The 72089-nt window shown below is 31.3% G+C and overlaps 6 protein-coding genes across 7 annotated transcripts; 5 read left to right on the top strand and 1 right to left on the bottom strand.

Moving 5' to 3' along the window:
- Window positions 1-16695: 16695 nt before the first annotated feature.
- LOC125871481 (E3 ubiquitin-protein ligase RZFP34-like) lies at window positions 16696-22867 on the top strand. Of its 2 annotated transcripts, none has more exons than XM_049552073.1 (13): window positions 16696-16820; window positions 18100-18244; window positions 18342-18429; window positions 18524-18583; window positions 19475-19507; window positions 19598-19675; window positions 19759-19802; window positions 20772-20812; window positions 21054-21136; window positions 21388-21479; window positions 21694-21763; window positions 22094-22135; window positions 22224-22867. In XM_049552073.1, the coding sequence occupies exons 1-13, from the start codon at window positions 16760-16762 to the stop codon at window positions 22371-22373; spliced, it is 987 nt and encodes a 328-aa protein (XP_049408030.1). In that variant the 5' UTR covers window positions 16696-16759; the 3' UTR covers window positions 22374-22867. The 2 variants fall into 2 exon arrangements, with proteins under 2 accessions (XP_049408030.1, XP_049408031.1); XM_049552074.1 differs by having other exon boundaries at window positions 16748-16820; window positions 18089-18244; window positions 22224-22865.
- Window positions 22868-23349: 482 nt separating this feature from the next.
- Window positions 23350-27876, bottom strand: LOC125871482 (alpha carbonic anhydrase 7-like). Its single transcript, XM_049552075.1, has 7 exons — window positions 27755-27876; window positions 26998-27218; window positions 26116-26222; window positions 24723-24828; window positions 24012-24185; window positions 23858-23911; window positions 23350-23467 (listed from the first exon to the last, which is right to left on the bottom strand). The coding sequence occupies exons 1-7, from the start codon at window positions 27861-27863 to the stop codon at window positions 23393-23395; spliced, it is 846 nt and encodes a 281-aa protein (XP_049408032.1). The 5' UTR covers window positions 27864-27876; the 3' UTR covers window positions 23350-23392.
- Window positions 27877-30537: 2661 nt separating this feature from the next.
- Window positions 30538-34700, top strand: LOC125870027 (uncharacterized). The gene is made up of 5 exons (XM_049550396.1): window positions 30538-30552; window positions 32813-33320; window positions 33423-33659; window positions 33848-33997; window positions 34189-34700. The coding sequence occupies exons 1-5, from the start codon at window positions 30538-30540 to the stop codon at window positions 34698-34700; spliced, it is 1422 nt and encodes a 473-aa protein (XP_049406353.1).
- Window positions 34701-37788: 3088 nt separating this feature from the next.
- On the top strand, window positions 37789-46695 carry LOC125871677 (peptidyl-prolyl cis-trans isomerase CYP21-4-like). Its single transcript, XM_049552319.1, has 8 exons — window positions 37789-37932; window positions 38908-39087; window positions 42234-42273; window positions 43032-43088; window positions 43520-43605; window positions 44808-44945; window positions 45042-45192; window positions 46256-46695. Exons 2-8 carry the CDS (start codon window positions 38936-38938, stop codon window positions 46340-46342), a joined length of 711 nt encoding a protein of 236 aa, XP_049408276.1. The 5' UTR covers window positions 37789-37932; window positions 38908-38935; the 3' UTR covers window positions 46343-46695.
- Window positions 46696-48829: 2134 nt separating this feature from the next.
- On the top strand, window positions 48830-61824 carry LOC125871143 (serine/threonine protein phosphatase 2A 57 kDa regulatory subunit B' beta isoform-like). Its single transcript, XM_049551733.1, has 2 exons — window positions 48830-50421; window positions 61060-61824. Exons 1-2 carry the CDS (start codon window positions 49237-49239, stop codon window positions 61360-61362), a joined length of 1488 nt encoding a protein of 495 aa, XP_049407690.1. The 5' UTR covers window positions 48830-49236; the 3' UTR covers window positions 61363-61824.
- An 8161-nt stretch (window positions 61825-69985) lies between these two features.
- Window positions 69986-70772, top strand: LOC125870026 (transcription factor MYB27-like). Its single transcript, XM_049550395.1, has 3 exons — window positions 69986-70100; window positions 70410-70539; window positions 70649-70772. Exons 1-3 carry the CDS (start codon window positions 69986-69988, stop codon window positions 70770-70772), a joined length of 369 nt encoding a protein of 122 aa, XP_049406352.1.
- The last annotated feature ends 1317 nt before the right edge of the window (window positions 70773-72089 follow it).

Raw genomic sequence — 72089 nt, 5'->3', positions numbered from 1 at the left:
TAAAAAGTAAGAAGGTGATAACAACAAATATAATTCTTAAAAAGAAATAAAAATGGTTGTTTTGTAATATATTTACTCAATTATCAGTCAGGATAGATTTCACAGAGAATGTAGAAAAATATTGTCAATAGCAAAAATTTAACTCGGAAGCCGTTAATTAAAAAAGAGGATTTCAACATCTATCTAGTGTGATTCGCATGTGTTTGGGATACATATGAATATCGCTCACCTTTCTCCCAAATCTCGCTTTTCTCTCTCCCTTTTTTTGTGTATCTGGTAGTAAAAATAGATGTATCTAAGTATAAGATACGTAGTCAATTCTTAATTACTAGTAAAATACGTAATATTTTGAAAGTATAGATAATAATAACGTATATAGCAGTGAAGTATTTTGAGAGTAGATTTTAAAAATTCACCTTTGGCTATTTATTTGACCATGAAATTTGACAAGTTTTTCTAATTTTGGTCTTCAAATATTTTAAAGCTCCCTGACACTCACTAAGATTTATTTTTGGATTTGATAACTTCCACTCATGAAATTTCAAGAAATTTTAGGCAAGAAATTTCTTTTCTTCTAATTATCTTAACTTTTGTCGTCTACAATTATAGTAGCTTATTAAAACATTTTCCAATTATATAGAATTTTTTAAGATTTTGATATGTAGATTATTTCATTTCAAATCTAGTTCTCACCTACTTTCCTCAATTAATTGATAAAGTCATTGACCATATTAGAGTATTAATTTCTTTAATTTGAAAATTTTGATTTATTTTTTATTATTATGGTAAGAGCAAAACTACTTTTTCTAAGTATCTACATAAATTTATTTTGTTACTATAATTTAACATAATGAGGAGATTTGTTTTCATTTATAGTATGGCAAGATATAAATTACAATACAGAAAAAAATTTATATAAATAAGCAACACATTTTTTGGAGAGCCTCGTCAATTAACATTTCATTTTCACTTGAGTAACGACAGAAAAAGAGACTCTAGGACATCAAAAGATTTTGATGGCCAAAACAGATGACGAAGATGATATAAACTCAACATTTTCAAAGCGTTGTGCAAGTTTCAACAAGAAAGCAAGCGATATGATTGGGAAATACGACATTGATGTGGGAATGATAATATTTCCCCCCATTAATAATCCTTTCTCCTTTTTCCACCCTTCAATTGATGTTGTCGTTGATCTTTTTTTAGTCCATATGCGCAGGGAAATGAAAGAGAAACTATGGAATAAAAAAACGATCAACAGCAGCATCAATTGTAGGGTGAAAAAAAGAGAAAGGATTATCAATGGGGGAAAAAATTATTATTCCCACATCAATGTCATATTTCCCAATCATATCGCTTGCCTAGCTTTCTTGTATGAACTTGCACAACGCTTTGAAACTGTTGAGTGTAGATCAACGTTGTCTTCTATTTTGGCCATCAGAATTTTTTGACGTTCTAGAGTCCTTTTTTCTGCCATGACTCAAGTGAAAATGAGATGTTAATTGATGAGACTTTCCAAAAAATGTGTTGTTTATTTATTCAAAAAATTCTACTATATTGTAATTAATTTCTTGCTATACTATAAATGAAAAAAAATCTCTTCATTATAAGTTAATTTTCTTTTGGCATGATCGATTTAGAAATATAATTAAAATTTAAATTTTATAAGTATTATTGTTAGTAAGATTGATCAAATACTAACCATATTACCAGTCTTTAATTATCAATAAATAAATAATTAGTAATACTTTTGAATAAGCATATCAAATAGTGGTTCCAATTAAATATTAAAAAATTTAAAAAGTGAAAAGGTGATAACAGCAAATATAATTCTTAAAAAGAACTATAAACGATTGTTTGTAATATATTTACTCAATTATCAGTCAGGATAGATTTCACATAGAATGTGAAAAAATATTGTCAATAGCAAAAATTTAACTCGGTAGCCGTTATTTAAAAAGGATGATTTAAACATCTATCTAGTGTAATTCACATGTGTTTGTGATACATATGAACCTCGATCGCTCGCCTCCTTCCCCAATCTTGCTTGTCTCTCTCCCTTTTTTTTTGTGTATTTGGTAGTAAAAATAGATATATCTAAGTGTAAGATACGTAGTCAATTCTTAATTAGTGGTAAGATACATAATATTATATTATATATATATTATATTACTACTTATTAGAAGTGAGAGTTGAGGCGTACCAACACTGCACTATTAAATTGTACAAAAGGGATTGTGAATTGTACTATATATGTTTGGCCTACTTTATTGTTGAATCAACATGTGGATTATATGTGTTTCAATATTTTAGATACAAATAATTCCCTACAATTTTCAATGTCTTCACTATTCCAATTCTCTCTTTTTTTAATTTTACTCCTATTTAGAAATGGGAGTTTGGGAGGACCAACATTGCACTAAAGAGTTGGACTAAAAGCTATAGAAATTGTACATTGAGGCCCACCAAAAAGATGAACTATTCTTTTTTTCTACTTTTCATTCTCCCCTTTTACTCTCTTTAGTTTATCTTTCATCTTAAATTTTTCATACATCTTTAAAATATTTTGAATTATTAATTATTATGAATTATAATGTTTTGATTTTTGCGTAGTTTACAAATATATAAATTTCATTTTAAAAAAATTGAAGATATCATACGCAAATTTATGGTCAAACTTAAACTATTTGATTCTTGAGAAATAAAAAGTGTCACATAAAATGGGACAGACGAAGGATAACTCTCAATTAAATTTATTTCACTTTTTAGTTTCCATTTTTAACATAATTTTTGAAGTTGGATTTGTAGGAATTCTATAGTAGACCCATTTAAATTTGACTTTTTTGTTTTAAATTAGAGAACTTGGCCGCACTTCGCACGATCATTAAAATTAAATATTTTTGATTAATTTTATATTTACTCTGTTGTTTAATCGTAATATTATTATTTGTTTTAATAATATGAAGATTGTGAAAAAAATAAAGCTTCACAAATTTTACATCTATTAAATGAGGAAGAATATATTTTTTATCAAATAAGTTAAAATATATTTGCTAATAACAAATTCTTCCATTGCATGAAGTTGATCCTTTAATATATAATATATATTCCGGTGTACCATTCTCCTTAAATGTCTAAGAAATATCTCATAATGTCAAATAACACTGTAATACTCCCTCTGTCCCTAATTACTTGTCCACTTTTAAATTGACACATTTATTAAGAAATCAATTAATGACATAGTGAGTTTATCATTTTACCCCTATTAATTATGAAGTAGATGAAAAGTTCTGCAATTTTCAAAGTAATTAGTCATTTAATTGAGGGTATAATAGGTAAAAAAAAATTTTTTCTTGATTTGTCAAAATGGACAAGTAATTAGAGACAACTATAAAAGGAAAAGTGAACAAGTAATTAGGGACAGAGGGAGTACTAAACAAATGCATCAACAAATGAAATTTATATTAAAAATATATTGAATAATGACGTAATGATACCTTAATAGAATTTCCTATCCATTTAAAAAAAAAAAACCTTCACCCTTTCAATTTCGTTATATCTTCTTATTTAGTAGAAGAATCATCATTTATTATATTCTACTCCACCTTAATTTGTACCATCAGAGTTTTAAGAATAAACATTAAATTTTAAATCGAAATAAAAATTCATTGAAAAATGACAGAAAAAATAATAATAGTATATGAAAATTAAAATAAGGTGCAAGAAAAGCCTTTTCACGATAATTTTTTGAAATATATTGACAACAATTAAAATGAAGCTGTTATTTTATCTTTAAAATTAAGTTTGATTGAATTGAATTAGTACAATGAGAAAAAATATTAAACTAATAACTTTTTCATGTTATTAAATGCATTTTATTTTTAATTGAGTAGTAGATTAAAAGTTCCGAATTAGGATATTAAAATAATATCTTACTCTCTCCTTAATTATTATGGTATTGCAAACATTTATTTTCCTTAAATCGTGATTCATTTTCCATTTACAGTTATATCCAATTAATTTCTAATGTATTGAATGTGGTTATGGGATATTGAAATAATATCTTTATTTTTCCTTAATCATAATAAAATTATAATTTAACATTTATTTTTCTGAAATGATAATTTTGTTTTAATTCCTAGAACATGTTGTTTACTATATTGAATGTAATTATAATAAAACATATTGTATTTAGTATGACAAAAGAACTCAAAAATTGGAGAAATTAGATAAATAGTAATCTTAACTTCTAAGAAATGTCACATCATCATTTACATATCCAACTTTATATATATAAAAAGAGTTAAAAAAGAAAAAAAAGTGATTTAAGAAAATTATATAAATAACATTAGTGATCAGATGAAGATTAAGGAAAAATGTCAAATAAATTAGTAGTATTGATGATGATAAAAGTTAAATAAATCATTTTTTCTATTATTTAAATTTTTAACATAAAATTTCCAATCTTTTAAAATTAAAAATTAAAAAAAATCGAGGCAATAATTATTTTAAAGAAAAATATAACCAAAATTGTCAGAAAAAATTGATAAAAATAAATAAGTATCTATTACTAAGAATGGTGTGACTACATTTTCTATTTTAACTTTATTGTTACATATGGATAGAAACTTTTAGAAGAAGAAATGATTCAAAAATTTAAAAATAATGATTCCTTAAATGGTGATTCCTTTTCCATTTACAGCTTTTCAATTAATTTTTAATGTATTATATATGGTTATGGATATTGGAATAATAATTTTATCTTTCCTTAATCATAATAAATTATATTTTAACCTTTGTTTTTGTGAAATGATAATTTTCTTTTCATTCGTACAACATATTCATTAATATATTAAATGTAATTATAATAAAACATGTTGTATTTAGTATGACAAAAGAATTCAGAATTTTAAAAAATTAAATAAATAATAATCCTAACTTCTAAGAAATGTCACAAATATATATATATATATATATATATATATATATAAGAAAATGATATAAATTACATTAATGATGAAATGAAGATTAAGAAAAGAAGTAAAACAAATTCATAATAATATTGATGATGATAGGAGTTAAATAATTCATTTTTTATTTTTTGTAAATTGTCCATATAAATTTTTCAGTCTTTTAAAATTAGAAAATGCTAAAAAAAAAAACTAAAACTAAAAATCGAGGCAACAATTATTTTAAGGAAAAAATAACAAAAAATGTAAGAAATATTGATAAGAATAAATAAGTATCTATTGCTAAGAAGGTGTCATCCCACATTTTCTATTTTAGCTTTATTATTACATATAGATAGAAACCTTAAGATGAAAAATGATCCAAAAAATTTTAAAATAACAAATCAATTATGTAAAAATACATGTGTAATTCTTATAAAGTTATAATAACTAATTTCTTCAAATGAATAATTAAATGAAAGAAAAAAAAGTAATTCAAAAAATAATATAAATAACACTAATTATGAGATTAATAGCATTGATGAGGAAAGGAACTAAATATGATCATCTTTTTAAATTCTTTTTTAAGAAAATATATATAAACTTTAATTAAAGATAAATAAAAAAAAAACTTTAAAGATACAAAAAATCAACACAAAATAAAAGATGAAAGAAATTAGAAGAATAATGAGGTTGAAAGAAATAATATCTAATTTTTCTCTCTTTTCAAATCACAAAATATATTTTTGCTTGTTCTCCTCCTAATTTGATACGAATTCCATAAATAGAATGATTTTTTCTCCAAATAATTTTTCTTACCCTTTGAAACACTAATCCGCCTTCTTATAAATTTGTCAACCACAATGAATTTTCTCTCCTTGTAGGAGGAATAAACATTTTTTCAAAAAGTCTTTTATTTTGAAAAGAACTTTTTGTTACATAATCTCTTTCTTTACATCAATGTCTTCACAAGAATCATGAGATATTCTCTCTTTCTCTTTTGTTAAAAAAGTCACATGACCTAGAAATTTGATGGACATCTTAACGACAAAAGTTGATACCATATATTGATCGTCATCATCGTCAGAAGAAGAAGAGCCAAAGTGAAGAAATTTGTTCTTATTTGTTACAAATGGTCAACTATTTTTTTTATTTTATAGGCTAAATAATTATAAACAGTTATGAAAAAATGAATAGTTTTTATCTTTTCATCTTCCATTTTTATTTACTTAAATCTATATTAGTGTATTGGATGTTATAAAGGGCATAATTAATTGGGTATGATATAAATACTTTTTTTTAAATACAAATAAGAAATACAAAACAAAGATAAAATGTCAAAAAAAGGAGAAAAAAGATGAATAGAAATACTGGTCATAGAGAGATGCCACATCATATTGTCTATATTCAGCTTTATGTATACATATATAGGTTCATGCCCTTAGATGTTATTTTATTACTTTAGCTGACATCGACATTTTTGTAAATCTGATATCTACTTTGGAACATTGTATAATGTAGCATAGGCTGACAATTGAGATCATAAATTTAAAAATAATAAAATTTAATTTAATATAACACTAATATCAATATCATAAATATATATATATATATATATATATATATATCATTTAAAAAATATATAAAAAGTATTATAAATTGTAATAATTAACCGCTTTATTTTTTTAAAATCATATAACTAATTTGATTTACACTCCAAAATTCAAAGGTGTCACATAATTTAGACATTAATTGTTCATTACTCAATATATGTAATTATATCAATGACATATAAATTGAAATAAAAAAAACTACATATTTTATTTGAAAATCACGTAATAGTACTATAAGGTATAATAATTAACAACTTAACATATTTTAAAATTTTAGTTGACTCTCCAAATTCCATATGTCTCATGTAATTGAGACAGAGAATTTACATATATTGGTTTAAAATTAATAAAAATATTATAAATTATAATAATTAACAACTTAAAATTTATAAAAAAAATCCATTAAAAAAATTTAGTTGGCTCTCCAAATTCAATCGGTATTACAATAATTAAAACATAGAAATTAACATAGATTGGACTCCTGCTAACATTTATGTTTCCTTTTTAAAAAATTTTCTTTTATACTTTATATAAATAAATTTTTTATGTAAAAAGTATTATAAATTATAATAATTAATAGCTTAAAATATTTGAAAACATATAAAAAGTTTTTGTTAACTTTCAAAATTTCATCTATACCACATAAATTGGGAGAAATATAGATATATAGATATTTTAAGTTGCTAATGATTGTGAGTTATAGTACGTTTTATGTCATTTTCATATATATTACTCGTTTTGTCCTGATTTATGTGATACAAATGAAATTTCAAAAGTCAATGAATTTTTTTTAAGTTTTTTTTTTAAAATTAACTTGTTATTTATTGTGATTTATAATATATTTACGTAAAACATACTCTAAATAAAAATAATTAGCAACTTAAAATATATAAAAACATACTAAAAAATTGATTCACTTCAAAGTTCATATGTACCACATAAATTAAAACAGAAACAGTAACATATATTGGGCCCCGTGCTGACACGGGGTCCCATATCTAGTAAATTAGAAGAGAGAGTTTCAAAGACTACTTATTGGTCATTCAATTGGCAAGTGGGGATATTTTTGTCATTCCAACTTCTCAAAGTGATAAGTATTGCATAGAAAAAATTGTACTATTAGCCTTATTATTTTGACATTCTTAACATCTTAAGAAAAAACCCTACACTTTTCTACTAAATTACATTTTATGCCTTCTATCATTGAGTATAGTGGGATCCATTTAATTTTACAATTGACACCTATACAATGATAACTTTATTGAGTTTTTATATATTTCCATTTTTATTCTCTACATATTAAATTGTTTAAATTTAAAATAGTTAAATAATTTAATAAAATTTTATTATTTAGCTTTTATATTCAAAACAAATTATTTTTTAATATTATATATATCATTAAATAACTATATAAGATTATTAATAGTCATATTTATATTTTTAAAGTATAATTAATAAAATTATTTTCTTAAATAAACTCTAAATAATTAATTTATTAAGAAAAACGTCAAATTAATTTAAATTATTTCTTTTTATTATACTTTACTTTACTTTACTTTTACTTACTTATATAGAAGAGACAGCAAGATGACTGATTTTTGCCATCTTTATAAAAGAATAAGGGTCTTTTGGTCATTTACACTACCAAACTCATCAATAAAGGTTGCATACATGTCTTTGGAAGAGACACGTAGCAATGCTGCCAAACTTATGTGTATTTAGGACATTCTATGAGAGTTGATGCTCTGTCTCTCTTCTTCTTTATTTTGAAAAGCAAAAAAAATCAAGTTTTTCTGTTTGGTTTTCCTGCATGTGTTGTTGTTGTATAGGTAAATGATTATATTGTGTTATTAAGAAATGTGCAGCTTTTTGTTATCTTTTTCTGCTTTTCGGTTATATTTTTGGGTTGTGGTTTTGAAATTTCTCTCCATTTTTCATAAATTTTAATGAAAATCAAGACCCAATTTGATTCTTCTGTTTTAGATCTGTACGGTTGGACTATAAGAATTGCGTCTTTGTTGAATTCAGAAATTTGAGATGCTTTTTGCTTCTCTGTTTCACCTCAAATTTGTCTTCGATGTTGCCGTTGATTTTTAATAAAAACAAGTCAGCACCGTAAGCGATTGCATATACACTATTAGTTAGTCTAATCAATACAATAAGCCTATCATTGGTGTACTTGCGTATAAGTAGCAATATCATTCCTTTAAACTTATTGATTCTAAGCTGTTGGGATGTCCCACACAATTTTTTTCCGTTGTTCGAGTTAGATTTAAGAAGAGGTAAAACGGGCTAAAGTGTTTGACACTTTCAAGACATAGTTCAACAGCGGTTCAATGTAAGTTTTTTTTTGAACTCTTGAATGTATCATTTGAAGTGATTCTCGATATGTGCAGGGTGTCTTTACTTTGGGCATTATAATCTATTCCTCAAAAGGTCTTCGGTTAAAAGAGCACAAAACTATGATAAAAGACTATAAATCTTAAGCCACAATTGAAGTCATAAAATTAGACTATTCCATTATAGTACAAAAAATCTTCCATTTTATAGATTTTGCTGGGACCATATTTATATATATATATATATATATATATATATCTTGGCCTTTGTGTAGTTGTGGTTGATAGTTTGTTGCATTTACTTATATTACTAGCAGTGAAAGTAGTTTGATTATTGTGATCAATATACTGCCTTAGAGCTCATATAATTTTTCAGAGTATTATGATATATGAGCTACTTGAATTGTGTAAAACAACTACGTTTGTCCTTTTCATTTATTAATCGATGCATTGGAGGTAGTTTGGAGATAGTTCTCTGTACATTCAATCACTTCTTAGTTTACCAATAAAGAGCTGAATGATGAAGGAACTTCAAGTCAAAGTAGTGCCAGTCTGTGGTCATTTTCCTAGATGAACCACAAGAAGATTTGTGCATGTGTTTTCTTTGTGAACTTAAAGAATAAACTCGATCGACAACTTTACTTGTATTTCTGTTTATGAATTTGTCTCTGCTTTGGCCGACCTCGGAAACAATAGCTATCTACCTTGCCTTATCAGCCTTGCACTTGGTTCTTAAGTCATTATATTGAAGTAACTGTACACTTGCTTTCATGTATGTACATACCTCCTATTTCAAGCAACTGTGATTTGATTCTTTTTCCAATGTTGTAATTTATGAATAATATTTTTTCTTTTTCTCTCATATGTATCAGGTCTTAATCTTTTGATCAAAGATCAAAACAACTCAATCTGCATCTCAACTAACTTTCTATACAATGTATCACATTTTGTTATTATGTAAAATAAGTGTACATAACTATCTTGTAAAACTTAGTTCCTTAAAATATCAACAAACGATTAATCTGCAAGGTTATCTTTTGCTACATACTTGTAATCCAACTTTTAATTGATATCAAGTTATGATATTTATTATAGAAATCATTTCCTCATTTCAAAAGAAAAGAAAAACCTATTTTCTAGAAGAAATATGTTGCAAAAATTTTAGCTCATCAAATATACAAAATTAACATTTTACAGAACACACCGATAGATTCATCAATTTTTTCTCCAATTTCATGTAAAAACAAATTTAACAAAACAAAAAGGAATATTACATAATAATGTCGGGCCCGTGCTGGCACATGCCATTACTTTCTAGTATTTTAAAAGTATAGATAATAATAATGCATATAACAGTGATGTATTTGAGAGTAGATTTTAAAAAATTAACCTTTAGCTATTTATTTGACCATGAAATTTGACTAATTTTTTAAATTTTGGTCTTCAACTATTTTAAAGTTCCCTGACACTAACTAAAATTTATTTTTGGGTTTGGTAACTTCCACTCATGAAATTTCAAGAAATTTTAGGCAAGAAATATTTTTTCTTCTAATTATTTAACTTTTGTCGTCTACAATTATAGTAGCTTATTAAAACATTTTCCTATTATATTGAATTTTTTTAAATTTTGATTTGTAGATTATTCAAATCTAGTTCTCACCTACTTTCCTCAATTAATTGATAAATTCATTGACCATATTAGAGTATTAATTTCTTTAATTTGAAATTTTTGATTTATTTTTTATTATTATGGTAAGAGAAAGACTACTTTTTCTAAGTATCTACATAAATTTATTTTATTACTATAGTTTTAACATAATGAGGATATTTGTTTTCATTTATAGTATGAAAAGATATTAATTACAATATTGAAGATTTTTTTATATAAATAAGCAACACATTTTTTGGAGAGCTTCATCAATTAAAATGTCATTTTCACTTGAGCAATGACAGAAAAAGAGACTCTAGGACATCAAAAGATTTTGATGCCCAAATCAGATGACGAAGATGATATATACACAACATTTACAAAGCGTTATGCTAGTTTAAACAAGAAAGCAAACGATTTGATTGGGAAATATGACATTGATGTGGGAATGATAATATTTCCCCCCATTGATAATCCTTTCTCCTTTTTCTACCCTTCAATTGATGATCTCGTTGATCGTTTTTTTAGTCCATATGTGCAGGGAAGTGAAAGAGAAACTATGGAATAAAAAAACTATCAACAACATCATCAATTGTAGGGTGAAAAAAAGAGAAATGATTATCAATGGGGGGAAATATTATTATTAATTCCCACATCAATGTCATATTTCCCAATCATATCGCTTGCCTAGCTTTCTTGTATAAACTTGCACAACGCTTTGAAACTGTTGAGTGTAGATCAACTTTATCTTCTATTTTGGCCATCAGAATCTTTTGACGTCCTAGAGTCCTTTTTTCTGCCATGACTCAAGTGAAAATGAGATATTAATTGATGAGACTTCTCAAAAAATAAGTTGTTTATTTATACAAAAAATTCTACTATATTGTGATTAGTTTCTTGCTATACTATAAATGAAAAAAAATCTCTTCAAGTTAAATTTTTTTTTGCAGGATCGATTTAGAAATATAATTAAAATTTAAATTTTATAAGTATTATTGTTAGAATATTCGTAAACTATTTAAGATTGATCAAATACTAACCATTTTACCAGAGTCTTTAATTATCAATAAATAAATAATTAGTAATACTTTTGAATAACTGAGAAGGTGAAAACAACAAATATAATTCTTAAAAAGAACTATAAACGATTGTTTGTAATATATTTACTCAATTATCAGTCAGGATAGATTTCACAGAGAATGTGGAAAACTATTGTTAATAACAAAAATTTAACTCGGTAGCCGTTATTTAAAAAAGATGATTTAAACATCTATCTAGTGTGATTCACATGTGTTTGGGATACATATGAATCTCGATCGCTCGCCTCCTTCCCCAATCTCGCTTGTCTCTCTCCCTTTTTTTGTGTATCTGGTAGTAAAAATAGATGTATCTAAGTGTAAGATAAGTAGTAAATTGTTAATTAGTGGTAAGATACATAATATTTTAAAACTATAGATAATAATAATGCATATAACAGTGAAGTAATTTGAGAGTAGATTTTAAAAAATTCACCTTTAGCTATTTATTTGATCATGAAATTTGACCAATTTTTTATAGTTTGGTCTTCAAATATTTTAAAGTTCCCTGACACTAACTAAGATTTATTTTTGGGTTTGGTAACTTTCACTCATGAAATTTCAAGAAATTTTAGGCTAGAAAATTTATTTTTTTCTTCTAATTGTATTAGATTTTGTTGTGTACAATTATAGTAGCTTATTAAAACATTTTCCTATTATATTGAATTTTTTAAGATTTTGATATGTAGATTATTTCATTTCAAATTTTGTTCTCACCTACTTTCCTCAATTAATTGATAAAGTCATTGACCATATTAGAGTACTAATTTCTTTAATTTGAAAATTTTGATTTAATTTTTATTATTATGGTAAGAGCAAGACTACTTTTTCTAACTATCTACATAAATTTATTTTGTTACTATAATTTAACATAATGAGGAGATTTGTTTTCATTTATAGTATGGCAAGAAATTAATTACATTATAGTGGAATTTGTGTATAAATAAGCAACACATTTTTTGGAGAGTCTCATCAATTAACATCTTATTTTCACTTGAGTTATGCATGACAGAAAAAGAGACTCTAGGACATCAAAAGATTTTGATGGCCAAAACAGATGACGAAGATGATCTATACTCAACATTTCCAAAGTGTTGTGCAAGTTTAAACAAGAAAGCAACCGATATGATTGAAAAATATGACATTGATGTGGGAATAATAATGTTTCCCCCCATTGATAATCCTTTCTCTTTTTTCCACTCTACAATTGATGTTGTTGTTGATCATTTTTTTAGTCCGTATGCAGAGCTTAGTGGATCCACTTAGTTGAGGTGTTCTATACCCGGCAATGTATAAGACAAATCTGACAGCGTGGGCGAGACACTGTATCATCACATAGTTCATAGTAATGATTGTCGGTTAGAGAATCTCTCAAATAGAGTTAAAAGCGTAGTTTTATTATATCACTAAATATGTTGAGTTCAAAGATGAGCAAGTATTTTTGTAAATTTTTAATAATTTCACTTCTTTATTTTTTTACATTCAATTGAGTATATATTTATATCGTTGCAGTCATTTCATTCAGTTATTTATTCAACTATATTATATATTTGTAATTCAATGTACTGATGTCATTCGACCTGCATCTTTTAATGATGCAGATACAAGTTCTTAGGATCCTCAACAAGTGTCTGTTGAGATCACTTCATCCCCTCGTCATCTTTTGAGTGAGGTCTCCTTGCTTCCGGAGGACTCAAGTTTTATGAGTTGTTAGTATTCTTATCATTTTGAGTAGTTGTGGGTCTTGTGCCGACACTAATCTATATATAGTAGAGGTTTCATAGATAGACAGTTTTGGAAAGTCTTATAATTTTCAGATGTTTTATTTAAACTTATGATTCATACTTAGTGTATTCAACAAAGTTTTGAGATTTAGTAAGTTGTTTTTAAACGTTTCTTTCAATTTGATGCTTATGTATGCTTGAGTTAGTCTTCCGCTTGTAGTCAGCCAGGATGAGAGTTCGCTTGGGGACGATCAATGATTCTCGAGTGTCGGCCACGTCGAAGGTGTAGTCTTGGATCGTGACACCATGCAAGAATCACTTTTACATTAGCTTACTTTGATACTTCATCATGGTTCTCACAACCCTAATTATAAAATTTAGTTACACATTATCTCGAAAACACAATCAAAATGCATAAAAATAAATTTAGTTGTGTCAATCATGAAAATTTAAAACCAATAGCTAAAATATCTTCCAAAAATCACGAATACAAATAAACAATAAAAGAGAAGAATGAATAAATTAAAGTTCTACGTTCTCTACGGCAGCTCTTACATTTTTTTTTTAATAATAATTCTATTATTACTAAAAAAAATAGGACACTCAAATTTCGGGCCTAAAACAGATACCTCATTTTTTAAAGCATTGAGTCATTCCTACGTCATCAGATATTCACTGGCTAAATTTTGATGCACAACTGCAGGTGAAGAGAAACTAAAAGCAACCCACACCGAACAGATGCCCAAAACGAATACTTAATATTTTGATTATAAATGATCTTTTCATTCCCTTTTCATTATTTAGTATACTACACGCACATTTGCGTATGATTGATTTTATTTATTTGAAATATATTAAATTAATATTTTATATTAATAAAATATTTAACTATTATCTTTTATCCTTGTAATTTTTATTTCTAGATTTATTGATTTATACATGTTTATTTGTCGAGATAATTGTTTGCATCTCATATATGAAGCTTCACTTGTGATAATAAATATATGGTATTTGTAGACTTTTAAACATTTTCTTTTCTCATGTTTTATACCTCTATATTCAAACTTATATTATCAAGTATAAACATTGTTTAATTTATCAAAAAAAAAAAAAAACTACTGTTTAATTTCTCTTCTCATGCTGATGTCATTCATGCTATAAATGATAAATTTGCTATTGGAGTATTCCCATTTATTAATACTAATAAAATAACTAAAAAACAAGTACTTTCATTTGATTATGATTTGTTTGTTTTTATATTTTTTTGTTTTAAGGTTTTAGTGGTATGGTTTAGTACTAATTCTTATTTTTTTCTATGTATGAACTATTCATCTTGAGTCCAACCGGGACTCCCTCTTTGTCCCCTTAACACCCCTTTCGGGTCAGCCCTATCGATGTCAAAATTTGAAAAGGGAAGCTGATATAGGTCTCGGAAGCTGAAATGTAGGGCTATATGCAGCAGAGTTGCGATTAATATATTTCATATACATTGATATACAACAGGTATATACAAAGGGAGAAATTGGGTCAAAAAGCAACAGTAAGGCCCAAGTTGCTGGTCCATGTGAAAAGGAAACCGGACTTGGGCACACAAATGTTATTTAAACTCTAGTTTTTTAAATATTTTAATTAGTATAAATTATAGGAACCACATATTATAAGTACTAAATAACATCCCATCCCTTCTAGTTTTCTATTTACCAAAAATCCCTTAAAAATGATGTTTGCGGGATACATAGCGTTGTGCACGGGATACATTAGGTTTGATACATTCCACATAGCGAGATACATAGCGTTGTGCATGGGATACATTAGGTTTGAAACATTCCACATAGCGGGGTACATAGCGTTGTGCACGGGATACATGCGGGATACATAGCGTTGTGCACGGGATACATAACGTTTGATACATTTCACATAGCGGGATACATAGCGTTGTGCATAGGATACATGCGGGATACGTAGTTAAATAAGGGATTTTTGAAATTTTTGAAATAAGTAGGGATAAATGGATATTAAGGTAAGCAAATGAGTGTAGTTAAGTAATTTGTCCTTTTAATTAACTTAGTTAAAATCTCCAAATGATGGACCATCAATTCTCAAATATTCCTAATCAAGTTTTCAGTTATCTTTAATTGATTAAATTGTTTCGAGTTATTATTTTATTCAAATAAATTCTTACTTAATTTATTTTGTTAAAGCCTTAATTACTTTCAATTTATTTCAAATGGTTAGTTAAGTTTCCTTTCCTTTTATCTTTTTCTTTAAAAAAAAAAAAGGATTTTACACAAATCTCATAGTATTAAAAGCTAACTACATCATATCTTTATTCTTTTTTAAATTACAGAAATTCCTTATATTTGGCGGAATCTGAATACATTCCAAAACGTCTTGATATTTCGCATTCCAATTTCGGATACAACGCTCAACGTCACAATACTTAGCGTCTCGATTACAAATACATCACTCAAATGTCCCGGTATATCACGTATGCCCCGATACATAACGTAAAGTGATGTATTCGAGAACAAGAGAGTATGGATTTTTGTAGTTCTTTCAAATGGTAGGTAATTCTAGAAAATATGATAAAATAAGCTATGTATTTAGGTAATTTTTCCAAAAAAAAAAAATAATGATTTCTATACTTAGTCATTTTCTCAAAAAAGTTTTGTCGGATAATCACAGGTTCGGAGCTACTTTAAGTTCTAATACCTTCTTAAAGTAAAACTAAAAATCTCTAACCTATTTTCTCTAAATTTTTAAAGGTTTATTTGTTAAGACCTTTAAGATTAAGTTATCTTCATTTCTTTTTTTAAAAAAATTAAGTAAGGACTCTATCTAAATATTTTTCTTAAATTATTTTATACTTAGAGCATTTCAAAAAGTGTTTTTTCTAAAAATAGTAAAATTACAACATAAGAACAGTTCATTTGTTACGATTCAAGTCTATAATCTGGACGCTACCAACACTCAGAATAAGTATTAGTTTCAATGGATCCTTGACTTGACTTACTTCTATATACTTTAAGGGATCGTTTGGTGTGGGTAATAAAAATAAATAGTGATGCGATAGGAAAATAGCGATGAGATAAAAATTTTGTATCTTGTTTGGTTGTCATGTTTGGAATAACTTATCCCACTATTTATATCATAGTGATGAAATAGTTATTCCATATATATGATGGCATAACTTATTCCAGCATAATTAACTTCGATAACTAATTATGAGATAACTTATTTCCAATCAAACGACCGGGCAAAAGCTTCTTAAAAAATGAGCCGGCATTTTGTAATCAATATACAGCAAACGCTGGCGTGTCGCCTCGTCATCAATCAAATCAAAACGCAAAGAAAAAGCTAAAAGTAAAGAACTATGGCTTCAATAACTTGTAATAAAATAAAAAGTTGTTATGCATTATTGTTTGAACCCTTTTTGTTTCTTGTTCTTATCTACAAAAAAAATCCCAAAAGGTCAGTTTTTTTTTTTTTAATTTTTATGTTTTTTTTCTTAGTTAAAGGTTTGATTTTTAGTTCAGTTTCAATCTTTTCTTGGAATCATAGTGAAATGTCTGGTTTCTGATTCAGTTTCAATCTTTTCTTGTTGTCTGAACTTGTATGTCTTTTTTGTGATTATTAAAGATATGATTTTTAGTTCAGTATCAATCTTTTGATGTCTGAATTTGTAGTTATTTTGCCATAATTGGGTTGAAAATCAGGGAGGGGGGTGGGGGGGTTCAGTATCCATTGGAAGGAATTTGTTGATTTAGTAGAATTGGGTGAAGAGATTGAAGTTCAGTTTATTTTTTCATAGTTAAAGGTCTTATTTTTAGCTCAGTTTCAGTGTTTTTGTGAGGTGTGAATTTGTGTATTTTTTTTTTTTCAGAATTAAAGATTTGATTTTTAGATTAGTTTTGATGTATGGACTTGTAAACTGTCATAATTAGTTGAAATACAAGGATTTTGAGTACCCATTGGGAGAAATTTCTTGATCTAGTAGAATTGATAGTGAGATAAAGATTGAATGAAGATATTCGGGACAAGGTGGGAGTGACTTTCACGGTCGACAGACGACAAGATGAAGTAACGAGATTGAGATTGAGATGATTCGAGCATGTAAGGAGGAGAAAGCGTATTGGAGAGAGGTGGTTAGACATGATATGATGCATCTTTAGTTTATCGAGGACATGTCCTTAGATAGCAGTATATGTGAGGTCGCGTATTAAGATAGAAGGTTAGTAGTTAGTAGATAGGCTTGGTGTTAGTTTTGTGCGCATTATATGTTTCTCCGCTCATACCAGTAGTAGTAGCATTATTCTCGTTGTTCTTGTCCTGCGATTGCTGTGATTATCTGTTGTCTCATGTGCTTCGAGTTATCACATTTTTTGGCTGTTGTTATTGTTCCTTGTCTTATGAATGCTATGTAATGCTTTCCCTATTATTTGCTATGCCCTCTTTACTTCTTTATTTTTCTTTTTTCGAAATGCTTACTTGAGTTGAGGGTCTTTCGGAAACAACCTCTCTACCTCGTGGAGGTAGAGGTAAGGTCCGTGTACGCACACTAGGTATGTCTGAATTTGTATATCGTTTGCCATAGTTAAAGGTCTGATTTTTAGCTCAGAGTCAAATCTTTTCTTGATGTCGGGATTTTTATATGTATTTTGTTATAGTTAAAGGTATGATTTTTAGTGCAGTTTCAAACTTTTTGATGTTTGAATTTGTGTATATTTTGCCATGATTAGTTGAATTTCAGGGATTTTTGAGTATCCATTGGAAAAAAATAATCTTGATTCAGTAGAACTGGTGAAGAAAATGGAATGTAGTTTGAAGGAACATATAACCACTCTTTCTTTTGCTGCTTATGAATCTGTGACAGAAATGGGTTCCGGAAATTATGGGTATTTTCTCATATTTTATTCTTTGTTTTCGTTCTTTGTATAATTCTAGTTAATGTTCATGATTTTTGTTAATCTTTCTTTCCTTTTTCTTCTTTAGGTGCTCGCATTATAGAAGAAGATGCAAAATTAGAGCACCTTGTTGTGATGAGATATTTGATTGCAGACATTGCCATAATGACTCAAAGGTAGAAACTTTTTTCATATTCAATTGATTTTTTTTTGGTTTTTTTTCTTCTTTTTATGTGAGAATTAATCTTAGTTTTTTCATTTCTTGATCAGAATTCTTTAGATGTTGATCCACTCAAACGACACGATATTCCTCGCCATGATATTAAAAGGGTTAGTTTTCAAATTTTTTCCCTCCTTTTGTATAAAGATTCTATAGTTATGCTTGAGGTCTAAAAATTTATGATGTTCGGATTCTTCAAAAGTATCACACCCGGGTGTGTGTCGGATCCTCCAAAAGCTATCCCAACCACCACATCTTAAAATAGGTAATCCTCTTTATTTAGGTAAGGAAAGAAGAACACAAAGGGCAGGTGATTTAGGCTTTATGTTATGTGTAATTCTCAATGAAGCTATTTTAGTTTGATTGTGTGAATAGGTAGAACATTTTTCTACTGGAAGATCTGTTTAGCCACATGAGTTTTGTCATCTCCGTAGGAAAATATAGAGAACGTCAAGTGTTTTTTATGATAGATTTTGTTTTATATGATACTGGACTGAGATGAGCTTAAACTGTGTGATATGGAGAATGGAGATTCATATAGTCGATCCCAGCTTGGTTTAGATTGAGGCGTAGTTGTTGTAGAATGGAGCTAGCTATTTCATATATCACCTGATGTTTATCAGATCGCGAAGAGCTCAAGAATCATTTTTCTAGTTACTTTATTGAATTGATCTTCTTTATGTAATATCTCCTTTCGTACAAACTTATGCTTTGTCTCAGTCACTTTCATTTGCAATTGAGACATGTGTGATTATATAATGTGTGAGTGGTCATGGTGTGATCGTAGTACCAAGAATTTGGTTAAGGGTGTCCAAGTTTGATGTATATGTATAAAAAGTAACTGTTGACATATATACACAATACATTTTTTTATATACACAATACAATTTTCCGACAAAGGATGTCGGTCTATATGGCTCCACATTGTATTTGATTAAGATTCTTGTTCATACCTTTTGATGTTGACTGATTTGAGTATGCTTTCTCTATATGTTTTTCAGGTCATTTGCTCATTGTGTAATACTGAACAGGATGTGAGTTTCCTCAATTGTTAACGACTCGATTCAAGTTTTTATAAATGTTGAGTTGATTTTAAATTTGCTTGGTCCTTGATTGTGCTTTAGGTTCAACAAAAATGCATCCAATGCGGGGTTTGCATGGGGAAGTACTTTTGCTCAAAATGCAACTTCTTTGATGATGATGTAAAATTCTTTAAATAATTCGTCTACGATGCTGTTTGCTCGAAATTTATACTATGCTTTAACAAGATGATTGCTATTTTTAGGTCTCGAAGAATCAATACCACTGTGATAAATGTGGAATCTGCAGGTTAATATCTTTCTCATACTGTACATCATTATCGGTTCTCTAATGCATTTTCCTAAATTACACCATATTTGTGTAAACACAAAGTCAACGACATCTGAAACATATGCTGGTCTGTAGTCACAAAATGGGCTGAAGGCAACCTTTCTTACGGAGGGACTTCGTTTTAAGTGCACGCTAAATAATGTCCCGTTGATGAGTTTCATATGTAATTAGGATTACTTGTTGTTGATTATAGACAGAGGCGAATCTAGGATTTTTCGAATATGGGTGCACCAAGTAAAATATATTGAAGTGGAAATTGATCCTTAATCCTCAATGTCAAAAGCTCAACTTTTAACCATGTGGACCATTTAGACTTCTTGTAGTACGGGTGCCAGAATATAATATTATACAAATTTTAGAAAAAATATATATAAAATATCTAATTTTACAAAGAGACCACGGGTGCGGGTGCCCTATTTTTTGGCTCTAAACTCGCCACTGATTATAGATGGTATGGATTAGAAATGATTCAGTCTAGTTTAGTATTCTTGTGTCTCTTTACTTTCTATACCTGCACTACAGCCATAAAAAGACATAAGCTATGTTGCTCGGGATCGTCAAAAGTGTTGTTACACCCGTGTCAACAACAACAACATACCTAGTGTAATTCCACAAGTAGTGGGGTCTGGGGAGGTTGTCTACGATTAGACACTCGGCTCAAGGAAAGCAAAAACACAACACTTATGGAAACATAACCCGTAACAACAACATGATAGTAATAAAACCGAGGGATAAGAGACAACAAATAGTAATAGAAAACTAAGAATGAGAAATATGGAAATAATAAAAATAACGAAAATATACTACCATTTCAGTTAAACTTACATCAGTTGCATCATCTGCACATGCCATTGTATATTTTTGGTTTGGTAACGTTGTGTCTAATATATTATTCATCATTTTACGGTCCAAAATATTCGAAAACAGAACGGGTGGCGAGGAGAACTTCTTTCACTGTGACACATGTGGTGAGTGAGATGCTCAACCTTGAATTAGAACTTAAATCAGCAATAAAGGCTCTTATCAACAATATTGTTCGGACTCTCTAAAATTGTTGTTGGTGTGTGTCGGATCCTCCAAGAGTAGAGCAATTTTATACTTTTGGGTTATCCGACATCAGTGCAGCAACATTTTTGGAGAGTTCGAGCATCATAACTTATTAGGTTGTATTTAGTTTGTTAGAGTTATGGAATATCCTTCCTTTTGCAGGATGCTGCTATACAAATTCGATGAAGGAATCACATAAATGTATAGAAAGAGCGATGCACCACAATTGCCCTGTTTGCTTTGAGGTAAGGGCAGAATTCCGACAATAACCCTGAAACGGACCCAGGGTACCGTAAGGGAGTTACGTCAAAAAATTACACTATATTTTTCAGAATGAGATATAGTGTAATTTTTTGACGTATCAAAATTATTTTTTTATGTATATATGGTAGATTTCGAACCCCCTTAATTTCTTTTTGCGTTGATTTTTTTTATATTTTGTACCCCCTTAAGTAAATTCCTAACTCCGACTCTTGATTCTTTCAACTTCATGCAGTATATTTTTGATACAACAAAAAACATCATCGTCTTGCCTTGCGGTCACACAATGCATCTGGAATGTGTCATGCAGATGGAACAACATTTCCAGTACGTACATGACATGTTATGATTCTCTATGAACAATCAATTCCTTAATGATCCCATAACAGAACACCCCTCCCCGTTTGGTCTATGTTTCTCGGACTCTTCAAAAACATTCTAGTTGTTTGTCGGATCCTCCAAAAGCTATGCATTTTTGGATGATCCGAGCAACATAGATTTTGGTTGCATTGTGCTCTGTTCCAATAATTTGTGCATGCAGGTATTCTTGTCCTGTTTGCTCAAGATCATACTGTGACATGTCTCGAGTCTGGGAACAACTGGACCAGGAGGTACATACTACATACTCCCTCCATTTCAATTTGTTTGTCTGTTTTTTACTAGACACGGAGCTCAAGAAAACAAAGATGGCATTTGGATCTTCTGATCTTAAGCTAAAAGTATGTAGAATGTACCAAAATGACCTTTAATGTCTTAAACGTGTCGTGTGGAAAGTTAGAACTAAAGAGTTGTCAAAAAAGGAAAGATTATTTCTTAAACGGACTAAAAAGGACAGTAAGACAAACAAATTGAAACTGAGGGAGTAGTTACTAAGCTGATTGACGTTTTTTTTCCCGACTCTTCTCTTCAAACTGACAAGTTCATCTATTTTCTAATTCTAGGTTGCGTCAACAGCTATGCCTGAAATGTATCAGGACAAGAAGGTAAGAAACAAGTTTGTCGATCCATTTGAAATTTCGTACATGAATTTGATCGCCTTTTACCTTACATTTGAATTTCGTTGAATTTTAGGTTTGGATTCTTTGCAACGACTGTGCGGAAACATCTGAGGTTAACTTCCATATAGTAGCACATAAATGTCCAAGTTGCAAATCCTATAATACAAGGCAGACAAGAGGAGGGTCCAGTTCATGCTCTAATATTACCGATATAATCAGATGAGGTTCTTAATCGCGACATTAGATCAGGTTTTTTCTTCAAATTACTATTTGCCTGATTATAAACGATGAAATCAATGCCCACGAGTCATGACTGCAACAATTGGTATGATTATAACTTCATTATTTTCCACGAGTTTACCTCAGAAAGCATCGAGGAGGAATTTACATGTCATTACTTGCAACAAGGGAGTTGTCGAACATTCTTTACTTATTCTTTCACCTAATCTCTCTCTATTGCTTTCTCTATTGCTTTATGTAGAGACGGATTTAGGATTTTTAAGTTTATAAGTTCTGAACTCACAGTCCGTTTTACTTTTCTAGCTTCGAGAAGATTAGTTATATGTATTGAGTGGATTCTCCTCAACACAAATATAAGTTCTGGAGGAAAATTATTGAATTCTGTTGAACTCGTATCTTGTACTGTAGAATACAAGAAGATATTCCAAAATGAACTTTGATTAGCAGTATTTGTGCAAAACTTAATTAAACTTGACAACAGTGTAGATTTTGTTCTTTGATCTACCTAGTATTCGAAATTCACTAGTCTGACTAACTGGATTGACGTCATGTAAGGTCTACTTAAGGGAATGCTCTCTCTACTAGGAGTTCTCCATTTTTGAGGCTTATTGAGAGACACTCATACACACTCTTCTTGATTAACAAATTGAAAGTGTGATTTCTCTTATCCAGAGGTCTTGGTTTCGATCCCTCTGAATAGAAAATTTTTTGATAGGAAGGCTCTACGCAACATGAATCTGGCTTAGTCAGTACAACTATTGTTGTTTTTGTTCTTCCTGTCTTCCATCAATATTCAGATAAAAATTTAGTACAAATATAGAATACATATTTTTTTCTTTGTTCTTTTTTCTTTTTTATACTACATTCTTTCAAAAATTCTATAAAAGAAAAATGTAGTCCCGGAGACGATTTTGATAGAAACTGTTTTACTCCCAGATGAGACTTTTCAATATGAATTTGAACTAGTCGGATCTCAAAGCAGGTAGTGGACACTGACATGCTCTAGTGCTTGGAGAATAAAAGTTGAATTTTTCTCTTGTTATGTGGTTGCACTGGCCTTGCATTTCTTTCAGCATGCTGAAATAATAATAACAATAATAATAAATATTGTTTTACATAAAATATAGTCCAAATCAAACTAAAAAAACAATACAAGCTAGAACATTTTTATTCAATACAAAACATTCGAAAAACTACTTTTAAAATGTTATTTCCTTTATTTCATTTTATAATCTCATAATTTGATCTGACACGGAATTTTTAAAGTAAAAAAAAAAACTTTGAATGTTATGTTTCATATTAAGTATAGGTATAATCTATTAAAATGTATTTGAATATTTATGATTTTAAACATGTCAGGTGAATTATTAGAATTAAAATATATATAAAAAGATTATTTTAAAAAATAAAAAAATAAGACGCATAAATTAAAACAACTGAAATAATAAAAAATAGAGGGGAACTTACATCATGTACAGCTTTTCTAAGCAAATTCACTTGAAATCTTGAAACAGTTTCTACCTAAAATAAATAATGTTTAATTAATCATTTAGTTCTAATAATCTCATAAATTTTTTAATAATATTTAAATTTTGGATTTATTTTTTTAAAAAAAAATTACCTTCTTGTTGACTAGCCAAGTAACACCTTCTGTGCAAGGAGGAATAGTGAGTGAACCGTTGTACTCATAGTAACTTTCTCTATAAATATTATTAGTAATATACTTTGGATTAATCATGCCCAAACTCCTCTCTTCACCTTCTTGATCTATCATGGATAATATATGTCCCCTCAACTATAATCAATAATCACAAAAAAAAAAAAATCATCAAAAATAATATAAGAGTTGAGTATATATCGAAAGGGAGTGTTGGAGCAACGATAAACACGATTAAAAACTCACTGAAAAATGTTTAGAGGTTATTTCTATTGGTATTTGATTGAAACGGTAAGAGAGAGAGAAAATAAGGAAGTTTTCCACTATTTCAAAAGGATTTTTTTTCCACTATGAATTTTCATACTAGTAATAAAAATTATTACTTGTATAATATTTACTTAATTAAGACTAATTTAAATCGAGACTATTGTATAATATTCGCTTAATTAAAACTAATTTAAACCGAGAATGATTAATGATAATTCATATAGCCAACTTAATTTATTTGAAATTGAGGTGCAGTCATTATATTAGCAAAAACTTAAACTCTCATCCCCTTTTTATCCTCACAGAGTACTTTATACTTTTTTTTTTAGGTTCAACTAAATTAAATTTGCATCGATAAATTTTATTTATTATTGACAATAAATAGATTTAGTAAAAAAAAACACTTACTATAAAAATAAATGGATCTGGTTTGCCAAATTTGTAAAGGACAGCATTTACAACTATCTTTTTATTCACCTGCTCCTGATGAACCATATGCAATTCCAAGGCATACCTATCATTCAAATCATACCAAAAAATAAATAAAAGTATACGAAAAGGTCACAAAAATAATTTTTTTTACATTTAAAAATAATTTATCTTTATTCTTAATGAATAATTTATAAGACATAAATATTTATAATTTATTTTACAGCTCAAGTATTGAAAAGTTCCCTCATAAAGAAAAACTGCTCCAACATATAAAGTAATATTAAATTTAAAATATATTCTCTTAAACATTAAACCGATCTTGAAAAAGATTATATATCAAATCAGATACAAAGAAAGCAAATAAATAAAGAGAAGGATTCAGTGAAATATTACTTATCATTTATCAGTCTTGCCTTATATATAGATGTACCTATCAAAGTAGTAGTTTAATTTGTGGTGGAAATATTTTTGGCAATCATATTTATTAGGTTATTAATTAACATTTATTTCAATATTTATATGTAATTACCTTATAAGTTATGTGAGAATAATTTTACAGTATTAGTTGCTGAAAAAAAATTTAATTTTTTTATGTGTGTTATTAATTATTATTAAGGATAAAATAATTAATTAAAAAAAGTAGTAGCTTATTAGTTGATTGACTAGCTGATCTTTAGGGGTGTGCAAAAACCGATTTAACCAATAAACCGAACCGAAAAAAACACTATTGGTATATTGATATTGGGTTATTGGGTTGACGATTTTTAAACGGTTTTGCAAAATTTTTTATTGGGTTATTGGTTCGGTTTCCGGTTTTATAATTTTTGTTAATGGTTAAACCGATAACCCAATAAGACTATACTAAATTTACTAGTCTTATTGTTAATGGTTAAACGATTGTAATTTTCACACTTTTTCCTTTGAATGTGTCTAGTGTCTAAACTTGCAAGAAAAATGATTGTTACTTTTATGATTATTACTTTCATGCCAAATGTTGGAAAAATCATATGGTATTTTCTTATTGGTTAAACCGAAAACCGAACCGTTAAGTACCGTAAATCGATTAACCAAAAACCGATAAGAAATATGTTATTGGTTTGGTTATCGGTTTGAAGTATTTACAAACCGAAAACCGATAAATCGAACCAACAACACCTAAAACCGAACCGACCGATGCGCACCCCTACTGATCTTTCATTTTGGTGGTAAGAGTTAGATCCTGCATCTTGTAATCCCTTTTCCCTACCTCATTTTTTTAAAAAATAAATAAATTATTTTGAACGACTAAAATAATAAATAATTTGAGATAATTATTTTTAAAAATAACAACAGATAACTTAAAATGGAGGGAGTAAAATATTATTGGTACCTTCTACCATTAATAGTATGTTCAGATGGTGAATGCCAGTGAATTTGTATAAGAGGGTAGTTTGTGTCATTCATCAAAATTGATCCAGCATCCCCATGCCAATGCAACTGCATAGATATAAAAATAAATAAATTATACTAAAAATCATAAGATCTTAGACAAATTCAAAATTTAAATCATATTATTTCAAATTTGGGATTTTATCGTAACTAGTTTGATTTTTTCGATTTGTTATTAATCATTCGTAGTTATCTAATGAATCCATGGACCTATATATAACTTGTTGTGACGAAAAGATGAAAACGAAAATCGAAATATATATCAAAAGACACAAAAATTTAACATTTTTCGATCCACAAATAGTATAAGTAAAATTCACAAATAGTCATGTTTCACCCATATGATAGATTTTTCAAAAATCTTGAAAGGAAACTTTCGGTTGAAATTTGAAACTTCAAGACAGTGACTACTTTTTAGTAGTCAATAAGTGCTAGTTCTGCCTAATAAGTACTCACCGACTTTTTTACATAGAGTTTAGATTTTATTCACTGACTGGATATATAAACAATAACATATAACCGACTTTACCCCTCCCTCGAAGAGATAGAGAAGTTATTTTCAACAACTCAAAATATTTAAAAAAAAGTTAATATTAACAGTTGAAAAACATATCAATAAATAAGGAAAGCTATATCATTTAAAGAAAAGAAGCGGTAACAATAACGAAATAATATGATAACTGATTTGCTAATAATATTGAATCTTTTCATGATATCACTTGTAAAAGAAGAAAGAAATAAGTAACAATTAAAATCAATTAATTAAAGCAATTAGAATATTCTAAAAATGGTGAATATCTTTAATAAAAAATTAAATACTTACTGAAATATCATGTCCTCGATTTCTTATAGTAGAATTAGTAGGCTTGTAATGTTTCATGTGACCCAATTTTCTCATATTTTTGACTCTACAACTTGAAATATCAATTGGAGATTGCATTTTCCCATTCTTGCAAGTTTCCCATTCTTTATTTAGATCTCCCCATTTACTTGGTCCTTTCTTACTCCTTTCATTATAATCAAACTTCACCTCATCCTCAATTTCTACACATCAAAAAGGTCAAATTAGTGTCAACATACATCAAGTAATGGAAATTAGAAGAAGAAAAAAAAGAGTAGAAGAAATATTTGAATATGAAGAGCAGACGAATCAGAATCTAGAGTCAGTGAGTTTAATAAAACAAATAACATCGTTGACCAATTTCTTGCATGTTTTTGAAAAATTGAAATAGCCTTAGAGTTTCAAATTTGACTATTGAAATTAAAGGACAATATCATAAAGTTTCACACTCGAGAAAATTGAAACTCCATGAATTATACATGGATTGAAAAGTGACTATTTTCGGATTTGACCCCCATAGTTTGAAACAAAAATAATAGATTTGATTGAATCCATGCACAAAGTCCCTTTTAGAATTAACTCTGGAAGTAGGAAGAAGAGGATAAAACGTATATGATGAGTTCATCTAAACTCAATAGCTTTGGTTTTGATTCTGTATATGAATTGAGAAATTGACTAAACATGTACATATTAAAAGTAGCATAATTGGATTAATCGTTACAAGAATGATATTACTTACCACCACCTTCATTTTTTTGATGACTAATGGATGTTGCATTCAAAAATATAGACAAATGGAGGAATGATCCAAAAATAATTAAAATTAAGTTGCAACTTTGTTTCTTCATTTTGAGAAAGATGATGATTAGAAAAATTGTTTGAAGTGATAAGTGAAAAAAACAACACATATTTAAAGGAATATTATATTTGCAACTACTTCACTAATAATAGGAAAAAAATATATAGATATTGACTTTATCCATTATTATTAACAAACATTCCAAAAAGAAGAAGAAGATAAAATCTTTTATAAATGTTTTACTAAATTAAGAAAATCACAATCTTCATAAACAATTTCTTAATATGTTTGAATTATTATTTTACCTTTGATGTAAAATTAAATCTAGACAATTCCCCTAGTTGTGCTTGTGGTATTAATTAGTTTATTGAACTGATTTGCTAATAATAATGTAATTAAGATTAGTCTACGTGTTCTTCTAAAGTTGGGATATATTCCAAATTGATATTATTTCTTTTAACATCCTCTAAAAAAAAAGTTAAATTATAAAAAAGATTAAAAAGTTACTCTTAAAGATATACTAGAATAAGATGAACTTTGCATTCTCCTCTCAAAATTTCTAGTTAGTATTTCTTGTTTTATATTACTCATTAATTATAATAAATATGTGATATTTAAAAGGTAAAAATTGAAATTAATTTTAGAGTTATTGAATTTCCATCTATATTATTTAGGGATAACTCTTGAACAATTCTCATTTCAAAGTTAGTTATGGGATTGAATTAATATTCAACGGTGTTTTATATTGTGTCACCTGAAATTTTCATCGATCATGGGTAACTTTTTAGTAAATGGCCCCTCCTTTATTTATCTTACGATTTATAGACGTTTTAGATCAGGACCTAAATATCCTTATTGGCCAAATTAAAAATCTTAAGATAAATATTAAATCAAAATCTAAAATTTTAGTAAGTTACTGAATTATTAAACAATCATATAATATTTTTTTTTCTATAGTTGAAAAATATTAAATCTGAGACTAACGTTATCCTACTATACATGGGACAACATATACAGTGGACGGTTGAAAACTCTTTAAGGAAAAATCCCAAAATACTTATTGCCTCTATATGCAGCTTTTGAGCAATCAAAAAAATTGTTAGTAAATTTATAATTATATTTTCCCTATGACAATAGTGAAATTTATCGACGAAAGTAAAAAAAAATACAATTTTCTTATATATATATAATATATATATTTTTATTTTTTTTATTTATTTTTTTTATTATTATTTTTTTTTTTTCAAAAGTAAGATTATCTACTTGTTAATACCAGCAACATTTTAGAACCTTAAATTAAATTATCAACTCTTTATATCACTAAAAATAGCTCTTTTATAAGAAGATTTAAGATAATAATTGTAAATAAATTACTAACATTACATCAACTTGAATTAAATCTTCCAACATAAATAATAAAACTATCATATTAAATACTTTGTCTTACAAAGAAAATGACTTTTTGAATTTGACCAATAGTTTGAGCTGAAAATAATAGGATTGGTCAAATCCAATAAAACTTTTCTTGAATCTGTCTTAGGAGTATAAAATATATGATATGAGTTCATCTAAGCTTTAGTTTTTATTTTGTATATGAAATTATGGATCGAGAAATCTATTAAATATGTACATACATATCTAAAACTATAAAACAGTAACATGATCAAATTATGAGTTTGATGATAAATAAAATTATCCAAACTCATTCAAATTTTGAGTATGCTTTTAGGATGAGGTACAAATAAAGCAACTTACCACTTTCATTATGATGGACCAATGTTGCATTCAAGAATAATGGCAAATAGAGGAGTGATACAAAAATAATCAAAATTGAGTAGTAGTTTCTTTTCTCCATTTTGAGATAGATGATGATTATAAGATTTACTTGAAGTGATTATTGAAAAAAAAACACATATTTAAAAGAATTTGAGTAACTACTTTCATTATAATAGGAAAAATGTAATATTGACTGATCCATTATGATTAATAAATATATCAAGAAAGATTTTTTGTCTTGTGTTTGTGGTCTTAATTAGTTTATTGATCTTATTTGTTGGCAATAATATGATTTTAGTCTGCCACATGTTTTTCTGTTGGGATATATTTCAATTTTTTTTTTTAATATTCTCTAAATAATTATTTTTTTTAAAAAAGGAAAAAGATTGAAAAATATATACATTTGAAGACACTAGAATATGAATTATGCACCCCATTAATATTTTGGAACCTTCAATAAAATTATACACGGTATATATAATGGTATTTGTAATTCTGCAAGAGATATCAATAAAGTATAAAGTTACACTTGAATACACTTAAATAACTAGTTTGCATTTTTTTATTGATAAAAGACATAAAGTCATCATTAAAGTTGTTTCGAATTTTCTAAGAGATATCTTAACTTTGCTGGCATTCTATTACCTTACAAAAGTATTGAATGAATACCTTTGTAAAAGGACCATTTTGACTCATTTTCTCAGTATGTTTGTGAACAAACAGATGACGCGCGTAAATGTCTATTTTTACTGCTAAAAAATAATTAAATCCACACACATTTTCTCAAGATATTCTTAACGTTTTCGGAAGAAAGAGTGATCCTAATCTTGATTTGATGAAGAAGACAAAGACAAAGACGCAGATGCAACTTCGATTTTCTTTAAAAAGGATGTGAGCATATTTCAATGGAAAAGAAGTGAGAATTTGAAAAATAAAAAAGAAAAGAAATGGAAGTGTTTTTGGTAAGATTCAGGTCGGATTATCCTCATTGTTTTTAATATTTAAATTTAGTTGAAATGGTCAAAGGAGTGAGCATCACACGCGTCTTCATAACGAGGAAATGAGCCAAAATGATCTTTTCACAAAGGTTTTAATACTTTTGTGGGGTAATAGACGTCCACAAAGTTAAGATATTTTCTTTAAAATACAAGACAATTTTAGTAGTCACTTTAGGTCTTTTCTCTTCTTGTTTTATATTATCCATAACAATTTATAATAAATATGTAATATTCAGAAGATAAATTGACATTAATTTGACAATTTTTGGGTTTTCATTGATATTATTTAGGGATGGAATTTTTTTTTTATAAGATCTTTGACAATCATTATTTTAGAGTTAATTTTATAATTCAAGTTAGATCTAATATTCATGTCTTATAATAGTACTAGATATAGGACCTCGTGCCAGCACGGGGCCCAATATATATTATTTTATTATTTTAATTTATTTCATATTATGGAATTTGATAAGTTATTGAAATTTTTATATGATTTTAAAAATATTTTAAATTTTTAGCTATTGTGATTTGTAGTACTTTTTTTTAACATAATTTTGAAAATAATATTTATTACTCTCTTTGTTCTAATTTATGTGGCACACGCAGAATTTCAAATATTAACCCTTTGTTATATGTCTCTTTAATATATTAAGTTGTTAATTATTGTATTTTTTAGTACATTTTGAACCTAATTTTTTAATAATATATGTTATTTGCCATGTCCCAATTTATGTGGCATTAATTGATAGATTTGTTGGAGTCGAGAGATTTATTTTGTTAATTATTGTAATTTATAGTTTCTTTTTCGTCAATTTCAAACAATATATGTTGTTAATTGATAGAATATTTTTAATGTAATTTTTTTAAAAAAATATGTGTGACTTTCTATGTCCCAATTTATGTGGCACATGTAAAGTTTTGACAATTAACCAAAATTTTAATACATTTAAAAAAATATTTTTAAGTCGTTAAATTTTAAGTAATTTAAATTGTTGTATTATTTATTACAATTTATAATACCTTTAAAGTAGTTGAAATATTGTACTATTTATTATGATTTATAACAAATTTTTTTAAATTTATGTCATATTATGGAATTTGAGAAGTTATTGAAATTTTTATATGATTTTAAAAATATTTTAAATTGTTAGCTATTGTGATTTGTAGTACTTTTTTTTAACATAATTTTGAAAATAATATTTATTACTCTCTTTGTTCTAATTTATGTGGCAGATGCAGAATTTCAAATATTAACCCTTTTTTATATGTCTCTTTAATATATTAAGTTGTTAATTATTGTATTTTATAGTACATTTTGAACCTAATTTTGTAATAATATGTGTTATTTGCCATGTCCCAATTTATGTGGCATTAATTGATAGATTTNGTAATGTATAGTATTACTTATATTATTTTTAAATATATTTAAATATTATATGTTAGGTTTTTTATCCTAATTTATATGGCATTGATAGAATTTAAAGTGTCAAATAATTGTTAATTATTGTAATAGATAATATGGAGTATTTAAGTCATTTATAGTATAGTAATTTATATATAATATGTAGTATTTAAGTGGAAGGTGATGGGGCCCACTTATATAGTTTGATAAATATATTGGATATTAGTAGTGATTTATAGTATAGTAATTAATAATATATATTATGTAGTATTTAAGTGGAAGATGGTGGGGCCCACTTATATATTTTATAAATATATTGGACATTAGTAGTGATCTTATTGGCACATTGATAGTCATCCTAGAGTCTTCTATAATATAGTAATTATGTGAAACTCTCGTCGTTTATCACTTTTTGGGACAATTCCTTAGTAAGTGGTTCATCTTTTATTTCTCTTATTTTCAGACTTTTCAAACCATGATTTAAATATTCTTATTGAATAAACTGAAAGTCTTTTGAAAAATATTAAGTCATAGTCTAAAATTTCTTAAGTATTGCATCATTAGATGATGGTGTAATGTTTTATTTTTTATAGTTAAGCAATATATGAATGATAATAAACCGAAAGCTAACATTATATAGGACAACATATACATAGTTTTTTAAAAATTGAAATATTTATCAAAAAGTTTGAAGTGTTTTTAAACAACTTTTTACGTTAACTACTTCATATTTTTTTTTCCAAATTACTTGTAAAATGAGCTTTGATATTGCATTTCCCCTTAATTTGATACTCCAACAACAACAACAACATTATAAATCAGCTTGCTTGGCCTATTGTGGGAGAAGATGTTACAAATGCAGTGCTAGAATTTTTCCAGAACAACAAGATTCTGAGGCAGATTTACTCAACTAGTATTGCACTTATTCCCAAGATTGATAAGCCTGAATTTGCCAGTCAATTCAGACCTATCTCTTGTTGTAATGCCATTTACAAGTGCATATCAAAATTAATTTGTAGTAGGCTGAAATCAGCTATTAGTCTTATAGTTGCAGAGAACCAATCAGCTTTTGTCCAAGGAAGATCAATGATGCATAATGTACTCATTTGCCATGATATCTTGAGACATTACAATCTGAAGAACGCATCTCCTAGATGTCTTATGAAGATAGACTTGAAGAAAGCATATGATATAGTTAGCTGGGAATTCCTGGAGGAAGTACTTATTCATTTTGGGTTTCCTAGACAGTTTGTGAAGTGGATTATGTTGGGAGTACCAACCACCATGCTCTCAGTCAAAGTAAATGGGGGAAGCCATGGGTTTTTTGCAGGTAGAAGAGGATTGAGGCAAGGAGATCCAATATCTCTTTTGTTGTTTGTACTTGTGATGGAGTACCTGTCTAGAACACTACATACAATGAGTTAATTGCCAGACTTCAAGTACCACCCAATGTGCAAGAAATTGAAACTCACACACCTTATATTTGCTGATGATCTGATGATTTTTTGCAAAGGAAATGTGGACTCAGTGAATAGAGTGATGAAAGCATTAGCTCACTTCAATGTTGCTACTGGTTTAGAGGCCAATTTGGAGAAATCTAATGTGTACCTAGCTGGGGTAGATGAGAGGGTCAAAACGCAAATCCTAGCCAGAACTGGATTCTCAGAGGGTGTGTTTACAATTAAATACCTAGGACTCCCCTTGTCACCTAAGAAATGGAAGAAGATTGAGTGTTGGTCCCTGATAGACAAGATTACTCACAAAATAAAAGTAACATACTCTAAACAACTTTCATATGCAGGGAGATTGCAAGTGATTAATGCAATACTGTTCTCAATTCATAGTTTTTGGGAGCAGTATTCATCCTTCCCCAGAGTATTCTTAAGAAAGTGGATAAGATATGTAGAGATTTCCTATGGGGAAGCAGTGCTGATAAGAAGAATGTAGCATTGGTTGCATGTGATAAAATGTGTCTTCCAAAAAGACAAGGTGGTTTGAATATTAAAGGTTGTAGTAATTGAAATAAGGCATATGTGGGCCAATTATTGTGGCAAATTATAGTTAACAAAGAGTCATTGTGGGTTAAATGGGTTCACGGCATATATATGAAGAATGACACTTGAATATGGACTCATAAAACTCCTATTGACTGTAGCTGGTATTAGAGGAAAATTAATGCACTCAAAGAGCACATGCAGGGCTGGTACAATCACAGAAGATATATGCTGACTCAAAGTCTCAAACTGGTAAGTATTCTATTACCAAGAGCTATCAAGCACTCATGGATCCTAAGCCTAGATGGAATATTGTTGAACTAGTCTGGACGTCAATGGCTATGCCAAAGCATAGATTCATGACATGGTTAGCAGTTCAAGGAAGATTACTCACACAGGAAAGAAAGTTGAGACTGCAGATTCAGGAGGAGGATGCTGCATGTTGTTTATGTGAGGAAAAAGTAATGGAGGCTAATGTTCATCTCTTTGAAGATTGCAAATGGACATCAGATGTGTGGCAAGCTATGCACCAATGGACAGAAGTACCAGTGCATAATATTGGTATTGTACAGGTCCTGAAAAACATAAAAGGGAATCGTTTGAAGCAATTCAAAAAAGAGATCATGGCAGCTATCTGCGGAACAATCATATACCACACTTGGCGTGCTAGGAATTGGAGGAGATTTAGAGACATATATGTACGGAAGAGACAGTAACACAGATAAAGAAGGAAATCAGTGAAAGATTACACTTACTTAGTAGTTCTAAAAGAGCAAATAAATGTAGACACTTTATTCAACATTTGTTATGTAACTAGGTATTTTGTTTTGTTAGAGGCCTATTCTCTGTTTTAGAAATAGGTGCTCTTTTATTTGTATCTGTTCTTTGGTGGTTATGGTAATATTTTACAGTTGTTACAAAAAAAAACAATATATTTAGTGAAATCTCATTAAGTGAGGTTTGAGGAAGGTAAAGTGTATGCATATCTTATCACTACCTCGTGAATGTAGACATGTTATTTTCGAAAGATCATCAGCTCAAGTGTATCAAACCCAAGTAAAAGAGGAANTTGGCACATTGATAGTCATCCTAGAGTCTTCTATAATATAGTAATTATGTGAAACTCTCGTCGTTTATCACTTTTTGGGACAATTCCTTAGTAAGTGGTTCATCTTTTATTTCTCTTATTTTCAGACTTTTCAAACCATGATTTAAATATTCTTATTGAATAAACTGAAAGTCTTTTGAAAAATATTAAGTCATAGTCTAAAATTTCATAAATATTGCATCATTAGATAATGGTGTAATGTTTTATTTTTTATAGTTAAGCAATATATCAATGATAATAAACCGAAAGCTTACATTATATAGGATAACATATACATAATTTTTTAAAATTTGAAATATTTATCAAAAAGTTTAAAGTGTTTTTAAACAACTTTTTACGTTAACTACTTCATATTTTTTTTTTCGAATTACTTGTAAAATGAGCTTTGATATTGCATTTTCCCTTGATTTGATACTCCAACAACAACAACAATAATATATTTAGTGAAATCTCATTAAGTGAGGTTTGAGGAAGATAAAGTGTATGCATATTTTATCACTACCTCGTGGAGGTAGGTAGGTTGTTTTCGAAAGATCCTCAACTCAAGTGTATCAAACCCAAGTAAAAGAGGAAGAAAATAATGAAGAAAGTATAACAATTAATACGAAAAGCAATGTAGAACCTACAAGAAAGAAAGAATACCAACATTAAAATAGTGTGTTAATCGGAATACCATACACAATATATGACGATGGGTAACAAAAGCAACACAAGACAACACTCTACTCCTACTAGCCTTCTACCCTAATATGCGACGTCCACTTCTTCCTATCAGAGTCATGTCCTAGATAACATGAAGTTATGTCATGTCATGTTTAATCACCTCTCAATTATATTTTTTTGGCCTACCTTTACTCCTTGGCGTACCCCTACAACCAGCCTTTCACATCTCCTCATCGGATGTCTGCACACCTCCTCTTTACATGCTCAAACCATCTCAGTCTAGTTTTTCTCATCTTGTCCACCACAAAGATCACTCACATCTTCTCTCATATAAATTTATTTGTAATCTTGTCGCTTCTAGTATGTCACACATCTATTTCAACATTCTCATCTCCGCAACATGTAACTTCTGAATATGTGTGTTTTTGACTGGTAAGCATTACACCCCATATAGCAAGGACAGTTTAACCATCACTTTGTAAGACTCACCTTTAAGTTTAGGTGGTACCTTATTATCACGTAAGACTCCAAAGGCAAGCCTTCATTTCATCCATGTCACCTCAATTTGATGTGTGACAACATTGTGAGTGTCTCGACTTACCTAGATTACGGACGTAAGATGCTTAAATTTCTCTCTCTTGAGAATAGTCTTTGTGACAAGCCTCACTTCTACATCCGCTTCATCCAAAACAACACTAAATTTGGACTCCAAATATTTTATTTTGGTCTTGCTTAACTTAACCCTTTTGAGCCCTAAAGTTTATCTCTGAATCTCCAACCTAACATGTACTTTGAGATTACTATGTCATCAGCAAATAACATACACCATCGAATCTTCTTTTGAATAGACTGAGTCAACTCATTCACCAGCAAGATAAATAAAAAAGGGATAAGAACTGATCCCTGATGCAACCTTATCTCAACTGGAAAATACTCCAAATCTCCTCGAAAATTTGTCACAAGCCATTCTAAGGTCATTGAACACCATAAGTAGGCCCCTCTTCCTTTTCTCATATTTCTCTACCAATCTCGCACAAGATAGATGGATTCAATAGTCAATCATCTCGATGCCAACGTGAATCCAAATTGACTCTAAAAAATTGATACCCTTCTCCTCACCCTCATTTCCACCACTTGCTCCCAAACCTTCATCATATGGCTTAACAATTTGATACTCCTGTATTGTTACAATTCTGGATATCATCATTGCTCTTGTACAATGAACTATTGCACTCCACCTTAATTTGTCAGACATTTCTAACATCTTTAAAATAATATTAAATTATATAGTTAACCACTCTATACCTGATTTGTATGTGCTCTTTCAAAATTTCACTGAAATCTCATTGGGATAGATCACTCTTTCCCTGCTCAATATCCTACTAATAACACGTTTAATCTCCACAACAAAATGTCTTTGTCCCCTTCGCTGTTTAAAAGTTGTGAAAATATGATTGTTATCTTTGCTTAATGGAGGTCTCTTCCATCAACATCTTGTCTTCTTCATCCTCGATGCACTTCACTTGATCCAAGTCGCGAGCCGATTTTTTTAAGCATTTGCCTCTCTTTCACGTCATGAACTCCACTAGGTATATGCAACCTTCTTTCCTGTCACTTTACCTTGGGCTTCTCCACCAATATTCTTGATGACCACTAAAGGTACCTCCCAATACCCCTATCACTTATGCAGTTGCTTCCTTAGTGCAACTAGCTTCTTATATCACACAATATATTTATCAGTTACTAGAAAAAATATGTTCCAAATAATTGATCAAACACAATATTTTTTCTCTTTTTCTAAAAATTATTTCGATAAGAATACTTATTATAGAATAAGCCGTTTTCAAAAATTTGATGAAACATATTCTTAGTCATAGCAGCTCTAGGAAATTAAAAAAAAATCATATGCTACCTCGAGAAATGGACCTTACAATGCATTGAATATAATCGGATATCAATATAGATATTAAATACTATAGGATAGAAAACAAAAAAAAAGGTCATAAATTTTTATTTTTAGGCATTTGGCTTGAGTAATTAATTTAAGTCACTATTTATTAAAGTGAAGTTTTGAAAATTAAACAAAATTGAAGTGTATATTCTTCTCTTCTGTCTCCACCGAGTAGACAACGAAGCGACAGTGAAGAACAACGAAAAACAATTCAATTTTTCCACAGGTGACTAACAATTTTAATTCAAATTTTCATATTTGAGTTGATTCTTCTGTTAAAAAATCGAATCGTAATTGTAGCTAGGGTTTATTTTTCGCATAATTTAGGTACGATATGTTAAATAAATGTCTTGATTTTGTAAATTTAAGTAGAATCTGAAATTTTCATGTGTTAATTTGAAAAGAAATAGATTCAGATCGGTTCAGGGAGTGTTTTAAGCAAATCCCATGTTTATGGAAAGAGCTTAAAGTTTTTTTTTTTAATATGTTAGACTGTGTTGATGAATTTTGCTTGGAACTTCAATTTAGGAAATATAAAGTTCAAGTATTTTTGGGTTTTTTTTCTTTTATGTAATTATCAAGTTGATTGCAAATATAAAAATGTGTTTTTTCTGTATCAGCTTGTAGTATTGATCTTATAGTTTATTGTCCTTTGAGTTTGGTTACGATCTGTTTTTTTCTTTTTTGTTCATAGATTATCGTATTATCTTGTTATGAGTACTGTTCGGGATGGTTGTCTATAGTATTTTGCCACTTCATTTCCACTATTCCTTTCTCTATACTGCTTTGGATTGTTTTTTTTCCTTGAGCTGAGGGTCTATTGGAAATAGTCTCGCTATTCCAAGGGAGGGGGGGGGGGTAAGGTCTGCGTGCACTTTTACCCTCCCTAGACCCTGCTTTGTGGGATTACGCTGGGTATGTAGTTGATTTTTTTGCATCTGAATATGGGATTTTGAATGGCTGGTGATTCAATAAATTTGCGAAGACGAATACGAATTTTAAAGGATTAAATGGGGATAGAAAATTTATTTTGGTCCAGTAAGTTGATTTTTGAAACTGATTTTAGCTTTGCTATCTGGGAACACATCTTAGATTCAAATTGTATTTTCGTTTGGTTGTTCTCGAAATGTTTATACTGTTTTTGTTGGTTTAGCTTGGTAAAATGGGTTTTAATTTGGTCTTGCTTTTTTTGAAAAATCAGATATTTATACCTGCAAAGCCCAGAACTGATGGCGAAAATAAAACCACAAGCTCTTTTGCTGCAAAGCAAAAAGAAGAAGGGGCCAAGTGGAATTAGTGTCCCTACGATTATGCTTTATGGCTTAATCGTTGCTGTAATGGTGTTTTTCCTGTTTGCTACTTATAGACACTGGTCTCGAAGGTTTGTCAAAATCCTTTCTTTGTACGTACTAGTATTGTTGTAGCTATCTCAGATGCTTGTTCTAGTTGCTTGTAGGGTATAAATTTTGTGATTTTTGAGCTGTTCATTGATATGTCGAGCTTAGTTTTGGTTTGGATTTTACGTATGGAGCACAAGCTGAAAAAGAGATAAACCTGTGTGGGTATGACTATTTTTTTGTTCTTGGAACTGTGAAATCCCCGAGAATCAATGGCGTACAGTTCAAAACTGGTGGATTATAGGTACAATTATATGAAAGTAGTAAAGCACATTTAGGGAGAAAAAGCAAACTTCTTTACTTTTTAACCCATATGATGCAAAAATAACACCAACATACATTACACCTAAATGACCCAAAAGATATTTTGTCCTTTTAGTGGATGGATTGGAGGATGTGTCAACATTTATGAATGATGGGGTGAGTTGTGCATTCAGGGGTCTGAAGATCATGGCAGAGCAAGGTTCAATTAAAAGTTAATTGCCATATGTCTAAATCTTGGTTGACAGAGTTAGCCGAACATGTACTATTAGGAGGATGCAGGTATCTGGCGTGATAGTCAAGGTGTGCACAAGTTAATTCGGCTACCATTATTATAAAGATAGAAATACTATAACAACACCTATGTCTCAATCCCAAGCTAGTTGGGGTTGTCTGTGTGAATCCTTATAAATGCGTTGTTTGGGTCCCTAGTATTTCAGTACTCCATACTTGAGAAGTACTTGGTACTAGGATCCAAATTTTCACCAATGCGCTCATTATCTTCACAACATAAGAATAGAAATAATAATAATAAAGTAGCAATTTAAAACAAAACCAAACTCCTTTTGGATTAGTGCTTACATGTTTTCCTCTTGCATACATAAATGAAATTATTGCTTATAAGATCATATGCAAGATGATGGAATCGATTTAGATAATTTCTATATCTTGACAGACAGACGAGTTTTGAATGGATGAGTTAATGGCCTGTTTTGTAAATTGGTCAGAGTTGATCTTTATCATCCCAGGGTCAACTGTTTACCTTGAAATCCAAGAATGTGTGGAAATGAAGGAAAACCTGTGCAACTGGTCTAAGTTTCCTAAACACCCAATGTTTCCGAACCACCTCTCTGAATAAAACTTCTCATTGATGCCTCTGTTTGTCCATCCCCGCTCCTTCTCTCCTGAAGTCTCTTCATTTTCTAAGAACATGTGACGGCTAGAGGAAAATCTAGATCATTTGAGGTTGAAGGTACTATGAAAACATCCATGTTATAAGAATCTGTAGTGACAAGACTCTAATGGCAGAACAGCTCCTGCTGATGAGCTATGAGGCTCTCTTTCGTTCTGATACCAAGGTTTTCTGATAGTGTTTTACTTCTGACTAGGCTTGGCAAAATGGTTTTAATAAACAAGTAACCATCTGATTCGATCCATTAGATATGGGTTGGATAACTGCCATTTAAAAATGGATCAAATATGGATTTTATCCACTAAAAATGGATAATATGAATATCCATATTATCAATACACATTTGCCTGCTTGTTACTCCCACTCCCTATGTTTCAATTTGATTATGTTTGGTTTTGACTAGCACAAAGTTTAAGAAAGTGAAGAAAACTTTTGATTTTGTGGTCTTATAGTAAAGATAGGTAGAATGTATCCAAATTTCCTTTAATCTTGTACTCTTAAACATGTTATGTGGAAAGTTGAAGTTAAAGCTATTGCATAGGAGCGGGGGTTTTACCCTGTGCGCACCCAAAGGGTAGCGGCTGCGGGTTTCCCTTGTCATCAAAAAAAAAAAAAAAAGAGTTGCCAAAAAAGAAAAGAGTCGTTCTTTTTTAAACGAACTAAAAAGGAAAGTAAGAAAAACAAAATTGAAATGGAGAGAGTATTTTTTATGAATTCTCGTTTTCTTCGGAGTCTAAGCTTATTCTGACTTTTAGCTTGTGTTCTCCGTGTGAAATATGGGTAGCTCGGATATTTTATCCGTATTCTACCTACCTATATCCAATTCATCCCCTCTGTTTGCAGCTCCTAGTGTTGAACATGGTTTGCTGTTAGTGATCACATTGATATTGGTTTCATTATTAATGGATAAGTCACTGTATGTTTTCTGACAACTCTAGCTTATATTGAATGGCGAAAAATGAATTGTGACAAGTAACATGTCATGGACAGATCTAAATATGCTACTTAAAAAACTCATTATGATTTGAATTTACTCTTTTTGGTGTTATGATGTATGAAATTTATGGTCGTTATTTGATTGCTTATTTTCTTTTGTTATTTTTATTTTTTTGGTGGATTGAATTAAAAAAATTGTATATGTAAACATGTGATTCGATATCATGTACCCTTAAATTCGAAATTTCCGTTTATCAAAAAATAAGATAAATTAATAAAATTAAAAAGAAGAAAATTTGTAACTTCTGTATTCTTGTGTTGTCATCCATATTTGAGTCTGACATTGAACTTCAGTTGTGTCTATGTTATTTAGCATGGGCTTAACTACAGTATAGTAGAGAACATAAATCGGCGGTTGGATGTGTAAAGGTTTTGCCCTTGTTTTTGGGTACTGATAGCAAGGAATTGCGTGGGTTTCATGGCAACTAAACCAAGAGTTTGTGAACTTTACACCAAAGGGAACATTCAAAATTTTATGAATGTGATTCTACAAGAGCAAAACTTTAGTCTCTAGTAGTTCATTTCTTTAAGAAGTGATCAATTTTTCAGCTCCTCTTGACTGCAAGCTAAAATTTATACCTCCAAGGCATTCTTCTGTTTTTACAAACCCCCTGGGTATTAACGGTCGTTACCTTAATTTGACACTTGTTAAATGTAGCTCTTATTTCTTAATGGTTCATGCATTCATATATATTCAGGAAAAACTAGTTTTATTTTATAAAAGCTCCATTTGTACCTTGTCAAAAGAAACCTCATTAGCAAGTCAAAAGTAACTCTTCATATGGAAAATCTTCATAAAATGCACTTGTAATTTTTTAATTAATTTATGGGATACTGCAAGTCTATCGATCATTTTAAAGTACATTATAACAACAACAACTTAGCCTCAATCCCAAGCAAATTGGGTCTGGCTGGCTATATGAATGTTCACTGACCTTACACTTAATAATTTTCTTCTAGGTCAATGATTCAGACACAGTATGACTTGTCAACCACTGAGGTATGAATAACTGCAATTTCAATTCTTGCTTGATGATAAATTGTTTTGTCCATTTAGAAAAATACGGGATTGATTTATTTGTAGCTTGTGATGGTCTGAGATGAGATACTTGCCACTGTATAAATTGCATTTGTCACAGTTAAAAGTTTCAATGAACGGAATTCTTTTTGAGTAGACCTTGCTGTTGTGAGAATTTCATAATTCTTGACTTGTAGGAGGGATTGGTTTCCCGACTCATAGTGATGGTGGACCTGTAACCCCCCACACCCACACCATATTTAGACTTTTTGGGACCTCCATCTTTCTGAACTGATTTCACAATCAACCAGTGTTGTCAAAAGCACGCTTAAGCCCTGAAGCGAGGGTCAAAGTGTGTTCAGCGTTTCATGTCGCTTTATGTGAACTTTCTTGTCATCAGCCTCTTTTGAAGAACAATTGATATTTCTCTTTATCATAATTCTTTTCAAATTTTTCTTTGTTCATATATTTGTCATTCATGCTTATAATTATTAGTCTTAGACTTAAACATATATAGTTGTATTTTCTCCCTTTGCACCTTTTTTCATTACATCCTGCACTTTATTTGCGCTAAAGGCCCAAACGGATATTACTACTATATTGCATTTTTTTGCTTTTGATAACACTGCAATCCTCACTACGAGATCATCTGGGCTTGAACAAGAATAGGGGACAGATGCAGATGAAATTCTTGGTTATTCTTCTTCTGTGCTTAATGCATTTCTGTTTGCATGATGCAGGGTGAAAATACGTTTATTGAGCATAAGAGATCTGATGTCAATGGCCCTACATATGCTGTGAGTACAGAAAATTGTTTCTGCATTTTATATGGAAGTGGTCGTATGAGTGATTTCAATCTCAGTTTTGTTAAAAGAAACAAGTATTTTAATACTGGTTCTTATAGAATATCAGAACTTTGAATACAGAAGTAATGCTAGGGATCTGCTTCAAGTATCCTTTTCTAGTTTCCTTCTTCCGACTTCGAGCACGTGCTCTTCCCACAACATATGATTAGCTTCCAAGTATTAACGAATCATTTTATGAGAAAAATGTCCTTTTTGGGACTTCTGTAAATGGAGGCAAATGACTGTTTACTACTGTTTTGTTTGTTTTTACAAGTTCTATTCGTTTGTGTATATTGGGTACGATTGGATAATTCGGTACCCCATTTGGTTGTTTGGCTCTGCTTGATTCTTTGCCCTTTCTTAACTCTTTTAAACTTTTACAGTCCATAACCACCTCAAAAGGATTGATAATTGTGGAACTTTACAAGGATGGTTCTCCTGATATTGTTGATGAATTTGTTGATTTCTGGTGCGTACTTCATTATTTTTGGCTTATGTCTATGGCAATGTTCCATTGAAATGATGTGCTGCATTTGTATTCGTGTTACCTTAAATTTTTTCTTCACTCTACAGTGGTCGATACTTTGGGGGTGGGCGTGTAGGGGTGGGGTGGGGAGTGTCTAGAAGCATGTGTTGATGTTGGTTTTGAGATTCATGCTGATGAAATGTGTTAGGGTGGGTTAGAGTCCCACATTGGTTGGGTAATGAATTGATGGTCTACTTATATGGACTTGGGTAATCTCCCCTCGTGAGCTAACTTTTAGGGGTCGTTTGGTGTGAGGGATAATACCATATAGTCCCGGGATTAAATTATAATACAGCTTATTTTGTTGTTTGGTTGGCAAGTTCGGGATAACTTATACCGAAATTAATAATTAGTACCGGGATAAGTTATCCCTCTCTTTGGGTGGTATAGTAATCCTGGGATAACTTATCCCGGGATAAAATAGGTAAATGACAAAAATGTCTCTTTCAACCCTTTTGTTATATCAATTTTTACATTAATGAAGGGCATTTTTGTAAACAAATAAATTGTTCTTAAAATTTATTATTTTGAATACAACAAACCAAACACTCAATAAAAAATAATCCCAACACAACTTATCCCATCATAACTAATCCCAACATAACTTATCCCAACATAACTTATCCCATCATAACTCATTTTCAAACCAAACGACCCCTTAGGGTTGAGTTAGGCCTAGATGTCATATCTTTACAAAATGATATAAAGCTTATTTCTTGATCACCCCACCATTTATATGAACCCCAAGTCTTCAAACTTTGATCTCCAGATGAGGGCTTATTAAAGAGTTCTCTTCTTAAGAAGTAGTTCATCTTCTTTGTTATCCGAAAGAGAACCTTTTATTCTATGACTGGTAATTTCAGTCTCACGGTGATCAATAAATGAATACTAAAGCATAACATCATGTAGAAGTAGAACCAGAATCTAGGAAATATGCCGGTAGAGATGTATCATGCTAATTTGCTAGAGTTCACAATGTATAAGTCATGCAGTTGACACTTTGAGGCCAGCTGGCGATGATACATGTTACTTTATTTAGTATCATAGTAGTTGCATAAAGAGGCTCTGCGAACCAAGTTCTCTGCATTTGTGGTTATACTGTAAATGCTTGTCATATGCATAAACTCTATAAAATGCCTTTGCAGTCAGAAGGGCCACTTCAAAGGGATGCGATTTAATCGTGTAATAAAGCACTTTGTAATCCATGGTAGTAAAGTTGATAAACCTGAAGGTACAGAAGATTGGACTTCGAGGGGAAAGCATTACAGTCGACTAGACACGAGGTTTGGTTAATCTTATTTGTTGTTTTTTGGTCTAAACAGTAGTCCTGATATACAGTTGTTTTCATTGATCACTAAGTTACAGTTCTCTATATTCAGCCTGAAGCACGAAGCATTTATGCTTGGTACTTCAAAAACAAATCATGAAGGCGAAGGATTTGATCTGTTTATAACAACTGCACCAATTCCAGATCTGAATGACAAGATCAATGTATTTGGGCGTGTAATAAAGGGAGAGGATATCGTGCAGGTACTGGTTACCTTCTCTTTTTTTTCTATCAGTTGTTGCATAGAAGACAATGCAGATAAGCATTTGATATTTCACTGCCTTCCCTTATCATTTAGCATTTAATAGCAATCCAAGTCCTGAACAGTGTGGATAACAACAGCATACCCAGTGTATTTCCACAAGTGGGGTCTGGGGAGGGTAGAGTGTATGCAGACGTTACCCCTACCTCGTGGAGACAGAGAGGTTGTATGTGAAAGACCCTCGGCTCAAGTAACACATAGCAAGGCAGTTTGAAAGGGACAATACAGAGGTAGAACAGGACATAACAAATAAGATGATAGTAGTATAATAAGGCATACCAAATAAGATTATAAGGCATAGCAAATAATAGAGGAATTGTAACAGATCATACAAAGCAGAATATAATGCGATTAACGAAGCACAAGAAACAGTAGGTGGTACCAGTAATCTAAGAACGGGAAACTATGAGAATACTGCTAATACTATCTTACGACCAAGCCTACCCTGCAGGATACTGAGACAACCCTCAACTGCCTTCTCTCTTCTACCTAATTCGCGACCTCCATATCCTCCTATCTAAAGTCATGTCCTCGGTAAGTTGGAGTTGGGTCATATCTTGTCTAATCACCTCTCCTCAATACCTCTTCGGCCTACCTCGACCCCTCTTTAAACCACCCCTACCAATCTATCCCACCTCCTTACTAGGGCATTTGCTCATCTCCTCTTCACATGTCCAAACCATCTCAGTTTCGTTTCTCTCATCTTGTCAACCACAAAGGCCACTCCCACCTTGTCCTAGATGCACAACATTATTTCATCATCCAGCTCGAGCAATAAAAAGAATAACCAAATGAAATTAATCCAAAGTATAACACAACTATAAGTAAAACATCAATGCAATGTAAAAATGGAGCTAAGAATGGGGTAAATGAAGAACAAAAAACTAAGTATGCAAATTCGAATTTGGTTGCTTATTTCATTTACAATTTTTGTAATGAAATTTCTTTCTTCTATCGTTCTTTTGGTCTCCTTTAATGTTACATGGTTTAATATGGCCACTCAGGAAATTGAAGAGGTAGATACTGATGACCATTATCGACCCAAAACTCCCGTTCAGATCAACGAAGTGACTCTGAAATACAGCACTTGAAGGTTGCAGTGTCCATAACATGAAGTTTTTTTTTAAACCTCATTGAACGACGTCTGCAGCACAAATGTTTACTTGGGGTCTGGATTGGAAACCACCATTTGCTGATTTTAAATCCTCAATATTGACATGACACGACTTGCTATCGATGCTTCTGGTGTAAAAATCTGGATATGATATTCCATTTGTATAATTTTTTATTTTTTCTTGGTTTCTTCCCAAATTTTCCCCTTAGACTAATGTTCAGATGTTATTTTATAACATACTATGTTAGTAAAAAACTATCTTGAGTTTACCCTAATGTGCAGAGTACAACACATTGGAATGAGTTTTCATCTAAGGGTCATTATAGACCCTTCTGAATGATAATATTACCACTTTTGTTTAATTTTGCTTGAGAAACTGTTTCCTTTACCTTGAGTGCATAAAAACTGGTTCACTCTTTGATATGCTTTGCTCGAGCTAAGGGTCTATCGGAAAAACATTTGTACCTTTTCAAGGTAGGGGGTAAGGATTGAGAACACATTACCCTCTCTAATTCATATGATATCCTTGCTTATCTCATCCCGTGTGCCAAATGACCCTTTGGTATTCGGGTTTGCCTTCTGATATTTCTGGTTTACTAAATTAACTCCATTTATTTATTTGTTTGTGTTTAGTTTCACGTTCTTTGATATCATCAGGCTAGCTTGTGCTCACCGAAGTTCTCTTCTTGGTTCGGTCGGAGGTAACACCTTTTTTTAATTTTATCGCAGTCGTGGTGTTTTGATCAATGTGCATTATGACTAAATTCACATAATATGTGTTATTTTCTACTAATACAAGTATTAGATAATTTGTGCACCTAGACATGACCTCCTACTAGCAAATGCATCGATTCACGTGCTTATTAAGGCTTAGGTTAATGAGAGAAACTCACTAGATGTTTTTTCATCGATACTGAGATTTGAATCTTGGTCTTCTATGATTTTCATCCAAATTTATTGATGGTTAGGCAACATCTTTGAATACGCGATAAAATTGGATACTTGACCTACAAGTAAAGGCTTATCATTGGTGTGTCAACTCTTGCATTACCCACAAAAAAGTATTTTTTAATATATAGATATGTATATATAAATTGGCCTTGTAGCACTAGCGTGCTCTTTCTATGGCAACCAATTTCATTGTGAAACAGACGACTAATACTAAAATAATAAGTGAAGTAGTTTTTCTCAAATTTATTACTTCTTAATTTTTTTTACTCCACCTATCTTAAAAAACATAATACTATTAATTTTTAGAGGGTTAAATAAGTTTTAGTTCACTATAATATTTCAAAATATGTATAATTATATATTTGTGACAAATGGTATTTTTTATGTATAATTTATACATATGTAAATCACTTCACAAAAGTTAGATGCATCAATTCTTGCACTTCAAAATTATCACAATTTCAAAAAATAAAAGTATTTTGAAACAATATTTCTAAAAAATATTCAAAACTAATTCATATAAAATATAAAATTTGCATATATAAAAGGGTAAAGGATATATATGATTACAAGAGTAAACTTTTTTGCCCTCTTTGACACCATATCACCACTTAATATTTGTCATGTATTTGTTGGGTTGGTAGTTCATTTGGTGTAGTTCCATCTAAACCACAAAATAGGTTGGTATCTACTACTTTTTCTTGTTGCTTTTGTTTCAACTCACAAGTGCTCTTTCTTCTTTATCTTGTTAATAATTATCTTTTGTATATCTATTTGGTATTCAAAATTATTGATTCGATTCATTCAGATTTGTATTTTATTTGTATTTTGCAAAGTTTATTAAAAAGAGAATTTTTTTAGTAGAGGTTCCTCAATTCTTCAACTTTAAATCTAAGACCTCTATTTAAGAATTGATGAATTTCACCAACTTCAAATGCTTATTGTAATTTTTTTTCAAAGTTTTCCATGAAGTATTTGACACTCCGCTTTAGGATTCGACTAATTCATATTCGCGTTGCGTAGAGCTCATTAAAGGGAAAAATATTCCATATCAATTGTTTCTTTATTTTAGGACTCAAACCCAAAATTTCTAGTTAATTGTTGAGGAGTTTCTTCCATCTTTATACTACAAACACCCATATGGTGTCCCGACCTTGACTAAATCAGATTCACGTCGTATAAGTCATGCGAAGGAGGAAACCTCCTGCCGATTTTTTTCTATTGTTGCCTTTTTCCAAATTCGATTAACATGAGATACTTTATGTATCAAACTATCTTTTATATTCATAATCGAGACCTTTCGTTAAAGAAGGAAGGATCCTCTCTATTCTAACACAACCCTTAATGGTGATTATTAGAGTTATGATTTCCAATTTTACAATCAATAAAAATTTGATGGGATTTATTTTTAAAAAAATTATGCAAAAGAAAGGAATAAAATGAAAGAAATTTTTTTTTTCCATTAACAGTCCCTCCATTTTAAATAATCCCTACTTTGGTCACTTTTTTCTCTCTTCTTTCTCTTCCCTCCTCTCTCTCACTACTGCTATTTTCCATTTTACCATATCTCTTAATTCTCTCTATTTACATCTCTCCCTCCATTTTCTCTGATTGTTCGCCGGAAAATCGCTTTCCGATCACCGTCCTCCCTGCCGGAAAATCATGGATCATCCCTCCTATCTACCTGTTCAATTTCTCCTCTCTCTACGATTCGTTCAATAGATCCGCATTTGAAAATTGACACATTGCGAGAATCAAGTGTTCGTAATTATTGCTGATCTCAATTTTAATTTTTGTACATAAGGAGGAGAATCTGTTTTGGTTTTTAATGTTTGATAAATGCTAATAAACGTAAGAATTTAGGGTTAGGTTTTTGAATTTTTTGATTTTGTATTGATTGGAGGAGAGAAAAAGAGAAGAATGCTGAATAAAATTATTAAGCGAGGGCACAAAAAGGTGCCGAAATCGGATCCTTCGGATTTCGTGGTTGCTGCGTCAGGTAATCGGAGTTCCGGGTCGGTTTCAACATCCAATGTGGTAGTGAATCATGCTTCTAGAGGTGCCGGTGCTGGTGCTGGTTTTGGAATGATGAACAATTCGACGCACCAGCAGACAATGATGTCAGCAGCAGTTCCGGCGCCGGGAACAATTGAGGCACTTCCAATGTTGAAGGACGTGCCAATGGCTGAACGGCAGAGTTTTTTCTTTAGGAAACTTCAGGTTTGTTGCTACCAATTTGATTTCAATGATACTATGAAAATGGTTAGGGAAAAAGAGATCAAACGACAAACACTAGCAGAACTTGTGGATTGCGTTCAATCTAATTCTTTGAAAATCAGTGAAATTAATCAGGAAGAAATGTTGAAAATGATATCTGTTAATATATTCCGGTGCTTGCCTCCGGCGTCTCATGAGAATACTGGGTCAGAAAATGTGGAACCTGAAGAGGAAGAACAGTATCTCGAGGTGTCTTGGCCGCATTTACAGTTGGTATATGAGTTGTTATTGAGATATATAGTTTCAGCAGATACTGATACAAAGGTGGCTAAAAGGTTTATTGATCATTCGTTTGTGTTGAAGTTATTGGATTCGTTTGAGTCTGAGGACCCAAGGGAGAGAGAGTATTTGAAAACGATTCTTCACCGGATATATGGGAAATTTATGGTGCATAGGCCATTTATCAGGAAAGCAATTAATAATATCTTTTATAGGTTTATATATGAGACTGAGAGGCACAGTGGAATAGGGGAACTTTTGGAGATCTTAGGGAGTATTATAAATGGTTTCGCGTTGCCAATGAAAGAGGAACATAAACTTTTTCTTGTTCGAGCTCTCATACCGCTCCACAAGCCAAAACCAATTGCAATGTATCATCAGCAATTGTCGTATTGTATTGTCCAGTTTGTGGAGAAGGATTACAAGTTGTGTGATACAGTTATAAGGGGTTTGTTGAAATACTGGCCTGTCACTAATTGCCAAAAGGAAGTTCTCTTTCTTGGGGAACTTGAAGAAGTTCTGGAAGCCACACAAGCTGCTGAATTTCAGCGCTGCATGGTTCCTCTTTTTCGTCAGGTTGCTCGTTGCCTTAACAGCCCACATTTTCAGGTTAGGAGAAACTTCAAAGCCATTAATTGCCCCATTTACCTGATTCCGTGGTTGTTAATTTAGCGAATGTATTTAGTAACTTCTTTATGACACCTTTTTTATATATATTTTAATTGCTTGGTGGATGTGCAGATGATTGGAACTATTTGTTGAATCATGCTTTTGTGTGGATTCTCTACTTCTGTATACTGCTTGTGTACTAATAAAAAAAAGGATTGCTGAGTACATTTGCATTTAAACTATGTTAGCTTTGGAAAAATAGAAAATTTATCTACTCTATTTACTGTCTTTGGTTGGTAAGATACCAGAAGGTGTTTCCTTCCCCTTTTTTTCCCCTCATTTTCTCATTTAGGTGCAATGTTATCAGAAGTGAAAGATGCAAAAAAGCAATGAGGTCTGTTGCAGCTTTAAACGGAAAGTGCAAATTAAGCATGGGGTTTAAATTTTAATAATGGAAGGCACAAATGAAGAAAAATATATAAAAAATAAAAAATGAAACTTAAGAACAATAATTATGACCATAAATAACAATTATGTGGACAAATGAATTTAAAAAGTACAATTAAGTGAAAAAAGCAATTATATAAACCGACAAACAAATTCAAATAGTCGAAGGTGTGCAAAAGCTGGCCCGGATACCTCAGTCATCAAAAAATTAAAAAAAATTAAAAAAATAAAATAAAATTCAAATAGTACAATTAAGTGAATTTTTTGTTGTTTAGTGTCAACTTTTTAGAACAATGCCTATTTGCAATGAAGTGTACACCACATCACTCATCACTTTGGTGACTACACTAAAGCTACGATTAGGCGAGGCAAAGTGCCCAGTGTGTTTTTCACCTAGCTTTAGGGCTTAAGTGCAAACAACCACCCCCCTTCACTATGCTGGGCTGAATAAGCTTCACAAGTGACCAACCAATGAAAATTTGCTACTTTAACCTTTATATGAAAGCAGAATTCCGTATCAGTTTTCATGGCCAGAAATAGGAAGAAGTTTTTTTTTTTTTTTCGAACTTGTTAACTTATTATTATATCACAAAACAGTAGTGGCCCCAATTCTTGTTGCTCTATAGCTAAATTGAGTCTAAAACATCAATTATTGAGACAACATCATCTGAGTATAACTGATTACACCAAAAACATAATAGCAAAATGGAGTTGAGCTTCACTTTCTGCACACTTTTCTCTATGCTCTCAAACACCTAGAGTTCTTCTCTTTCCATATTTGCCCACCATATTGCAGCAGGGGTAGTTCTCCATCTGCCTCTGTCTTTTGCCAGTACTCCTGCTTCCTCCCAACTCTTTAAAACCTCCGAAACTTTCCTAGGCATAGTCTAAGAGATGCCTTTGAGACTCAAAAAGATTCTCCATAATTGTTGAGTGTACTTGTACTCTTATAGTGTAGAAACAGATGGTTAACAGTCTCTAAAGTTTCCCCACAAAGAAGCATCTAGAGCATAAGGTTATCCCTCTCTTCATGACATTGTCTTGAGTAATAGCTGCTTCTTTGGCCAACAACCAGACAAAGCAAGATACTTTATGGGGTATTCTGCTTCTCCATATTTGTTTCCATGACAATTTGTAGTTTGTTGGTTTATCTGATCCATAGTTTATAAGCTCTATTGACTTTGTATACTCCTCTATTGTTTCCTGTCCATCATAGAATATCCTCCCTTGTTTGAAGTCCATTGAAAGGCTCCACTATGTTGAGAAATTCAGCTACTCTCTGAACCTCCCAGTCATTGAGCTGTCTTTTGAAGTTGAAGTTCCACCCGTGTTGTGTCCATAAATCTGCTATAAAACCTTGCAGAAATGTAACTAAGCTGTAAACACCAGTAAAACTAGGAAGAAGTTATGTAGCAGGAACTTGTGTCCACGACCATCTCATTGAATCAGGTTCCATCGATAGCCCTTGAAACCTCTCAAATCCAAGACCTTAATCATTACAGTTACTTCTGAAAATCACCTTCTATCCTTGATTTAGTCTGCTCTGTTCTATTTTTGCTTATGTATTCTATTGCTTTGTGATTTATTCATCAAAAACCAAGGTAGACCTTCTATTGAGAGGCCCCATCACCTTGTAGATTATCATAGCCTTATAATTTGACATATATAATTTCTATGCCTATCTCAAGTTGACTATCTTGGTGTGCTTTTTGGGTTGTCCAAACAATTCATCTTGCTCCCATTGATAGGAATTTCTCACCACTGTAGTCATACAAGTAGTGGGGGTATGAGTGAGATCCGTTAAACCTGCAATTTGGCTACTTAATTCAAAAGTAAAAACATAAAGTTAGGGGAAGAAGGAGGTTGAGGAAATTAAAGTTATACTAAAGTATTTTTTATAAAGAGTTTGTTGGTAATGAGATAATAGATTTTCTGCTAATTTGTTGCTGCTTTGGCACATCAAGTTGTAGTCTATTTGAAACCAATTAGTCTATCTTTGATGAACTTAGTAAGAGAGGATAGATAAATTAATCTCGTCAGTTTTGGGGGTGACTGTTGGCTTACAAAAGAAGGGGAGACTGCATCACAATGGGTTAATGCAATATGAGTTTCAGTTAAGCTAGTTTTGATGATCCTAAGTTTGGCCAGTGTTGGGAGCATTGTTACCTCAATGCAACATCTTTCATATTTCAATTTTATAGTTTCAGTAAGGTGATATTAACACAAATATTATAAAAATTTCATGTAATTTGTTATGAATCTTTAGGGAAGGATCGATTCACAAGGCGATATATAAATCAGCTCGTTAAAGGGAGGCTGAAACCTTCGAATTCATTAAAAGAGAACTCTGATCTCTTCAGTTCTTCAAAGGGAGACTGAAACCTTAGAGTTCAATGGAAGAGAGAACTCTAATCTCTTGCTTTTTGCTGAATTATGACTTACTGATTTATTCATCAAAAGCCCCTTTAAATAGGAGTCTTATTACATCAATAGGAAGTCTAATTCTTATGAAAGTAAGAGACCTAAATCCTATTCCAAACTAATAACTATAACTTAACCTAATCCTTATGAAACTATGAAACATAAATCCTATTCTAGAATAATAAATAAAACAACTAAAAATATAATTAAATACTTAAATTAATGACTTCCAACGCATCCCTTACATAATCTCAATCGCGCAGACTCCTTCTGGATTCCCACTAGTTATCTCAAGTTGTCTAGATATCTTGATACACTTGTTCCCTCTAGACAACAACACACCCTGTGTTAATCCCACAAGTGGGATCTGGAAAGGGTAGAGTGTACGCAGACCTTACCCCTACGTTTTTCCCTCTATGAAAGAAAAAAAATGTTGAAACACTTTATCCTCTTAGATGGCCCCTATGTTTACTTCTATCCTTCCCGAACTCTGAGGTGGGGGGGGGGGGGGNGGGGGGGGATTTGTATCTAGTAATAAGCTTCTGCTATTTAAAAGAGCTTTCTAGATGGAGTAGCGACTAGCGACTCCATAACATACAAAAAGAGCAAGTGATCTATGAAAATCATCCTAATTGAGGTCTTTTAAAAAAAAAAAAACTTGGTGTCTAGGCCAGCTTGCCGCACCTTGACTATTCCTATGATATACCTGCTTCCTCCAACCAAAATAGGTATTGGGTAACTTTATCCACGAAAAGCTTGGATAAATGGAAAGAAATCACCAAATGTTTTTGCCTCAACTAGGATTTAAGTTTGGGAGCGTCATAGGTTTCAAACCACTTCACTGACCACTAGGTGACACCTTGGGTGCTCCTAATTGAGGTCTTATTCCGCACTTAAATGGATAACTCAAACCTTGTTTGAAGCCCCAAGTTTTTGTGTTTGTAAATTTTGCTTCTCTTATTCGGTTTAGCTCAAGGGTTGGTGTAGGTGTTTGCCTTTGTTTTTTTTGGGAAGTATAACTTTCACATGGTTTTTATTCATCAGACTTAAACCTTTGACTTTGTTATAAGTTAGCAAGTGCCATGCTGCTATTTCCCATATCTTTTGTATAATTGCAATTGTAGCAAAGATTCCATGGATAGTTGCCTGTTTTTTGACTTATTGTTGGAATCTATGGGGGAGATTGTTTGCAATCACGAGAAGAAGTATGTGAGTGTGTCTCACATGGCTCATCCAACAGCTTGACTGATGAGTGCCTTTTTGCATTAGATTCGCCTGAAGGCTCTAAAGAAGTGTGCTAGGTTCTCTATTGCATGGTGTGTTGGTGTATATTCAGTGCTATGGTCTTCCATTCGAGATTATGCTTGCAGGCATGGCATGGACAATAATTTTCTTTATTGGATAAAGATTGTTTTGTGACACCTGTAAATCGATCTTCCATCTTCGAAGGTAGTGGCATGCATTTCTTGTCTAGAGAATCTTCTTGCTCTTTATCATCTTACTAGTTTCTATGTCACATGCTCACACGTGTAGCCCCAACTACTATTATAAAATTTTATATCCAATGATGATAAACTTTCAAAATAATACTTAATTTAAGAACATTTATTTGACTTGTAGTTTCAAGATCCCTTTATCACCAAAAATTACTATAATTATGAATATTCTCATTATTAGATTACTAAATATTAGGAGTTCTTATCAGTTTTAAAAATAATAATATTAGTAGTTATTATTTTATTTTTTTGATGACTGTGGTGTCCAATGGTGTCCAAGCCAGCTTTCGCGTGACTAATTCCACGTGATACCTGTTAACTCCCACCAGTAACAGGTACTAGGTAACTTTGTCCACCAAGGCTAAGACAAATGGGAAGAATTACCTAGTGTTTTTTAGTCGAACCTGAGACCTTAGGGTTCTCAACCACTTCATTGACCACTAGGCCACACCCTTGGGTGCATTAGGACTATTTAGGAGTTCTTATTTAGTTCAATAAGAAACTAATGCCAAAAGTAATATTTAGTAGGTAATTATATGTAAAAATTTATCGCATGTTCTTTGAAATTAAAATGTGTTGTGAATATTGGCAAGAAGTCACCGCCTAGTCCTTAGAATGTGTTATCAATATTTTTTTTGTTGAAGATGGTAATTAAATTATTTTTATTTAATTTTAGGAGGTATAGATTATAAATATGTTATCTCGTTATATTTCACCTAATAATTTCAAAGATATGGTTCTTAGTATACATTTTCCTTTTGTTGTTGTCTTTATTATAACTAAACTCCCTCCATTTCCTTATTATAAAATTTGAAAAAGAACTTGAACTATTTAAATTTCAATTTCATATTACTTTCAAATTTATATTGTTATCCATCACTAAATCTCTAATGAAAAAATAAAAGTTATAAAAACGAACATCATCAACATTGGAGCCCCACTAAATTTGGATTCTTGTCTAGAAGTCTTATAATAGGGGTAGGGGGGGGGGTTGTAAAACGGTCAGTTGATACAAAGTCGACTCTATACCCAATAAGGCTCAAATCCGAGACATCTGATTAAGAATAAATTAGTACTTACATCTCCACCATAATTCTTATCGTTAAGCATATACATATAATGAAAACACCAAATAGCACCCAAGCGTGTGGCCTAGTGGTCAATGAAGTGGTTGAGAACCATAAGGTCTCAGGTTCAATTTCCAGTTGAGACAAAAAACACTAGGTGATTCTTCCCATCTGTCCTAGCCTTGGTGGATAGAGATACCTGTTGCTGGCAGGAGGTTGTAGGTATCCGTGGAATTAGTTGAGGTGTGCTAAAGTTGGCCTAGACACCAAGGTCATAAAATAGAGAAGAAGAAATGAGTATCATTGTATTGTGTAATCAATATAGAGAGAGATATATATGATTGCAACATATCTCTATTCTCTGAAAAGTCTTAAACGATAGAGTCGAAACTTTTGAATAAACCCAATCCATCTCTTATGAGTCAACTTATCCTCGAAGAAACTTGGCTATATAATGTATACGTGTTGTCATGCAGTTGTAGAGACCAACCCAACTTCTTTTGACTTTAACGAAATAGGATTGGATAGTTTAGACTATGTGTTTACATCAATAACTATCTACGTTATGACCTCTATTTAATGACAACTCCGTCCTTTTCTAGAAGAAGGTGAAGTTAATAGTTTAAGGGTATAAAAGTCGTTCCATATTGGTCAACCAACATTTATGTTCATGCTTTTATAATAGCTAATCATCGGTACGTGCATTGCATGTTGCATGTGTATTTCGAGCGATGTAGTATACAATTTTATAAAATAATATTAATGTTATTATAATAAAATGTTGGGTAAATAAATATACGCAAAAGGATATAATAGAAATTTTTCTAAATGATTAATGTGGATTGTCGTATGGTTACTTATTTGTGCAGGTTAATAATAATTGGTTATTGTTTGAAATTATAAAGATGAACAATGAAAGTTTAATTAGATTTATGTATTATTTTTATTCTTAACTTATGAAGTACAACCATGTGCATAGAAAAGGAAAAAGGAGAAGCGCTTACAAAAATGGAGAACAAACAAACACCTTTGGGAAGAAGATGTTAGAAAGTAACACCAATTTAATCATTTAATGTTGTCTTTTTGTAGTCTTGGTTGGTGGAACTAAATAGAAATATAGGCACTTCAGTCATGGATCGTTTAATCATATGATGCTGAGAATTGAGAAATAAATCTCTCTTCAAACGTGATTTTCAATAATTGGAATATTAATAGAGTATTATTCTATGTAAGTGTTTGTGTTGTATCACTTTGTAGCAACTTATTGAAACATTTAAAAACATGGATCATTATTCCCCTTGTATGTTCGTCTATAAGCATATGTCCATTTGGCTCAACTCCTCTATGTATCATATGACTTAGAAACTACATCAGCTTCAGAGAGCCTACCATTACACATAATTGATTAGAAAACATGGATTAGGCTTCAATCTATAATTAGCTTCTATTTTTTAAGAATCTCAAAACATCTCATTATCCATCAATTAAGATGCTATATGTCTGCATATTAGGGAAGTTGGGTTCTCAAGCAATTCCAATAGTTGAATAAGCCTTCCCCATATTGCCTTCCTTGCAATAGCCACTCGATGGTGTTACACAAAACGTATGTAGGAGTAATCCCATTTTTCATCAACCTCTTCAAAGTCTCTGCAACATTAGTCATCTTCCTTCCTTGCACAAGCCATTCAAAAAACATTATTTATGTACTCATTCATTTGAACCTCTCTCTTAACCACCTCCTTACACAATGTAATGAAAAGTTAACATCATTATGTTGCGAGTGCCCATCAAAAAGTAAAAGATAATTAAACTTATCAAATACAAATTCATAACCCTTTATTTCCTCCATTATACAATTAGCTTCCTCGATTTACAGAGTCCAGAACGTAAGGTGTTAAAGATTACAATATTTGACTAATTGGCTTCACCCATTCTTTTTCCTCATCATTCCTCTCTATTTAAAATCCTCTTCCAAGTTCCTCATTTGACAATAACCATTCATAGTAACATTATAAGTCACCTTACTCGACCACTCTTCTTTTGAGTATATCATCAAATAGTTTCATGTTTTCACAACTCTTCTCCATTTACACAACTCACCTATCGTTATATTGTAAATTGTGATTGCTGGGTTTGTTTGTAGGTGCTATATTTTCTTATAAGTAGATACTTAGAAGAATATTTCAGTCCTTAAACTTTTTAGTATGATAAGCATTTGCTAACTATTGGGGCACAAATTAATAGAGTCCACCGTACTTTGTCAAGATACTTAACAAGAGGAAGCATAGAATCACATATGTCAAAGTAAAAGTTATTGAATTTTGTATGGTGAACTCACTGAAGTTGCCCCAAATTTGTGGTAGATTAGATGAATCCTAAGTCGGCATCATCCCTAAAATAACAACACATAAACGTGACACATAATCAGACAAAAGGGCAACAACAACAACAACATACCCAGTGAAATCCCACTAGGTGGGGTCTGGGGAGGGTAGAGTGTACGCAGACCTTGCCACTACCTCGTTGAGGTAGAGAGGCTGTTTCCGAAATCAGACAAAAGGGCATTCACCAAAAAACCTCTTGTTCCCAAACATGGACAGTCATCATTTCAGAATGCAATAGAGTATTAAGAACCAATAACAAAAATGAAAATAAAAGGAACAGGACATAGAAACGTGTCTTGAGAATTCTACTTCAATTGTTTTTCAAACAGAACGGGAAAAAATGCTACCAATACAAAAAGGAAGATGGGAAATCTATCCCGTTTGAGATGCCAAAAAAGTATTTACGTGCAGGGAACTTTTCGAAAGAAGCACATCTCTTCATATTGATAAGAATTTCTCCGAAATGGCACATCTGCTTGTATATGCCTGAATTTAGTGCGACAGTTTTTTTAAAGTAGGATAATTAGTTTTTTTAANTAATCAGACAAAAGGGCATTCACCAAAAAACCTCTTGTTCCCAAACATGGACGGTCATCATTTCAGAATGCAATAGAGTATTAAGAACCGATAACAAAAATGAAAATAAAAGGAACAGGACATAGAAATGTGTCTTGAGAATTCTAACTTCAATTGTTTTTCAAACAGAAGGGGAAAAAATGCTAGCAATACAAAAAGGAAGATGGGAAATCTATCCCGTTTGAGATGCCAAAAAAGTATTTACATCCAGGGAACTTTTCGAAAGGAGCACATCTCTTCATATTGATAAGAATTTCTCCGAAATGGCACATCTGCTTGTATATGCCTGAATTTAGTGCGACAGTTTTTTTAAAGTAGGATAATTAGTTTTTTTAAGAAGAGAATTTAATTAATTTAACTTTTTATATAGTTAAATTTTTAAAAAGGATATTCTTGTAATTTAACTTTTAAGTTGGGTTTCCTGCTTTTAATATAGTATAGATAGATATAGATAACTTGAGGCAATGAGGGCCTCTTTTTCTGTCCTATGAATTCTTTATTCTCTTTAAATAGATTACTACTCCAGTTCTAGTTTATGTGATCCTATTCTCTTTTTAGTCTGTTAAGAAGAGGATGATCTCTTTCTAAATTTGGAAACAACGTAATTTGAACTTCCCATTTTAGCCTTAATGATAAGTTTTTTTTATAGCCACACAATTGTTATGGCATGGTTAAGACCATGAGTTCAAGTCTTATATCTAACAAATATTATGGCATGTTTAAAACATGTTTCAATAATTTTTCCTTTTTCCCTTTTAACTCCGTGCACATTTTTAACTTGTCACATAAAATGAAATGGAGGGAGTACTTTATTTCCCATTAAGAAATGTATTTGTATGGAAGGCATATTCTGGAAATGGCGTGCCAGCAGCTTCACTGGTTATATTATTTGATAAATTTATGTCTGTTCTACTTGCACCTTAATTGTGTTCTCCGTAGATTTTTATTAGTGCTCTCCTACTCTAAACGCTTCTCATACTGGAAAGTATGGCACTTGCTATGCTCGTGAATACTTTCTAAATAATTATTGAGTTCACTTTAAAGTGTATCCAAATAGATAGAGATAAAAATAATAGCCATAGGATTGTTGAACTTAGTGTTTGGCTATGTTTTACTCAGACTCTTCCAAAATGTCAACGGGTGCGTGTTGGATTCTCTAAAAGTAGTGTATTTTTGGAGAATCCAATGCGGTGTGGCATCGAAAGTAAAGAGTCTGTGCAACTTAGCTGTTTGGAACATGGGAGCAACTGTTACGTAAGCCTCAAGGATATGTGAATATAGTTAAACTAAAGTTTTAAGGCCTTAATATCAGCAGAGATGAATGGTAATGCCTCTTAACACTTCCGTAGTTTTTTATGAGTGTGTACATGACTCTCCTACCTGAATACTGATTTGCTGAGTTTTCTTTATTCTAAATGCCTCGGGTTGAGAGAACGAAGTGTAAAACCTCTGTGGGCAGTTAGAGCTTGCATAGCCCCGTCACATCTTGGAACTTATTCAATCCTGTCTCAAAATTTAGTATTTCATCTTTCCCTTGGAAGTTAGAACTGCTAATAACAGGTTTGACTTTTCCTTTCTTCATTTAAGATTCGGGAATCAGCTGGCATTTCTCTTTGTTTAGTACACACTTCTAGAGTTTGTGTACCTGAAAAGATTTGCTTTCCTAGCCCTCCGTGGCTGAGACCACAATAAAAGCCACTAGTGATGTGATAAATAGGTGAGAAGCTGGGTAAGTTAGCACTCAAAACTAGTGCTAACAGACTCTGTCCCTGCTATTTCACCTCCTATTCCTCCTTGTTTCCTTTCAAGGATAGACATTTTGGGTATGTCATTTTTGTGTTTAGTGTTATTCATTGGTCATGTTGCTTATTTATGGTACTCCATTGTTCTATTTTATGCAGCACTATATTCTTACAAGTCAATGCCAAAAAAGAATGACAGATTTTCATATTTGGAAAGAGTTCAACTTTAGACATCCCATTTTATCCTTAATGGCATGTTTAAACCATAATAACTAAAAGTTTATTTCTTTCTTAAACTCCGTGCATAGTCAAACAACGTCATATTATCTAAAATGGAGAGAGTAAAATGTTGCAGAGTAATGAACATGTCTGATGTTATTTTCTGTTTGAAGAATATTAAAAAGAAGTTTTAAGTGCCCCAGGTTATTTCAGTACTTTTTAATCTCATCTAAGGAGGATCCAGGACTATGAAAAGGCATCTTTGAAGTAACTTTATATTTTTCAGGTTGCAGAACGAGCCTTATTTTTATGGAATAATGAGCACGTTGTGAGTCTGATTGCCCAGAATCGGAATGTAATTTTACCAATAATTTTTGAGGCTCTGGAAAAAAATATAAGGAGTCATTGGAATCAGGCTGTCCATGGGCTGACTGTAAATGTCCGCAAAATGTTCCTTGAAATGGACGCTGATTTGTTTGAAGATTGTCAGAAACAATATGCTGAGAAAGCAGCTCGGGCCACTGACCTGGAAAAGCAGCGAGAGTTAAGATGGCAGAGATTAGCAGCTGCTGCTGGACAAGGAGGGTAAAGTACACGTTGATCGTTATTCCTGATCTGTTAAATGCAGGATTAGACACACCAACTCAAACTGGATGCATGCATCAACCATGTTCTTCTGTTATAGTGGTATTCATTTTTCTCCTTTTTTTTGTTCTTTTTCAATATGCCGGATGGTTGAAGATGATGACAGGCATTGCAGCAGAGTGTAATTCAAGTATGTATTTTGATAATCACTAGTCGTGTGCTGCAGCTCAAGAATGGTTTGTGGAAGTATGATGTTGTAATTTGTTCTATAATTTTCGTCAGGAGAAACTTTTTTTCTTGCAATGAACTCTCTGGAGCAAGAAATTACGTTATTTATACAGTTAATTTACACTAATCAGGAGTGGGAGGGCAAAAGCCGAAGAATAGAGGACTTCTCCAGGCTTTTTATTCTGGGCATTTTTCTTTTGTTCCTTCTCTTGAAAGAAGTATTTTGGTTTTTGTTTCTCTTTTATGTTGTATAGCTTGTATGGTTAAGTTGAAATTTGAAAGTCCGATTCACTTGGCAGTTCTTGAAAGTGTTATATAAGAGAACCTCCTTTATGATCTTCAGAGGATGTAGTATATATCGTTGACGAGGGTCTATTGGAAACAATCTCTAACTGCATAAGGGAAGGGTGAGATTCGTGTATACTACCCTTTTTAGACCGAAGTTGTGGGATTACACACGGGGTATATTGTTGATGAAGTACTACATGGGTATCCTAGCCCTCATACATGGTCGTATGATGTTTCAAAACTTGTGTTTTTGTTGACTTATGTCTTGGCCTGGGTTTTGCCCCCCTTTGTACCAACATCAAATTTTGTGTTGGAAGTTCTACATTGGGGTGAAACGTTCTCTAATAGAGACAACTTCATACATAGGATGCAAATTTGAGACCTCTGATTTAGGTTGAGAAAATGCTTACTATTCCGTGAATTGATGATCGCTTGAATGTGAACTTATGGTCTATTCTTTGATTAAATTTTCAGCTCTAATCACATTGATTATATAGTCTTTGATGCAGGCCGATCTATTTTGTTCTAAATAATGCGAAAATATGACTTAAAAAATGAGGGGAGAATACCTAATGCTTTTCAAACTCATTATAGAGATTCTCATGATGATTTTTTAGAAGAAAAAAAAATTGGGTGCTCCAAAGCACCAGATTCATAGGTTAATACACATGAAAAATCAAGAAAGTTGCGTAATTTCTAAAAGTCAGCTCGTAAATATGAAAATATACCTTAAGAAATGGTAGGACTAAACGTAATGCTTCTTAAACTCATTACAGAGGTTCTCATAAAGTTTTTTCAGGAAAATAATTTGGGTGCTCCAAAACGCCGGATCCATGGGCTAATACAACGAAAAATTAAGAAAGTTGCGTAATTTCTAAAAGTTGGCTTGTAAAATGTGAAAATATGCCTTAAAAAATGGTGAGACGATACGTAATGCTTCCCCAACTCATTACAGAAGTTCTCATAAAGTTTTTTCAGAAATTTTTTTTAGGTGCTTCAAGGGGCCAGATCCATAGGCTAACACACGTGAAAAATTAAGAAAATCGCATAATTCCTAAAAGTTGGCTCGTAAAATGTGAAAATATGCCTTAAAAAATGGTGAGACGATACGCAATGCTTCCCCAACTCATTACAGAGGTCCTTATAAAGTTTTTTCGAAAAAAAAAATTAGGTGCCCTAAGACGCCAGATTCATGGGCTAATACACATGAAAAACCAAGAAAATCACGTAATTCTTAAAAGTTAGCTTGTAAATGCGTAAATATGCCTTAATAATTGTGGGACTATACGTAATGTTTCCCCAACTCATTATGGAGGTCATCATAAAGTTTTTTCAGAATTTTTTTTTTTGNTTTTAAAAAATAATTTTAGGTGCCCTAAGGCGCGAGATTCATGGGCTAATACACATGAAAAACCAAGAAAATCGCGTAATTCTTAAAAGTTAGCTTGTAAATGCGTAAATATGCCTTAATAATTGTGGGACTATACGTAATGTTTCCCCAACTCATTATGGAGGTCATCATAAAGTTTTTTCAGAATATTTTTTTTGGATACTCTAAGGCGTCATATCCATGGGCTAATACACACAAAAATCGCTTAATTCCTACAAGTTGGATTGTAAATGCGAAAATATGTCTTAAAAATTGTTGGACTATATGTACTGCTTCCCCAACTCATCAATGAGATCCTCATAAAATTTTTTCAAAAAAAAAAGTTGTGTGCTCCAAGGCGCCAGATTCAAGGGTTAATACACATGAAAACCAAGAAAGTCACATAATTCCTAAAAGTTGGCTTGTAAATGCGAAAATATGCCTTGAAAATAGTGGAACTATATGTAATGCTTCCCCAACTCATTACGGAGGTCTTCCTTAAAGTTTTTTCAGAATTTTTTTTGGATTCTCCAAGGCCCCAGATCCATGGGCTAATACACACGAAAAATCAAGAATGGTGCGAAATTCCTAAGTGTTTGCTCTTAAATGCAAAAATATGCCTTAAAATGGTAGGATTATAAGTAATGCTTCCGCAACTCATTGAGAAGGTCCTCATAAAGTTTTTCAGAATTTCTTTTTGGGTGCTCCATGGCGCCAGATCCATGGGCTAATACACACGAAAAATAAAAAAAGTCGCGTAATTCTTAAAAATTGACTCGTAAATGCAAAAATATGCCTTAAAATGGTGGGCTTATACATATAAACAAAATCCAAGAACTATAATACACAAAAACTGGTAAATTCTTTATTTTCCATTTCGGGCCTCGCTTGAACTTGAAAATGTTGATGTGTGCCCCTCGAACCAACGCACGCCATTAAATAGGTTGTAAAAGACGCCCCCCAAAAGTTTTTATCGAAAAACACACAAAAAATATTGGCGCTAGATTCATGGACTAATACACACGAAAAGCCAAAAGCCAAGAAAGTGACGTAATTTTTAAAAATTGACTCGTAAATGCGAAAATATATTTTAAAATAATGGGACTATACATAATGATTCCCCAACTCATTATGCATTATGCAGGTCCTCATAATGTTTTTCAAAAAAAAATGTGTTTGCTCTAAGGCGCCAGATACATGGGCTAATACATATGAAAAAACCAAGAAAGTCGCGTAATTTCTAAAAGTTGGCTCGTAAATGCGAAAATTTTCCTTCAAAAATGGTGGGATCATATGTAATGCTTCCCCAACTTATTACAACGTCCTCATAAAGTTTTTTCAAAATTTTTTTTTGGGTTCTCAAAGGTGTCAGATTCATGTGCTAATACACACGGAAAATGAAGTACGTCGCGTAATTCCTAAAAGTTCACTCATAAATGTGAAAATATGCATTAAAAAATTGTGGGATGATACATAATGATTTTCCAACTCATTACGGAGGTCCTTATAAAGATTTTTCAAAAATATTTTTGGTTGCTCAAAGGCGCCAGATCTGTGGGATAATATATGCGAAAAACCACGAAAGACGCATAATTTCTAAAAGTTGGCTCGTAAATGTATAAATATCCCTTAAAAATAGTGGGACTATACGTAATGCTTCCCAACTCATTACATATGTCCTTATAAAGTTTTTTTCCGAAAAAAATTAGGGTGCTCCAATGCGCTAGATACATGGCTAATTTCTAAAAGTTGGTTCGTAAATGCGAAGATATGCCTTAAAAATGGTAGGACTATACGTAATTTTTCCCCAACTCATTACGGAAGTCCTCATAAAGTTTTTTCAGAAAAAAAAATTTGGATGATTTAAGGCGCCATGTACATGGGCTAATACACACGAAAAACTAAGAAAGTCACGTAATTTCTAAACGTTAGCTCATAAATGCGAAAATATATCTTAAAAATGGTGGAACTATACATAATGTTTCTCCAACTCATTACAGAGGTCCTCATAAAGTTTTCTTAAAAACTTTTTTAGGTGCTCTAAGGTGTCAGATCCATGGGCTAATACACACGAAAAACCAAGAAAGTCGCGTAATTCCTAAGAGTTTGCTCGTAAATGTGAAAATATACCTTAAAAAATGGTGGGACAATACGTATTACTTCTCAACCTCATTATGGAGGTCCTCATAAAGGTTTTTCATGAATTCTTTTTGGGTACTCTAAGGCGTCAGATCCATGAGCTAATATACATGAAAAACCAAAAAAGTCATTTAATTCCTAAAAGTTGGCTCGTAAATATGAAAATATGCCTTAAAATAGTGGGACTATATGTTATGCTTCCCCAACTCATTACGGAGTTCCTCATAAGATTTTTTCGAAAATTTCATTTGTGTGCTCTAAGACCCAAGATCCATAGCCTAATCAACATGAAAATCAAGAAAGTCTCATAATTCCTAAAAGTTGGCTCGTAAATGCAAAAAATTGCCTTAAAATGGTGGGACTATGTGTAATGTTTCCTCAACTCATTGTGGAGGTTCTCATAAAGATTTTTCAGGAAAAAAAGTTGTGTGCTCCAAGGCGCCAGATCAATGGGCTAATACACACAAAAAAATCAAGAAATATATGTAATTTCTAAAAGTTGTCTCGTAAATGAAAAAAATATGTCTCAAAATAGTGAGACTATACGTAACATTTCTCCAACTCATTAAAGAGGTCCTCATAAAGTTTTTCATAAACTTTTTTTGAGTGCTCCAAGGCACTAGATTCATGGACACACACGAAAAATTAAAAAAGTCGCGTAAATCCTAAAAAAATTGGCTCCACAAGCGAAAAAATACCTTCAAAAATGGTGGGACTATCTATATTGCTTCTCCAACTTATTACAAAGGTCCTCATAAAGTTTTTTCAGAAATTTTTTTGTGTGCTCCAAGGCCCAAATCTATGGGCTATAACACACGAAATATAGAAAAATCTTAATTTTCCATTTCGGACCTCATTTGAACTTGAAAATGTCGACGTTTTCCCCTTTGAACCAACGCACGCAAATAAGTAGGTCGTCACGGAAGCTCACAAAAAATTATTTGGAGCACATATAACCCAAAATTCATGGGTTATATAACACACGAAAAATGAAAAAAAAATTATTTTCCTTTTCGTGCCTAGTTTTAATTTGAAAATGTCTGTGTTTACCTTACTAAACCAACACACACCATTAAAAAAGGTCGTCACGTATGCCCACAAAAAAATTGGCCAAAAAACAAATGAAAAAATTAGCGCCAGATCCATGGGCTAATACGAAAAATCAAAAAAGTCGCGTTATTCCTAAAAGTTTGCTCGTAAATGCAAAATTATGCCTTAAAAATGGTGAAACTATACGTAATGGTTTTCCAACTCATTATGGAGGTCCTCATAAAGTGTTTTAAGAAAAAAAATTGATGCTTTAAGGCGCCAGATCCATGGCTAATACACACGAAAAAACTAAGAAAGTCGTGTAATTTCCAAAAGTTGGCTTGTAAATGGGAAAATATGTCTGAAATGGTGGGACTATATGTAATGTTTCCCCAACTCATTATGGAGTTCCTCATAAAGATTTTTCAGAAAAAATATTTGGGTACTCCAAGGCGCCAAATTCATTGGCTAATACACACCAAAAATCAGGACAGTCGCGTAATTTGCAAAAGTTGGCTCATTAATTTGAAAATATGTCTAAAAAATGGTGGGACTATACGTAATGTTTCCGCAACTCATTATGGAGGTCATCATGAGGTTTTTTCAGAAATTCTTTTGGGTGCTCTAAGGCGCCAGATCCATGAGCTAATACACAAAAAAAAATAAGAAAGTCATGTATTTACTAAAAGTTAGCTCATAAACGCGAAATTTTTCCTTAAAAAATTGTGGGACAATTTGTAATGCTTCTCCATCTCAATATAGAGGTCCTCATAAAGTTTTTTTGGAATATTTTTTGGGTGCTCCTACGCGCCAAATCCATGGGCTAATGCACCGAATAACCAAAAGGTTACGTAATTCCTAAAAATTTACTCGTAAATGTGAAAATATGCCTTGAAAAACCGTAGGACTATACGTAATACTTCCACAATTCATTACGGAGGTCCTTATAAAAAATTTTCAGAAAATAAAAAATTGGTTGCTCCAAGGCGCCAGATCCATGGGCTAATACACATAAAAAACCAACAAAGTCACGTAATTCCTAAAACTTGGCTCGTAAATGCGAAAATATGCCTTAAAAATAATAGGACTATACGTAATGCTTCCCCAACTCATTACAGAGGTCCTCAAAAAGTTTTTTCTCAAAAAAATTTGGGTGCTCAAAGGCGTTAGATCAATGTGTTAATACACACGAAAAACCAAGAAAGTCGCGTAATTCCTAAAAGTTGGTTCGTAAATGTGAAAATATGTCTTAAAAATGGTGGGACTATACGTAATGCTTCCCTAACTCATTACGGAGGTTCTCATAAAGTGTTTTCAAAAATTTGGGTGCTCTAATGCGTTAGATCCATGGGCTAATACACACGAAAAATAAATAAAATTGCGTAATTTCTAAACGTTGGCTCATAAATGCGAAAATATGTCTTAATAATGGTGGGACTATACATAATGTTTCTCCAATTCATTACGGAAGTCCTCATAAAGTTTCCTTAGAAAAAAATTGGGTGCTCCAAGGCGTCAGATTCATGGGCTAATACACAAGAAAAATCAAGAAAGTCGTGTAATTTCTAAAGTTGGATCGTAAATGTAAAATTTGTCTTTAAAATGGTGAGACTATACGTAATGCTTCCTTAACTCATTACGGAGGTCCTCAGAAAGTTTTTTCAGAAAAAAGTTTTGGGTGCTCCAAGGCGTCAAATCCATGGGCTAATACACACGAAAAATAAAGAAAGTCGCGTAATTTCTGAACATTGGCTCATAAATGCAAAAATATGCGTTAATAATGGGACTACTTATTATGGAGGTCCTCAAAAAGTTTTGTTAGAAAAACAATTGTGTGCTCCAAGGCGCCAGATTTATGGGCTAATACACACAAAAAATCAAGAAAGTCGCGTAATTCCTAAAAGTTGGATCATAAATGCGAAAATTTACCTTAAAATGGTGGGACTATACATAATGTTTCCCCAACTTATTACAAAGGTCCTCATAAAGTTTTTTCAGAATTTTTTTTGGGTGCTCCAAGGCGCCAGATCCATGGGTTAATACACACAAAATCTAAGAAAGTCGCATAATTTATAAAAGTTTTCTCATAAATGCAAAAATATGTCTTTAAAATTGCGGGACTATATATAATGCTTCCCCAACTCATTAAGAAGTTCCTTACAAAGCTTTTTCAGAAAAAGTTTTTGGGTTCTCCAAAGTGTCAGATTAATACACAAAAAATTAAGAAAGTCGCGTAATTTCTAAAAGTTGGCTCGTAAATCCTAAGTAATCAATCCAAGTATGGAATATATTATTATGCGGAGTAATATCTATGTAGTAATGTAAGAAACCAAATTTTATTATTAGTCCGTTAAATTAACTATATACATCTTATTTAGAGATTCAGTAGAATCCCACGGTTGTCACTGCACGAACATACTAAGAAGTCTCACATTTACTTTACTCTTATTGATGATTTGATTGTCTTGGACCATGAAGACTCCAATCATGATCCCGTTTTCCATTCCAATCACGATGATAAACCTAGTAGTACACTGCCTTATTTGTACGTACTTTAGTGAATGGAACACACCCACACCCCCAAATCAAGTAAGAAAGAAGCAATTTTTTCGGCGACGACTAAGTCACTCTTGACTCTATTTATTATTATGGTGAATCAACATATCATGATGTCAATCTGAGAGTGTAATTTAAACAAGTTTTCACTTAGAATAACAAGAATCAAGCAAAACAACCAACATAATAGTGCTAAGTTTCAATTTGCCCATGTGTCAACTTTGCAAATTAGTAAAACTTAAGAATTTGAGAAGCCCCCACATAATAATTTTTTAATTGAGCAAAGATTTGGGCAGATATATCTTTTGGATTTTTGTTATGCACCACAAAGCATTATGTAATGCTTATCCTTACTTTTTTCATCTTTTTTAATAAATGTGACCTCATGCATATTCAAAGTTCAGGTTTGACATTATTTTAATGAAACCAAGACAAACATTTATGGTATTAAGGAATTGTATAACAGACAATGCAACCTTTGGCTACTATACCAAAACTAGTGATGCAAAAAAAGTAGAACTTTGATGTAGATTCAGAATTTGACGTTTAAGGGTGTCTATATAATGACATAAAGTTAAATACTATAGTATTAATCAAGTTTATAATTAAATAGTTGGAGATACATATGGATTTATTAATATATATATATACAATGTCATGGGTATGGATACAATATACTCAGTGTAATCTCACAAGCAGGGTTTCGAGAGAATCAGATGTATGCAAGTTTGTAAGGTATAAAGAATATTTTCGATAGGTCCTCGATTAGGTATAATATTAAATGAAAACTGAAAAAATCCTTTTTGATGATCTAATATATCTAAAGCCAATGGTGGTGTTTCCACAAACTAGCTAGTGTACATTATCCACCTACTTTTGCTATGTAATTAATTTCTCTATACAATTTTGCTATTTTTATGTGTACTACTATATAAAGAGTGTCACTTTCTCAAATTGTTGCAACCATAGAACAAATATACATCATATATACATGGCTTTCAAATTGCAACTTGTAACTATGCAAGAAGAGAAATTACGAAAAGGGCCTTGGCTCGACGAGGAAGACGAGAGACTAGCATATGTTATCGCCATTTTAGGTGAACGTCGTTGGGATGCCTTAGCAAAAGCTTCAGGTAATAGATAATACTTCAAACTTATAGAATGTATAACAATCTAAGCATATTTCGTATCGATAAAATAAGTACGTGACATATTAGGTGCAGCCCCTTAGACCTTAGTGGCACAATTTAATTAAAGTCATCATGTGGGCCTAGCTAGGCCCAAAGGGACATTAATATCAATAGTAGGTCGGATTGTTGCCTATATAGCATAAAATTCTTTTATTCAGGATCTTTACACAAATAACCTATTGAATTTACTGTTTATTTTTTCTTGCTGATATGTAATTTATTTAACGGTGTTCGGAATTTAATACCATGCAGGGCTGAGGAGGAGTGGGAAAAGCTGCAGATTAAGATGGATGAACTATCTTAGACCTAACTTAAAACATGGCCATATCACTCAAGATGAAGAACATCTAATTATTAAACTTCAGAAACAATTGGGAAACAAGTAATTAATTAATTAATAAATCTCCTTAGTTAATTTTTATGTTTTTCACAAGAAAAATTCTCTATTTCACTTTGCTAATTGAATTTAATTTTCTAACTTAATTTAACAGGTGGTCAAAGATTGCTAAACAATTGCCAGGAAGAACTGATAATGAAATAAAGAATTATTGGAGAAGTCATTTGAGAAAGAAAGCACTTATTTATGAACAAGGTCCAATTCAACATTCTCCTTAATTTCTCACATTATTCACTTCTTTGTGTTATCTATAAGTCAGGAATTTGAGTCGTGAAATTAGTTATTGATATTCGTTTTAAGCTATATCGCCTACATTAAATCCTCTTGTGAAGTCTTTATCCGGGCCTTGCACAAACACATGGTACTTTGTGCATTGGATTGTCTTTTTTTAAAAAAAAAAATCACTATATATAATTACATATATTGTACTTTACCATTAAGGGAAGCTCGGTGCACAAAACTTCCACTATGGGCAGGGTGTGAAGAAGAGGCAGAACATAAGGGTCTATTGTATGCAATCTTACCCGACATTTATGAAAGAAGTCGTTTCCACAGTTCGAACCCATGACCTCTTAATTATATGACAACAACAATATCAGTCACTCTCTAATGCTCCCCATCTATTTATTATAAACTATCAAATCAATAATTATTAAACGGAGTTACCAATAATTATCTGATTAGCTAATCATTTTATTTTGTGTTACAGAATGTTTTGGAGGCAATATTACAAGTAGTAATTCAGAACCAAAATCATCATTTGGAAAAGTTGATGAATCCTCAAGATTGTTGGATTGGATGATACCAAGTTGGTCATATGAACAAAATCAAATGGAACATCACATGTACTTTTGTACAATATTAAACCTATGTTCTTGTAATGCTTCTTATCAAGATGAAAATATTAGTAGCACATGGGATGATATTTCATCATCTTCTATTTGGGAATAATAATTAAATTAAGAAATTAAAAAGAGTTTGAATTGTATAGACAAGTGTGAATTAATGTAATTTCTTCATTTTGAAGGGAAAAAAAGAACTTGAGGGACAAAAGATGCCAATATATTTGAGTTAATCTAGTTATTTATTAAATTTAACTTTGATTTTCTTGAATTTATTTGACAGACTTTATTCGACGTGAAATTTGTTATGTTCATGAAAAATCTCTAGTGATCAATACTCAATTACTCATCATATTTGTTACTAACATTGTTTATTTGGATATTTCGAAGTCATGTATCTTGAATTTATTAATTTGATCATTTTTCACGTGTATTAATACATTATCATTAGTATATTTTACACAAATTCAACTAATTACATTCTATCCCTATTTTACTTTTTCAAATTACAAAAATTCCTTAAAATCCCATAATAATGTTTCCTTATTAGTATTATTATTATTATAAAACCTTAAACTCATATTTCTAGGGAGGGGGATGAAATCCCATCCTAATATGTTCGAATAAATTAAATAAATCCTCCAATATATAAACAAAACTAAACACTAGCTTATAATATGCACGTTTTATTTC

This window comes from Solanum stenotomum, chromosome 7 (assembly GCF_019186545.1).
Source record: "Solanum stenotomum isolate F172 chromosome 7, ASM1918654v1, whole genome shotgun sequence".
Classification (NCBI taxonomy): domain Eukaryota; kingdom Viridiplantae; phylum Streptophyta; class Magnoliopsida; order Solanales; family Solanaceae; genus Solanum; species Solanum stenotomum.
This window is presented reverse-complemented; position numbering and strand designations above follow the sequence as displayed.

What these genes read in the sequence shown, in the direction of transcription:
- LOC125871481 (XM_049552073.1), top strand. Translation starts at nt 16,760, where the DNA reads ATGCATTATTGTTTGAACCCTTTTTGTTTCTTGTTCTTATCTACAAAA. An exon ending in GATAAATGTGGAATCTGCAG is followed by an intron (nt 19,803 to 20,771) that starts GTTAATATCTTT and finishes ATTCGAAAACAG; the next exon opens with AACGGGTGGCGAGGAGAACT. An exon ending in ATTGCCCTGTTTGCTTTGAG is followed by an intron (nt 21,137 to 21,387) that starts GTAAGGGCAGAA and finishes AACTTCATGCAG; the next exon opens with TATATTTTTGATACAACAAA.
- LOC125871143 (XM_049551733.1), top strand. Translation starts at nt 49,237, where the DNA reads ATGCTGAATAAAATTATTAAGCGAGGGCACAAAAAGGTGCCGAAATCG. An exon ending in TTAACAGCCCACATTTTCAG is followed by an intron (nt 50,422 to 61,059) that starts GTTAGGAGAAAC and finishes TATATTTTTCAG; the next exon opens with GTTGCAGAACGAGCCTTATT.
- LOC125871482 (XM_049552075.1), bottom strand. Translation starts at nt 27,863, where the DNA reads ATGAAGAAACAAAGTTGCAACTTAATTTTAATTATTTTTGGATCATTC. An exon ending in TCAAAAAAATGAAGGTGGTG is followed by an intron (nt 27,219 to 27,754) that starts GTAAGTAATATC and finishes TTTGATGTGTAG; the next exon opens with AAATTGAGGATGAGGTGAAG. An exon ending in CATACTATTAATGGTAGAAG is followed by an intron (nt 24,829 to 26,115) that starts GTACCAATAATA and finishes TTTGAATGATAG; the next exon opens with GTATGCCTTGGAATTGCATA.
- LOC125870026 (XM_049550395.1), top strand. Translation starts at nt 69,986, where the DNA reads ATGCAAGAAGAGAAATTACGAAAAGGGCCTTGGCTCGACGAGGAAGAC. An exon ending in TGCCTTAGCAAAAGCTTCAG is followed by an intron (nt 70,101 to 70,409) that starts GTAATAGATAAT and finishes AATACCATGCAG; the next exon opens with GGCTGAGGAGGAGTGGGAAA. An exon ending in CAGAAACAATTGGGAAACAA is followed by an intron (nt 70,540 to 70,648) that starts GTAATTAATTAA and finishes TTAATTTAACAG; the next exon opens with GTGGTCAAAGATTGCTAAAC.
- LOC125870027 (XM_049550396.1), top strand. An exon ending in CAGAACTGGATTCTCAGAGG is followed by an intron (nt 33,660 to 33,847) that starts GTGTGTTTACAA and finishes TTTTGGGAGCAG; the next exon opens with TATTCATCCTTCCCCAGAGT. An exon ending in AGGTGGTTTGAATATTAAAG is followed by an intron (nt 33,998 to 34,188) that starts GTTGTAGTAATT and finishes GAGCACATGCAG; the next exon opens with GGCTGGTACAATCACAGAAG.
- LOC125871677 (XM_049552319.1), top strand. Translation starts at nt 38,936, where the DNA reads ATGGCGAAAATAAAACCACAAGCTCTTTTGCTGCAAAGCAAAAAGAAG. An exon ending in TCAATGGCCCTACATATGCT is followed by an intron (nt 43,089 to 43,519) that starts GTGAGTACAGAA and finishes AAACTTTTACAG; the next exon opens with TCCATAACCACCTCAAAAGG. An exon ending in AGGGAGAGGATATCGTGCAG is followed by an intron (nt 45,193 to 46,255) that starts GTACTGGTTACC and finishes ATGGCCACTCAG; the next exon opens with GAAATTGAAGAGGTAGATAC.